Below are 72,089 nucleotides of genomic sequence, written 5' to 3' on the forward strand. Positions count from 1 at the left end.
GGAAAAGTTATGTAGTATCATGTATAGGAACTTTGTGAGTTCATATATGATTTCTATTATGATTGGATTTTACATGTTTTATGCATGTGTGCGAACATGTTAAGTATTCAATCTGAATATGAGATTAATATCATGTTTGTATGAAATATTGATGCAAGCATGTTGTTGGGAATTTTATTTATTAATTCACATGGAAAAATTAATATATTTATCAGTTGGATCATGATAGAATCATGTGTTCCCTTATATTATTAATTTCACTTCTCTATAAGAACTGTGGGCCTTATTTGGTAAGTTGATAATTTCTACCTTTGAAAGATAAGTTGGTTGTTGGCTAGGTTCAACAAATAAGAAGGATTGAAATAAAGAGGGAATTAATCTTGGGTTGTAAGTTGTATGATCACTTGTAACGCCCCGAAAATTCATAACCTCATTTAAACACATATACTTATAGTTGGTAGTGAAAACTAGGCTTAAACCTGTGGTTTATGGGACACTAATATGAGAATTAGCTTAAATAGTCTTAGAGAATGTAATTCTTAAAACTTACCAATAATAGCTATAATAATAATATAATATTCCTAACTCACAAGATACAAAATACAGACAACAGCATCGATACACGAGATCCATCCTGAACACTCTCTCTTGCAGTGCTACTAGCTTGAGCACACGAACCCTTACTATTAGTGGCCATACTAGATTCTTTAACACTCATTAGCAGAAATACATTTTACCAACGATTTGTCAACCGTCTGACCATACCTAAAACATAAAAGCAAAATGTTATGAGCCGAGGCTCAGTAACAAACTACCCCAGCAGCGTAAACTCATTTCAACTCATTTTATTTGCAAAATAGGGATAAAAAATAATTCAAACATTTGTCGAAATAACATTTATTTAGCTTCACCTTTATAAACCATCAATCCTTTTATTCATTTTTACTCTGGTTGCTGCAAAATTAGTCAGGTCTAGGACGTCTCCCAGCCATGTGTATGCACCACAGTGCAAGGACCTGTGTCCCGGGCATTACCCTACACCAGTAACGGGTCAGTGCCCTAATAAACAGTAATGGGCCAATGCCCCCAGTAAACAGCTCGGTACGTATAGGACCGCCAATCAGCTCAGCAAACCAATTCTTTCACTTTACGTTATCATGTTCCTTAACTTTTAATATTCATGGGTGATAATTATCAGTCATTCATCTCAGCTCTACCTCAATGATTAACGTAGCAAAATCATTTCATATCACATCATCTTTTCATAAACCATAGCTCATGATAATCCATACAGTTCATAAAAATCATAAAATGTACTTACAAATAAATCATAGTAGTCATCCCGCAACTCAAGAATAATCATTTTGATAAACTTTTACTAAATCACATTGTTCTCATATTTCATAAAGATATTTAAAGGAAATTGCGGGCACTAGCAATAGATATTACCTTGATTGCAGAATAATAATAATCCTCTTCTTAAGTCCTTGATACCGTCCTTACTGAGCTCGAAGGAACGAGTTTCTTCTAAGTTTCAATACGAGTATTTTATAAGTTAGTAATCAATAGAAATTATTAGTATTAGTGCATTTTAAGTACGATTCATAGTTTACAATATTATTTATACAAGTTATATAGTCTAACTTAATTAGTGTTTGCGTAACATGTTAATGTTATAATAGTTTATCCAAAACCTTTGTACTTATCTCATGATAATCTATAGATATTACTTAGGAATCAAATTAAAAGTATTACTCATATTTCATTTAAATAGTTGTACTTATATTAGTCACTTAGTTATCAAAATTATAAGTGATTATAACTTTTAAACTAGTTTAGGAGTATATGTTAAAACATGTTATAATTTAAATAAATCTAAATCTTAAATCTTGATCACATATATATTTTATTATAGACTAACTATAAATATTTACTAAACTTGGTAATATTATTTTATAAAGTGATTTCATTAACTAATTATTATAAACATATATTAGTCTTGCTATTAGAAATATATCATTCAGCCCACTTAAAAAGGTTCATAACAAAAAGGAAAAATTGCCAAAAATAAGCCAACCTTTGATTGGTATTCCACATTTAAGCCAAACTTTGGAAAATCCAGAAATAATACAACCTTTGAATCAGTTTTGCCAATTTTGGGTCGAGGGGTTTAGGTTACCTACAATTACAGGTTGCAACAAGTTAATTACGATTAACTAAAGATTAATTATGAATAATTATGATTTTATTGACTAATTATATTTAATTGTGAATAATTATGATATTGACCCAACTCAGCCCCAACCACCGCCACACCACTGCCACTGATCACCACACTCACCCATGAACCAGCACCACCAACGAACCCACCACAACCACCTCAGCAACCAGCCCACCACAGTCACCCACCGCATCACCACCCTTCAACCTCAGACCAACCCCAACACCCCCACATTCGAATTTCACAACTACCGAACACCACCCACCAATCCACCCACACTAACCACCACTAAACCCATTGCCACTAATACCACTAAGCATTACTAGACCGAACCCACCCCCACTAGACCACACCCAACACCGCCACCAGCCACTGAACCACCACCATCAAACTAACCCCACCAAATAACCACCATCCACCCAATATCTCCATAACTGAGCCATACAAGCCCCCACTAAACCAAACCCCCTAACCAAACTACCCAAACCTCCACTAACCCAAATCCCTAACTGAACCACCTAAACTCCCTAATCGAACCACCCAAACCCTCAAACCCAACAACCATCGAATCAATCCCACTTACTGTAATAGCCTATATTTTAAGCAGGTTTAATAACGACTTTATAAATGAGATTTGATAAGTATAATAGCTGATATTTTCAGACACGTTTTAGTCAAAGTTAGCTATGCTCATATTAGTAAAGAAATTACTTTGAGAATTTTTTTTTATCGTCTAAAGTAAGTTCCAAGAACAAATAAGTTAGTATGAATTTTACATAATAGAGATATTGAGTTAAGGATTTTAAGCTTTGAAATAAAGAGAAACCCATTTTTAATTACAATTTATTTCTCCTCACTCATGCTATCTACTCTAGATGCTAGAGCATCACTCTCTCCTCTTCATAACTTCTCAATCAAGTGCCAAAGTGTATTTTTCCCATAGATCAATTATTCTCTTCAAGATTTCATTTTAATTACCCAAGTGGTTAAGAATTGGGAGAAACCTTAAAACCAAAATAAAACCCCAAACAATAATTTGCTCTCTCCTCTGATTTTATACCCCGTAATTTGCATGTTCAATTTCTGCATTATGGAGTCAAAATTTGCCAAAACTTATTACATGAAAGTTGTAGATTCGAAAAGTTATTGAAGTTAGACCCAAAAATCACTTGATTTGGAGTTTGGAGCTATAATTTATGGTCTTTGCAAGTTTGGTGTTGCTACCTTCATTTCTCTCTCCTCTGTTTTTATTCCGACAATCTGTTGCCCCAATTATGTACAATATGCAATCCAATTTTGCTCTTTATTGCTGAATCAAAGTTGTATATAACTTCGAGATAATGAATTTGGGCACAAAAATCACTTGATTTGGAGTTCGGAGGTATGAGTTATGGTCTTTGTAAGTTTGGTGTTGCTACCTTCATTTCTCTCTCCTCTGTTTTTATTTTGACAATCTGTTGCCTCAATTATCTACAACATGCAATCTAATTTTGCTCTTTGTTTCTGAATCAAAGTTGTAGAGCACTTCGAGCTAATGAATTTGGGCACAAAAATCGCTCAATTCGGAGTTCGGAGCTATGAGTTACGCCTTATACAAGTTCAGCACTGCTGCTGTACTTTGTGTTGCGTTGCTGCCGTGGTTGGCTTTGTTTTCCCATGTTGTCATTTCTAACTTGCTTGCCTTGTTGCTGCCATTGTGTTGGTATTCCTTTCCATATGAAGGTATAAGCTAATTTTTCTTAATTCCTCATCTCCTTTGATTCCAATTCAAGTGTGGTGCAACTGAATTTTATATTCTGATTTTAGAAATAAATTGGTTCTCAATTTTGTTATTGATTAGCAAATATAGTTATGATAAGAGTTGTTAAACTTAAATATTGAATATTTTATCTTTCTTATTGGATTGAAGCTTCTAATATGAAGTAAGCCTCTTAAGTAAGTTTATAAAAACTGATTTTTATAAATTATGTTGTTTGATAATGCTCTCTGAAATCAAAATGAATAATTAGAGATAGAATTGATGTTGTGAGTTGGATTAGTAGAATGGGTCGTATATAAGAGTTGGGGTGGTTAGTTCATGGAAGAGCTTAGAAAGTATGAGTAATTCAATTTGTTTATCTAAATTGTTGTGAGGATGGTTAATGATTATTGTTATTGTTTTGAGGTCGTTGTTGGAGTATGTATATGGAGATAAATTATGAAGTTCGAGCTATAGTGGTTATCCAGAATGTCAAGTTATTGGGAATTGTTTCAAGGTACACACATGTCCTTCCACCTTTGAATCTATATTCGTGTTTTATGTGATTTCATGTGCTGAGCTTAATACCTTTATATAAATACAAAATATTCAAAGTGTTATTCGTGTGTTTACAAGAGTTGTTAACTACATATTTGGTTTTAAGCTACGAGCAAAGCTTTTATGTGATGAGTTTTACTGAGTGATATTTTTATGAAGAACTGATTGGAGGTAGTTGAATCCTTCAATAATATAGATGTGTGATATTATTAAACCTACTTGTTTCCACATCGAATTTATAATAAGCTTCTTATGCTTAGTAAGTTGATCTTTTATATGAAAGTGTAGCTATGAGAATTAAAGCAAAGGATCTTTAGTATATCTAACTATATAATTAAATGGTTTTACAACAAGTACTCCGATTTATGAACTAAGTCGGGACGTCGACTCGATATATGTATGAACTTGCTCTCGATTTAAACTATAGTTATATTTGAAAGTTTCAGAGAAAAAGAAAGGAATTTTGATCAAGGATGTTAGAGTTAAAATTTCAGGTTTAAGACAATTGTGAAAATATATGTGATATAAGTTTAATATGGAATTCTGAAAGTATGAAAGACTCTTTATTATGATTTGAGATTTTGATTATATATGATCATGAACTTTGAAAATTATGAACTGGAGTTATGAGCAAATATGGACTCATGAAATTATAAATCAGGTTTTTCTAGTTCTATTAATGACGGGGAGGATCTTCACTCCTACTTAAATTTTTATGAAGAATTTCTCATAGGAAAAAGTCTCTCGAATTTAGGTCAATTTAATGAATATTATTTTCGGAATTTAAGTTTGGAAACACACGTAGGTCTAGTGAAACAAGGTATATCTTTACTGAATATCATGGATGAATTATGTTATATGGGGTTTGCAATTTAAGTTAGAATGAGTTTGATGTGAGATGGGTACTTGTGAAGTTCTGTTTAAGAAATACAATTGTCGCTTTGAGGATATTATTAGAAGTAGTCAAATATCCCAAGATTTACTTATGGCGTATAAACAAGGCTGAATGGTATCACCCGAAGATGTCTCCGAAAATAATATGGAGCTTGGTTATATAAGAATGAAGATTTGTGATGTCATAATTGAAGGATGAAATAAATGTTGGGAGGTTCTAACTAAGAATGAAGATGATTGTGGATGTAGATTAGATAGATATGGAATAGTAAATTTGGATGTGAATTTCAAAAGTCAAATATTGATTTATGAGTTAATGGAGTTGTCACGAGAGGTTTGTGAGTTCAGAGGATGTGTAGGATTTGAGATATGAATATCGTATCAGTGAAATAAAGGATCCAATCTTGGTGGTGGTTTAGAGTAGTATCGATTATAGAGATATAATTTACAATACTTATGTAATGAAAGATCATACCCGCAAAGGGGTCAATATAAGAGTTTGGAGCATAATTTTTTCTACTGGATGAGTAAGATATATAAATGGATGTTGGGAAATAAAAATATAAATCTAGATAATAGAGAGTATGGTAATTAAAGATTAAATACAACGTGTATGTGTTAAGACTAATATGAGCTTCAGTCAAATATGGGGAAGTATGGTTGTGAATTATAAATTTAAGAAGGATGAGGACAACGAGTTGAGTATTGGGAAATATGGAGTGAGATATTTTGAGTTGCCATAGTAATTGTAGGTGATTTGTGATAATGTAATAAGTTATATTCTGGCAATGAAAGTTCATGTATTGGGAATAAGAAAACCTTTAAGGGGAAAATTCATATCATGAGAATTTTGGAATGCTATAGTTTAGATGCTATAAGTTAAAGATGGAAGTCCAAGTACAAAGAGAAACTATTATGATGAAGGGAATTGTCAAGACATGTTAGAGGATACCTTATAGTCTACAAGTAAAACATTACAGGTTAATCGCACGAGCTTAGAATTGGGTCTACATAATAGTTATCTTATAAGTCTTTGAGAAACATATTTTACATTTTGATTATGTTATGGGTTCGACTGCGAAGAGACATTTGATTTCGAATACGTTTTATGTATATTACTTCCCTTAAAAGAATATTTGAGGTAAGTGAGTTATTTGAGATTCGATTGTGTTATAATAAGATTATTGAGGTTCAGGTATTTTGGATATGTTATTACATTTCAACTTTGTTTTTTTTATATTAATTTACGGAGAAAGTTTAAGTCGTTGATACACTTTGAATTGAGTATGCGATACGAATTAAGAACAAGAGTATAAGTTTTGAAATATAAGTGTGTGTTATTGAGAAAATAAGCATTATGATTTAGTTATTGTTTTATGGGGAAAGTAAACAACGTTTATGGAGCGAGATGCTTAATATGCGTTATGGAGCAGGTATTGTTCCTTTGAGTAGTCATGATCCAAAAGTTATTGAGGTTAAGTTTTGGAAATTCCTAATTTAAAGTACCGAGCAGGAAGTTATGTTCATTTGAAGTTCAGTATTTTTGCTAATTATTTTGACAAAAGTTCCAAATGTTCAAGTTAACTCAACCCTTTTGGTAAAGTTTAAATGAGCACACTAAGTGCCTATACGACTTTTACAAGCAGTAAAGAATTGATTATTTCCTTATATCTTTACACGTAACTAATATGTGAAATTTTTGACGTAAAACAAAACATTTCAAAAGAAGATCCAAGTCTTGCAATGAATAGCAACACCATAGTAGTTGTGATTTTTTTTTTCCTCTTCATGGATAAATATGTGTTCTTTGGAACACATGTGGTATTGATAAACTGTGCATTTAAACAATTTATGTAAATAAACTATGGATACAAGTGGGTAAAGGCCGATACCAAAAGGTACGGTATGAACAACAACCCTTGGAGGATGGGTGATCTCCTTCCGAACCCTCGCTGGGTGGGTGAAGTCCAGCAGATAATAAAAATGGGACATGTCCTGGTTAAGGCTTGCAAGCATAAATATTTAAATGGTAGGGTGACGACCTCCATTAGCTTAGAGACACTCCGCTCCTTGTGTAAGGTGCCCCTCTCTATTCGTGTTCGCTTTACCCAAAGAAATTAAATGCTATAGACCCAAAGGGTTTTGAATGATCTAAGTGGTGATCTTTATGATAAAAATTCATACTTTAATGCGATTGTGCAAGGATAGTAATCCTGAAATTTTTAAGCAAGCAACTTACTTGTGAAGCATGCCGAATTCTAGCATGAATTGTATATGAATGGTCTTAAGCCACCAAAAATGAGATTTTGATGACTTATTATTCAACTTGTTGTAAATTTGTCCTTATAGCAAGAGCTTATTATTTAGTATATGTATGAGTACTCTTTATCGTACTTTCTATTAAGGGTTACTGGTGTCGTAATAAAAACATTTCTAACTTTGATTTTAATCTTTTTTGAAGTTTGGGATTGTTCCACTTGATGAGTAATAAACCGCACAACTATATTTAAGCCACTAAAATGAATTTCTAGTTGGATAATGTGTGTACTCAGTTTTTCTGATTTTGTTCTTGGAAGCTGTCCTGGTGGGGGCAGGGTTCATTGTTAGTGATTTTGCAGGGTTGATGTTGAGGACTTGGAATATGATTATTGTTCAAGAAGAAGATTTTTATGTTATGGAATGGGTTGAGGTAAAGTTAGATGCTTTGTTTGGAAGTATTCGTAATCTGTTATTTGATTTCAAGTTGTTATTTTGGGCCCCTGACCCACATATCCAGAATTTTTTTAAAGTATTGTTTCCGCTGTGAATAAATGTAAATTCGAGGTTTGTTAAGTATTGATTATGTTTGGTTTATCTTAAGTGTGATTAGTTAGTAGCTCGGAAGTGCGGGCTGTTATACTTACCCTCACCTAAAATGAACCCAGTCAGCCACCATCCAAAACCTTAACCACCAAAAAAACCTACCCAACCACCACGAAAAACCCCCATAACCAAGCTACACCAACCACCATTACAAATCCCCACAACTCATCTACTACTAATCGAACAACACCCTATCGAAGGATCTCGTCCAAAAAAAAAACAAAACAAATAGAAGAGAAAGGAGATGTGATGGTGGCGTTGGCACGGCGCGACAGCAGTTAGGCGAGTAGTGGTTGCGGTGGTGGTAGGCGATTGGTGGTTGCAGTGGTGGTAGGTGATTAGTGGTGGCGGTGGTGCTGAAGAGAGTGAGAAGGTGGAGAGAGAAAGAGAGGAGATTAGAATAAAGAGGGGAGAGAGAAATCAGAATTTAAGGGGAAAAAATCAAAATAAATTACCTGTGAAGCCGATTTTAATTAATCTGACTTAAAATTGGCAAAACTGATACAAGGTTGTATTATATCCGGATTTTCAATAGGTTGGCTTAAATGTGGAAGATGTGTCAAAGGTTGGCTTATTTTTGGTAACTTTTCGTATTTAGTTTTGTTTATAGCTGAGTATTTTTGAAACTAAATGAAAAGGTGAGGGGTTTATTAGGAGAGTGCAAAAATATGGTGGTAATTTAGGTAATATGGTAATCATTAAAGAATAAGTCAGTAATTAATTATCCTTAACTATAAGCATAAACCAATGAGGACGAAGAGGTAGTATTTCAGTGAAGTATCACCTTGAATTTCAAGATATTGTCCATGATTTAAATGTTCGTCCCAATAATATGTTAAGGCATTCACTTATAGTGGCAACGGACACAGACCTCTATTACGTTATCTAATGGATTGTTTAATCTTATACCTAATCATATTTTCAATTTTACGATTTGACTTACTTCGTGCCTTTGTCTTTTTTTTTTTATATACAGGTAAGAGATAATTTTTCAAAATACCTTCCTATTTTAGTAATATAATAAAAAAAAATACCCCAAAATGCTTCCCAATATTCGCAGAAAATCTAAAAAAAAATGGTGTCGACAGAAGCAATATGATTTAGACGGGACAGACGGGCAGTTACAAAGAAAATAAAAAAGAATCCTAAGTGGGACACGTGTGTCGACAATCTTGCATGCGAATCCACAACGTGGCGATTGGTAGATCAACCAAACTTGTTTTTATTGAAGTGGCTTCTTTCTAGTTTCTACTTTAGAAAATTGAAAGGTTGAAAGTTGAAAGAAATCACAATTCACACACGCTAAGAAATCCATAAAAGAAGAGCAAGAAGAGAAGTAGCAAGATATAAGAATCAAAGAAAAAGATGGGATCAGAAACGTTTGTGGAAGTCATACTAGCAATTTTGCTGCCACCTCTTGGCGTCTTTCTTCGTTATGGCATTGCGGTAACTTCTAATTCCTTCTTCATTTCTGTAATTAAAGCATTTACTAGTTACTCTACAAACAAAGTGATCATTTAGTGGTGTTAGCATTACCTCTGATATACGTCTATACCAATTTCATTGCCAAATTGTTTTATTTAAGTGTATAAGAGTCTTAATGGGGCAGTGATGTAGATAGGTTTGTAATTTTATTCTTGAATTTTGCTTTTGGAGTTTTAGGAACTCAAGAATCGTTTGGTGAAAGAGAGGTAGTAGGAGAGCAAGATAGAAACATGCTTCAATCTACGAAAGCAGGGTCTCAAAATTTTGATAGGGGAAAAGGCCCAAACAATAGAAGAAAAAGTTGAAAATTGGATTGTAGAGGAGTGATATGGAGTTTTTGTTAGTAGTAAATTCTTGTGCTTCTCCTTAATTTCTTCGCCAAGTCTTATGAATGGCTAACCGGCCGTGCGTGAATCTAGATTAGGACGAGATTTTTCTCCGTCCTTACTTGTTAGGATAATTAGCCTTACATGTACCAATACGTGCTATCATACCATATGTGGGATAGCGTGGGATAGTATATGAAGTAGAAAATAAAACTAATAGGGAGAGAAGACTGTTTTTACATTTTGTTTTCTAAAAAATTATTTTCTATTTCCCTTTTTGGGAAATTCTCACTAGTACCATCCAACTATTGACTTTTCTCAACTGTAGACAATTTGTTTTATTATCTTCCCAATAATACCACTATATTTATGACTTTTTATTTAAAGTGTTTTATTGTTAATAGAAATTAGGCTAAACTTTAAATGTAACTCATAAATATTAAAAAAAAATATATATTTACCCTAACTAATACTTAGGCTGTCATACGCACTACCCAAACACTAAAAATTCATCCTCATCAAAATTGGACCTTCCTCACTTAATTGGAAAGTGATCAATCATCGGAATGTTGAAATATAGGAGAAAAAGTTAAGATAATGGGTAGGATTGTATTTCTACTTTATAGCCATTAATAATATCAATTTATTTTTAATAAAAAAATTAATTTAATTAAGAAGTCATAAACATAGTGGTATCATTGGGAAGGTAAAAGAATAATGCCTACCATTGAGAAAAGTCGATAATTGGATGGTACCAGTGAGAATTTCCCTTTTTTTTTTATTTAAATGAAAAAGTTAGTTATTTTTTTTTTCTTTTTCGATTTTTTTTTGGTGTCCCATGTTTTTTCTTATATAAAAGAAATATTAGCGGGTGCTTGGGATTAAAATAATAAAATGTTATGCTAATGTGCTTGGGATTAAAAATGTTAGAATCTAAATTAACTTGTCGTTAATTAGTAATATATAATATATTAATGACTCAAAAACAAGCACATTCAAGCCTAATGCTCTACTTCCCCAAGTAGTTAGGTCATTATCCAATTTAATGTAACTAGCATATGAGTTATTATGATATAGCAACAATCTATTCCTCCCATCTCGTCAAAAAAAAAAAAAACAATCTATTCCTCCCACGTAGGTCAACCCTCAATTTCTCTTTCTTAGTGTTGGAGACTAGTTTATTCCAACGAGTAAACCAAAAAAAATTTATAAGTATCATTATCTCTAAGATAAGTAATTCCTACCGTCGGTTTGGTAATTGGTTATAAATGATGGTAATGGGAATGAATTTGTGGGTAAGTTTGTGAAGAATATTATTGTCCATTCTCATAGACAGTCATAGTAATGCTAATTTATCCTAAAGTGTTTACTTTAATTTTCGAATTTTTATTCTTATCCAATACCACTTTGTAGGTGGTAATGAGTGATGATGAAAATTGCCAATGGAAAAAAATGTCTCTCTATGGAGATTTTAAGGGTGCTTCCCTACTAAAATTACACTTAATATTCATTTCCATTACTAAACGGATCCGAAAAGTTATTAGTAACCCCTATTATTGTAACAAGTCCCCTGTATAGTTAGCCATAATTAAAAAAACAATTAATTTCTAATATCAATTTTCCCTTCCACCAATTACCCCAAATTTTGGTGTGGATTAAAGAGTTAATTATGGACATTCTTAATTTTGTAAGTTATGAAAAGGGTATATAGAACGAATTGGGGGTACACTTGCAATCTTTTCCCTGATAGATAGGTCACTTGTATAGTTGTATAGAATGAATCGGATCATTGGTCATGGTCTAAAAGATATTTTAGAGGCTCGTAAAGGCCCATTTACGAACTAGTGACAAATATTTGGCGGGATCTTTTTTAGAGAGGAGACTCACATAGACACATACTCACGTGTTATTTTTGGTTTCTGCATTAGGGTAATAAGTACTTTTATAAAGAGGTGGTAATTAGTTCACCAAAAAAAAAGAGGTGGTAATTTTGAAAATATTATTCATATCTCACAAATTAGATATTATTCTAGTATGTAATATGATCGTTTTTATTTGAGGAGAAATGTAACAATATCTTAATTTAAGAACAATTGGTTTGTCTTATACTTCTGTGCTTGTAATTTGCAGGTTGAGTTCTGGATTTGTTTGCTATTGACGATTTTGGGTTATATTCCAGGCATAATATATGCTCTTTACGTGCTTGTTGCATGAGTTGGTGACATGAAATTTCTACTTCATTAATTTTGTAATTATATGGAGAAAAAATGTATTCTGGTAGTGTTATCTTTCAATTCCTTATCTTTGGGTGTTATATTCTGTTTTTTGCATTAATATGTATGGATTTAGTTTTTTTGTACTAGTATTTGTGGTGTGTAAAGTATACATATTATGCAATATGTAGATTCAGATTTGGTTACATCAGTTTATGTACTTGACTCGTAAGTTTTCTAAAATTTTCTTTTATGTTCTGATAAGTAAGACCTGGTCTGGTGGCTAGTGGTAGGATTTTCACTTGGGTGATTCGAAGTTTGAAGTGAAGGTCTTATGTTTAATCCAGTGGCGGAGCTAAAATTCTCAAATTGGGAGGACAAATTTTGGACATCGGGAATTCGGGTGAAACTTTTAGAAAAAAACACTTCCAACACAAATTGTTAATACTTAATGTTTTATATCTTAAATTTCAAAATGCTTATAGGTGTGGGTTTTTTAAAAGCAATAGGGGTCAACAAATTTGGTTGCACACCGGTCACTAGAGTCCATCTGCAAGCTATGGAAAAATGCATTATCTAGTTTCAATGAAACTGGTATAAAAATACAAAGGCAACTATGGTGTTAAGAATACTTCAATAAGAAGGGCATACATAATCAAAGTGATTCCTATGAATTAACTAAAAGGACAAAAATACCCTATAATTTATAAGTCATATGTTGCCGTTAATATGGTTGCATCAATTATCCTTAAGTATATTAAATTAAGCCACATAATCTCTATTATATAAGAGAAGGGGGAGCTATGGTGTCCTCTTTTGAACTGACTATTTTGCCCCCCTTTCCTTTCTAAATTACAAAAGGAATCTCAAAATTAGAATCAGGACGCAAAAAACTACCGAAAATTAATTTAACACTCACTACCAAATCACTTAAAAGAAGAAATTTCAAATCACTCATAATTAAGAAAATCATGTATAAAATCACACAAATCACTCAAATAATCAGAAACTTTATTAAACAAAATTAAATACAAAGTAAAACTAATAACCTAGAACGTCAATACATACAAAAACTTTACTACAAAAATTTACTTACAAATCACTGTTCTCAAGAACCATTCACAATTACATACTCAGAAAAGTTACCTATAAACACAAATTTGAAAAAAGCATAAGATCTTGACGGCGATATCGCACATTCATCCATCGGCAATTTGCGAACTTCGAAAAAGGAATAATTCTTTTAACCTTCAAAATTATTTCACATTTAGTTGAAATAAACAATAGGAAATTAGTTGACTGTTATGTAGTTAAAAAATGGAGATGACAACAATGAGTTCAAAAGGGCTTTTATACAATCAGACTTAAATTTAATTCATTTTCATATAAACAAATTTAGTTTTTTCAAAAAAATGCCAATATTAAAATTTTTGCCCATAACTTTTGCAAAAAATCCATGTTCAGAAATAAATTTTGAAAAACAAAACAATATCAAACTTTTTGCGAACAATTTTTGCAAAAATCCATTTTCAGAAAAAAAAAACTAAATTAATTTGCGAAAAGTAACGATTTTTGTTTTTCTCAAAAAAAAATCCAATATCAAATTGTGTATGAAAAAAAATCAAAATTTCATTTCAAATATAATTGAAGCTCAAATTGTTAAAATTTAAAAAGGACAAAAATTAAAAGATGAAAATTTTTAAATATCAATGTGTGCAAACTAATTTAGAAGTTAGACAAGGAAAAAAACTGAGGTGTATTTGTAGTGAAATCATAATTTAGAAGTTAGACAAGGAAAAAAAATTATTTACTTTTTATAGTGTTTCCATATATAATAAACTTTTACTATATTTGGACCTATCTCTTTCTATTATATAATAGCGATTAAATATCAAGGTAAAAAGGTTTATGTAAAATATCATTCAAGAATTAAAGTACAACATATCTCTATTATATAAGGGAGGGGGGGAGCTATGGTGTCCCCGAATGAAGAGACTATTTTACCCTTTTCCTTTTAAATTACAAATCCACTTAAAACCAAAGGGAGATTAAATAAAAATACTGAAAATATAATTATAACAATCACTCACAAGTCAACTAATATTATAGAATTCGATATTTTACATTATACAAATCACTCACATGAGGAAACTTAACAAAACTAAATAAATCACCTACAAACTACAACCAATACACTACACGTCAATACATACTCACAAAAATTTGACTTGAAATCCAAGTGTCCACTTTCTTCACAATATATGAAGTAGTGTACTTAATTTAAAAATCAACTAAAAAATTATAATATTAGAAATCATAGATAAATTCAATAAAATTTCTATTTTGTTCATAGAATTTTGACCTTGAAAAGTAAAAAAAGCAAGAGACTGGTGAGAGACTTAAGTGACAGAGGCTAAACCAATTAAATTTTGTAACTAAAAATAATTATACTTTGTTTGTCTAATGTTCAAATTTTGACTTTTACATAAGTCGAAAAAAATCGAGTTCATGTCTTGAAAAGAAAGCACGCATCGCGTGCAAAAAATGCTAGTAACCCAATTAAACTAGGTCAATAGTCATCTTTTAAAAAAAAGTAGGATAGAAGTGAACAAGACAGCAAGACTAATTTATCATGCAAGCACCCAAAGAACCAATTCCACATAAAATTGTGAAGTTAAAGAATTTTATAAGCAAGGATATATTTCATCTATGCAGTTACATATTTTTATTTAATGAAAATATCTTTGCCGATCAAAATCTTGGACCTGAGCATCTATTGGGCTTACAAAATAGAAACTCACCCTACACATCGAGAACCATCCCACTTTCAAAAACCTCCACACTTTCCTCTTCCTCTTTCATCTTCCTCTTCCTCTTCCTCTTCCTCTTCAACTTTCTGTTTCTCTAAGGCTCCGTTTGGTAGGGCGTAAAACATTTTCAGTGTAAAATGATTTTCATGAAATACAATTTACAATGTAAAACACAATTCCAAAATTAGTTTTCCGTTGTTTGGTTCGATGTAAGAAAAATGATGAAATGAAAGGAAAATGAAAGGGAAAGTAAGGATGTAGTGAGTGGAGTGTACAAGAGAGATAAGGAAAATTCTTTCAAAAAAAAAAAAGAGATAAGGAAAATAGTTTTCCCTTCATTTTGAAAGGAAAATGGTTTTTCCATAATTGGGAGAGCAATTTTACCCAAAGGGAAAATGGTTTTACACTCTTTTGCCAACCAAACAATGTAAAACTGAAAATAGAGGAAAACCGTTTTCCGGGAAAACGTTTTACGCCCTGCCAAACGGAGCCTAAATGAAAATATAACAATGTCAGCGATGATGCAGCCACATATCATCCTTCTAAGTTAAGGCACATACACATCTCAAGGTAAAGCTCAACCAATCAGCAATATTAATGTGTGCTCTGCCATCGTCAATTTTGTGCGCTTATCATTATCCGTCTCTTTAAATTTGGATATTTTCTTCCTTTCTCTCTCAATTTCTCAATCATCATCGGTGGCTTTTGGTTTCACAATTTTTTTATTTTTTTTTTATTTTTGTGAATTTCTTTTTCCAAAGTGGGGGGACATCTATCCCCATGTCCCTTGCTGGCTCCGCCCCTGGTTTAATCCTACCACTAGGATCTGTACTTTGAATCTCAGATAAGATTGCGTGATCGTAAAATTAATGTTAAAAATTTACAAGCATTAATAGAGAAAGGTTATACATGCATAGGATTTATATGGAGACTATATACACCATCAATCAGGGTTGTGCAAAGACTGGGGGTGGTTCGAAATTCGGGCCAGATTGGAAAGGACCGAAGATATTCAGGATCGGTCCTTGGTCCACAAAAAAACTTGATCTCGATACAAACTCGGAAAATTTCGGTCTGGATGGTTGATCGAAATTTATATTTATTTTCGTAAAAAAAAGTTCATATGTTAAAGAATTTTAAAACGTTAGAAAGTTAAAAACCTATTATTTATTATTGTAGGATTATTGTTACTAAAGTCTAGTAACTTTAATGTATCTAATATGTGTGTGTGTGTGTATATATATATATATATATATATATATATATATATATATATATATATATATATATATATATATATATATATATTTCTATATAGGGGCGAGATCACATGAGAATGCTCCTTACATGAGAAATGAGAATAAATCTCAACCACACGATTGGATTAGAGTTACAACACTTGTTCATTAGAGTTATACCTCCCTAAAAAATTTTGAGCCCAAAAAAAAAAAATTTTTGAACTTTTTTTTTTCTTATATTCATTTTTTGGAGTTACATCACTTTTTCGTTAGAGTTACATCACTTATTCATAAGAGTTATATCGAATAAACTTCATTCTCATTTCTCACATAAGTATGCATTCTCAAAGGAACTCATTTCTATATATATATATATATATAAATGAAATATATTTTTTTACAAAAATAAACTACGGTCCAACAGGTCCAAAATCGGACGGGATAGAAAATTATGTTCCGGTCTCCATTCGATAAAAACCCGAATTTCGGTCCATCGATCTAGTCGGTTCTAGTCTGGTCCGGTCCTGGGCCGCTGTACACTTTTTCACCAGGTACCCTTGTGGTTTTTCAAAATTAATGGGGTACCCCTAATTTTTAAAAAATGCACCAGGTACCCTAATTCTTTAAGTAAAATGCACGAAATGCCCTTAATGACTAACGGTGTCAAGTTTCCATTAGTCATTAGGGTTAATTAACCTCTCTAACCCTAATTAAACCCTACTTAACTAACTAAACCCTAACCTAATCCCATAACTTGAAACCCTAAACCCACAACCACCACCCAACCACCAACACCTCCCCTCCCCCTCCCTCCCTCACCCCCTGCAGTAGTCTCCTCCCCTCTTGATGTCCCCAACTCACCCCCACCCCCACCCCCGTTAGCATCCCCCTCCCCTAGCAAAAATCACCACCACCTCCCCCTCTAAAACTGATTTCGAAAATCATTTTCAAAATCATTTTCGAAAACATTTTCGAAAAGGATTTTCGAAAACATTTTCGAAAAGGATTCTCGAAAACATTTTTTCGAAATTATTTTCGAAAACCAATTTTGAACTCATTTTCGAAAACCAATTTTGAATTAAGTTTTTGAAATAAAAAAAATCAATGAAGTAGGAGAGAGAAAAAGAAATGAAGAAGAAGGAGGAATTTCGAACCCATTGGTCGACTTTTTTCAGAAATTTCGGAGAAATCCAAGAGATGGCTGGTGTTTTGTAGCCCAGTTCGACGGTGGTGGGGCGATTTGACAGGGGGTGGGGGAGGGGGATTTGACGGGGGTGGGGGAGCTACAGGAGAGGGGAGTTGCGGCTACGGGGGTGGTGGGAGGGTGGGGGTGAGGGGAGGGCGGTTGTGGGTTGGGGGAAGGCAGGGCGGCTGCGGGGGTGGGGGAAGGGTAGGGGGTTGTGGTGGTAGGGTTTAGGGTGGGGTGAGTGTTAGATTAGGGATTAGGGTTAGGGTTAGGTTTAGAGGGGTTAGAAGGGTTAATTAACCTTAATGACTAATGGAAATTTGACGCCGTTAGTCATTAAGGGCATTTGGTGCATTTTATTGAAATAGTAAGGGCACCTGGTGCATTTTTTAAAAATTAGGGGTACCCCATGAATTTTGAAAAACCACAGGGGTACCTGGTGAAAAAACCCAAAAAACAATCATATCATCAATTGAAAAAATGAAAAAGAGGGAAAAGAGAGAAATTTTGGGAGGGAAATTTTTCGCTGGTTGGAGCCAAACATTTACGTTCCCAAAATTCGACCAACAACTAATGCACACCTAGAAATCTACACACTAGTTATACAATACCTCATATTATCATGTTTATAATGAATTTGGGGTTAAATGACTCGAAAAGTACAAATTAGACGGAAAAAGATCAAAATAGGCCTAAAATCATATGACAACTTTATCTAGTTCATCAACAAATCAAACAAAAAATAAAACATGCAAAGAAATTAAACTAGTTACCTCTTAACTAGAGGTGATCATGGGCCGGGCCGGGCCGCGGCCAAAAATTTTTTCCCATTGGTCGGGCCGGGCCGGGCGAGCCTAAATTCGGGCCGATTTTTGTGTCCAAAGCTCGTTATTTCGGGCCGGACTTAGCGGGCTTTTGCGGGCCAAAACGGGTCGGGCCAAAAAATAGACTAAAAAGTCGTTTTTAGCTTGCCCAAAGCCCGCCCATAGACAAAAAAAACGACCGGGCCGGCCCGCGGGCCGAAAAATTCTGCCCAAAACCTGGCCCAAAAACGGACCGGGCCGGGCCGTGCCAAAATGATCACCTCTACTCTTAACGACACAAGTGACGAAAAATGAAGAGAGAAGAGATGGTTGGAACTTTATTTGCCTTGCTTAGTCTCTTTTCCTACAATTAACAAAACTCACATTGCACATTTTAATCACATAATCAATTAAGAAAAGAAAATTTAGCTAAAAGAGTATATGGGTTATGCAAATAAGATTACGTATGATCATTCAACATCAATGTGCTACATCAAAAGAGGATTATGAGACTAAGTGAGTTGTTAACATTAATCACTAAAAGAGTTGCATATTAATCACATAATATGAATTAAGACAAGCAAATTTAAGTAAAAACAACACCCTCCCCAACCCCCTGCCCACCACCACACACACCCTCCCCACCCCCTGCCCACCCTCCCCAGCGCTCCTCCACACCCTGCCCAGCATCCTCAGCCCTCCCCCCCACACACACCCTTCCCACCTCCACACACTCTCCCCACCCCCTACCCACCCTCCCACACCCCCTGCAAACCCCCTGCCCATCTTCTATTCATACTCTACTCTTACTCCATCCATCATTACTGTCTCACCTTAACTGTTTTCACTCTCCTCCAATATCTCTCATTCGCTGCTCATGTGATTAAAAAAACACACTCTTTGAGAGGTCAATAATTCACCTAACCCAACTAGAGCAACTAAAAACCTACCAAGATCAGTTCCCACTATATTATAGCAAAATTAACTAACACCCTTAGCTTGAAACTGAACAATTTGCATTGATATTTTTGGAAAGTAAAAAAAATGAAAAAGAGGGAAATTACCGAAAGAGGAGGAGAGGAAAGAGTGAAGGTGGCGTTGTGTTGTGGTGGTGGTGCGTGGTTAAGCATGCAACTAGAGGAGGTTAAACACCCTTAGCTTGGAGAAGAAAAGAGAAGAGAAAGCCGGTGCGTCGTCAATGGTGGTGCGTCGTCGGTTGAGAAGAGAAAACTGGTGATGCGTCGTCGGTGGTTGAATTAGGGCGCTGGTGAGTAAGTGAGTGAGAATGAGAGGGAGTAAGTGAGTGCGGGAGTTGGAGTGAGAGCAAGAGCGAGGGAAATTCGTGATGTGTGTAATCTATCGTTGTGCGTGCATTTTTAGTCAAGGAAGGGATGCGTTTAGCCCTTCACCGCAGCCCTTCTAAAGTGAAGGGCTGCGGTTTTTGGGCTAAACGCAAACACCGCAGCCCTTTGTTTCAGAAGGGCCGCGGTTAATTGGGAAACTGCATCCCTTCACATAAAGGGATGCGGTCACCTTAAAAACCGCAACCCTTCGTATCAAAAGGGTTGTGTTTTCTAGTTAACCACATCCCTTCATACTTAAGGGCTACATTTTCTAAAAAACGCAGCCCTTCCAATTTTTTTCATCTAGTGATTTTGTACGGTCTAATGTGAACCTAGCTGATCCGTTCACTAAACCATTGCCAAGGGAAATGGTGTACAAAACATCATAAGGGATGGGAATAAAGCCCATGTATAAGTCACAAGTGAAGAAAACTCAATTCACTTCTTGTACAACGCAAGATCATGAATTCAATGAGGATTAAACTTGGTTTGTGGCTTTTAGCACTTAAAGAGATACATCCCAAGCTGAGTGCTTGTTTCTACAATGTTGGAGGATGAATTTAATATCTTAATAAACCTTTGATGAGTTGCTCATGTTGTAGGAGCATGTTAATTAAGGTTTACCTATGTGAGTAAGAAGTTTGGCCACTTCACCATGTTCGGGGCTTGGCTTGGAACACTCATGACTCAGCAGATATGGACTCAAGGCCATTGAAGGAGTTGTTATTTACATGTGTGTTTGTGTAAGCTTGTGTGTGTAACATCTTCAATATTTCATATGATTGGGTGATTCAGTACTTAGTAAATCACTTTAATCGAAAGCTTATAAAGTATGTTATACTAAGTGGAAATTCAACTTGAAAGACATTTTCATTTATGCAGAAGTTAGTTGCTTTATATTGTTTGCAAGTGAACGACTTAAAAACATTTATACTATAAAAGGATGAGGATTGTTGGAACAATTATAGACAAATGTGTTCTTTGATGATATGTGATGATTATGTTTCGACGTTGTGGTGTTACGATACGTAGTGAGAAAGAAGGAAAAAACAAAAAGGCAAATTAGTAAAGCACTCGCTCAGAGTTGTCAGGGAATTGGAATTTGAACCAATTTCCTTGACAGGGCCATGGAGCGTCCGCTCCAAATTCGTCAGTTTACCTAGTAGGTTACTTGTTTCGTGAAATGGGGCATGTCTTTTCGTGTGAATCGTTGCCTGGTTTCATGCTTTTCTTGTGTAATTATCTCGTAGTATCTATAGGAAGATATCACGTACATATAGAATGGGGTTAGAAAACATTCATACTTGCTTAAGGAAATTCATTTATAGATTTCTATACTTGTTCATAGTAAAACAAAACCTTCAAATGCATTTCAGTGTATGTAGTTTGTCATCAACCAAACTCCACAGCTTCTTTTTCGTATCTCACAAAAGTTTACCGTGAACGTTGTTGATCCTAGTGGTCGGTAAAATTCTTGTAGGAAAGCGTATTACTAAGTGCTTGGAACGAAGCTTATAACACTTTTAACACATACTACAAACAGTCAAACTTATATTGAATCTATTAAAACTCCATTAAAGCTTTAAGATTGTATATCATGCAGATCGTTGTAGAAGACCCAAACGACAAAGGTACAATTTCAGAGGGTCAATTTCAATTAATATCTTGTTTTACTAACAATTTACTTGTCATAATGTAATCTTCAAAAAATTATTGTTTTATTATACATTCTTCTTTGATCTCCTTTTTTTTTATATTTATTTTATACATTATCCATATTCATATGTATTATTGTATGTTTTAATGATTTCAGCACCTCACATGCTTATTACTATTAACAAAGACCTAAATAAATGTTCCAATGCCAAATTTAGATAATTTGGATATTTGGATTAGGTTCCTAGTAATTTGATTGCATAATAACACATCACCAAAAATTAGTCTTTTGCGTGTTTAACTAACCGACATAAATTAATTTTTAGATTGCATTAATATGTTATGTTGTTATCAATTGCATAATACTTGAAATGAATCGTTATTAAGTAGAGGCCATCAATGGACGAATTTGAGTCACGATCTTATTCCTACCCTCACCATCGAACTCAATAGTTGGTTCACTGATCATGCATGAGGGGAATCCTACATTGGATAAGTCTCTAATTATCCATGAATTGCAATTTTTCCCTTATTTGGAAGTTTAATATTAATTGCAACACATCTTATTTGGTAATATATTCACTTTATCTCTCTTCTATCGCATGAGTCCTACTTTTTATCTATTTATACTTCTCCTCTCAGCGTGAGTTTCTTAAGAAATTTGGCAGTAAAATACGTTGCAGTTATTATAATACGGAAGAACTAGGTAACTACCATTAAATGTTCATACATGTATTTAACATAACATAACATTCTTTTAGCTTATTGCTCTCTCCGTTTATAGGCTTTATTCTTTTTAACTGAAATGGGTTAAATTGAATTGAATTGAATGAAAATTGTGAGAGAAAACTACTGAATTGAACTAATCTTAACCGTACTGAAATGAATTGAGGTGAAGTGAACTGGGTTGAAATGAACTAAAAATAAGTCCAAAAGAACAGGACCATAGTAGTATGTCCCTGTTCTTTTAAACTTATTTCAGTTCATTTTAATTTAGTTTAGTTTAGTTTAGTTCAGTTTACTATAATTTAATTTATTCCAATTTAATTAAGTTCAAAATAATTTATTCTAATTTAATGTAATTTTAATTTAATTTTTCTCAATCCAAAATAATGGAACCGTATAAAAAAAAAAACCTTCCTATTGTCCTCCCCCTCGGCCCTCCCACAGATTGAGGGGGTAAAAGATGCTGGTAAAAAAAAAAAGTCCTAAAAAACATGGACATGCACAAAAGAGTAAAGACACATCGAAATCTTCCCCCACCCTCCCGCCTTTTCATTATCTTTCTTCAGTCCACAGTCCACAAGTCATAACAGTCAGCACTGACACTCGAAGAGGGGAGAAATATATACTCCCTCCGTCTTTTTTTATTTGCTACATTTTGCCATTTAGGGGTGTTTCAATTTATTTGCTACATTTGCAAATATTTCCATATATAGTACATAGGTTCCACACTTTATTTACAAATTTGCCATCACTCCCTTCTTGATTTTGTAAATGTTTCCATATATAATACATAGGTCCCATAATTTACCTATTTGCTTTTTTGTTAATTCTATTTATGTCAATGGTCCCCACTACCTCCTTGGTCTTTGTGAAAAAGTGCTTGTAGCAAATAAAAAAAGACGAGGGAGTAAATAAAACCAACAAAGAAACTGCTCTTGCTCAGTCACTCAGTTGCTCTGCTCTTCTTTGCTTTGGGTACTGTAAAGTGTTAAACTTCAAGCTCCAATGCAAATGCAACTGTTTTCTCTCCTTCTCTTTCTCTTTCTCTTTCTCTTTCTTTTTCTGTTTCTCAACTAGGGTTTTGTTTTCTAGCTCTCCTAAAACTCTCAACTTCCCCCACATTTTCAAACACTTCACTTGCTACTTGCTGCAACTCCCAACTTCCCCCTGATTCCTTCATTTCCTCTCTCCTCATTCATCATATATATTTCTGGTATGCCCACATTTCTCTCTTTCTTTTACATTATGTCTAAAATCAAATGTTTTTATTTCTATTTTTTTTAAGGTAAGTCGAACTCACTTGTAAGTTGTAAGTTATAAGTAGAACATCAGGGTGAAATTCAATTCCAGGATATCTGAGATCGGAGGTGATGCTAATACTAGTAGCCTTTCACATGTTCCTCACTTTCTTTCTACTTATTGGAGTTGCTTTTTCAAAAAAAAAAAAAAATATATATTTTATTTTCGTTGGATCATAATTCATAATGGTGGAGGTACATATTGAGTTATTTCAAAAAATAGATATCATTGGGTTTTGGTGAATTAAATTATTACTTCTTCCCCTGTATAAGTGCAAGTGTTAATTAATTACTGTATTTCAGATTATATTTCTTTAAAAGTACTCCTAGATCTAAACCCACCATTTTAATAACATTTGCTTCATTTATTGTTAGTGCACTATAATACTATATAGTATGTCTTCCAAATTTTCAGTTGATTTGTTTTCTTGTCTATGCTATCATTTTTTTTCTGATCAATAAAGAACTTATTTCTTATTGTTACTCTATCTTTATCTGTTGTATAACTTACTTATTTTTGCTGAACGGAACTTATTTTTACTATATTGAAATTATGTTTATTATTTTAAGGTGAACTGAACAAGCCAAAAGCGATAGCAAAAACAATATTTATTATGTAGAAGAGGTATGGCTTGTTTGCTTAAAACTGGATATTGGGGTTGTGAAAAGAAGAAGTAAAAGAAAAAGGGGTACATCACAAAATAATTCTGTTTGTTGAAGTATGCAAGCATATTTATTGTGGCTTCTAGGTCTTTGCTTCATGGTTACTTAAGAACATTTATATACATTAGCTTTAATTTTAATTAAAGATGATAAAAGAAAACGCAGCTTATGAGTTATGGATAGGAGTGAAAAGGAGGAAAAGAAAAAGAAAGAAACGTAGAAATGTGGTTTGTGAATTGTGGATGTTACTTTTGTTATATTTAGCTTTTTCAGAAATAACAATTGTGTATTTTGCTTTCCTAATATGGTTTCTGTTGTGGTTTTGGTTGGTACTAGTGGTGGTGGTTTAATTTATATTGAGTTCCTTTGAAGGGATTGTATTCTATTGTTGCTTGTTAGTTTTGGATTTGTGCTGTAAAAATTACTCATTAAGAGTTGGTATTCTTGATCAAACATTTCATAACTTCTTTGCACATGTATTGTTTCAGAGTGGGTCAGGAAAGCTTTGAAGCATAATTTGACCATTACTGTTTTCTTCTTGTTGCTTTAAGAGGAGGGTGAAAATATGCAGACTCCTAAAGCGAGGTAATGTGCACATTATTTTTTAACTTCGCAACTATATGAGCTTTTCTATTCTTGTTGCTTGATTCCTTACCTTCTTTTCTTCCTTAGTCGAATTCGTGGCTCGAGAATATGTAGTTGAAGTGGTAAAATGTCTGTTCTCTGTATTTTTGTTGAAAACTTGTTAGCTTGATATTACTTCATATGGTCATAAGTTGATGTTGCTTCATATGGTCATAGGCTATATTGCTTCATATGGTCATAAGTTAATATTTGCTTCATATGGTCAGAACATGCTTACATTTATCTACATTACTGAACAAGTGAGTGCTGTCCTGTGATTAAACTGTTGGTAATGTTTGCCTTTAGGGGACATTTGGCATGGTTTTCGTTTGTTATGATTTTACGTACCCAAGTTCCCAAACAGAATGAGACAAAAGGGAAAAGAAAGATGTCTTATGCTGTTTTATATTGTTGATTATTAACTGCATGTATTTTTTTTGAGATAGTAAAACATCAATACAAGTCTTTTCTTTGAAGCTGAACATAAGTAGCAGGAGAACTTGCGAAACCTTTCTGTACATTATTTACAAAGCGGGAAAAGGGTGCATAGCCTCATCATTCTGAGCCTATTGAGTCGATGAAGCACCGTGAGCTTTGAACGAAAATCATGTTAATGTTTTTTTGTTGGAACATCATTCTACTGCATCGATTTCTTGTTGCATCTCAATATGATATACTTGTTACTATTGTCTTCTTAGTTCTTGCATCTTCCATGTGAGATTATCTAAGGGGAGCAGTTTGCTTGTTTTTTCTATTCCGTTCCCTTGTAAATAGTTGTAACATGGGATAAGAGTATAGAGAGATATACGATGCTTTAGTCCTCTGAATGATATATATACTGTATTTCTTTCTGTTTCTGTGAGTTTGTGACATTCACACCCATAGAAATATCCAGTGTCATATGGATTCTGCATGATCGATTATTAATGATCTATGGTTTTGGCAACAGAATATGCTGCCAATTCATCTATGTGTCTGCCCTTACTGGCCCTTTATAAACAAACATCATCACAAATAAAATGAGGAAAAAAGGACCACCTGGATGTCAGGTGGTTTTTGGTAGTTAAGTCCTATATATGCTGATTCTTATTTGTGTGGACAGTAGGAATGGCTCATCAAATTCTGAAGTGCCTCCAAGGACATCTCCTTCCACAAAATCTTCCCAGAAGTCATCTCCCTCGACAAATCGGATTGATCGGCAGCTCAAGGTGGCAGGATCAGGTTCTGCTTCTGGTTCAATCACTCCTCCAAATTCCTTGAGTAAGACTCCTAAAAAGAGGAGTCCTAAAGTCTTGGAACGTGGATCACCACGAAGTCCAATGACCGAGGTAGTCTATTTAATCTAGAATGGGGTCTGATCAACTATATTTTCTCTGATGATCTGCAATCAATTAAGTTAAGCGTTCATTTGGCTACATTCTAAAGTATCTATGGATATAACTCATTTAACGAACTGAAGACAAAACTATAATTAACTATGTCATCTGCTTTGTTACATCCAGAAGCATACCCCAATCAAATTGTCAGAACTTGAATCTCAGCTCGGTCAGCTCCAAGATGAATTTAAGAGGGCAAAAGACCAGCTGAACTCATCTGAAGCTTCAAAGCGGCGTGCCCAGCAAGAGGCTGACGAAACAAAGAAACAGCTCTCAGTCATGTCAGAAAGGCTTGAAGATTCTCAACAGCAGCTGATAGAGCTATCTAGTTGTGAGGATGCTCGGGTTCAAGAACTCCGCAAACTCTCCCAAGAACGCGACCGAGTCTGGCAATCTGAGCTTGAGGCTATCCAGAAGCAGCACTCTATGGATTCTGCTGCACTGGCCTCCGCCCTGAACGAGATCCAGAAACTCAAAAGACAACTTGAAATGGTGGCTGATTCTGAAGCAACCCAGAGTATGCATGCAGAAACGGCGCATGCTGAGATTGAAAATTTAAGGGAGGAGCTCTCAGAAACATTTTTGTTGGTTGAGAACTTGAGGAAAGAGCTCAATGAATGCAAAAGATCTGAAGCACGCACACTGGAAGTGGCTAGAGAGGCTCAGCTGCAATTACAAGAAACCATGAAAAATGCAGAAAATCTACGTTTTGAAGCCCTTAAGGCAAAGGAGGCTTACAACAGTTTGGTCTCAGAGTTGGAGCAATCCAAAGGTGAAGTTACTTCACTTGAGAATTTAGTGAGGAAATTCAAGGAAGATCTGGAAAATAGGAGCCAAAATACATCAGATGCATCAGAAATCATGCCTAAGCAGGATAATGATGGCAAGAAAGATGAAACTAATGAGCTTAAAGCTGAAATTGACTCATGGAAGCTAGAGGTTGGCCAACTTAAGTCTGCATTAGAAGCTTCTGAGCTTAGATACCAGGAGGAATATATCCAAAGCACATTGCAAATTAGAAATGCATTTGATCAAGTGGAGCAGGCAAAATCATATTATAGTGCTAGGGAGGCAAAATTGGATTTAGAGTTGAAGAAAGCAAATGGTGCGATGGAAGAGCTGAAATCGGAGATTATGACTAAGGACACTGTGCTCCAGAATATATCAGAAGATAACAAAAAACTAAGTATGAAAATTGAAGAAAACGAGATTAATCTAAAAAAATCTGAACTTGAGGGGGAGCTTAAGAAGTTGAAGGAAGATCTTCAGGGTCTTAAGACGGCTTTGTTGGATAAAGAGATTCAATTTCAGCATACCACAGAGGAGAACGAGAAGCTAAAAGCAGAGATACAAAAACGAGAAGATGAGAGAAGCAAAGTCGATGAAGAGGCTGCATTGTTAGCAAAGGCTGCTGAAAACGAGGTTTTAATGAAACTCGGGTGTGTGACTGAGGAGGCAAATAAAAGCAGTCAAAGAGCTGCACGTGCTGCTGAACAGTTAGATGCAGCTCAAACCGCAAACTCAGAACTAGAAGCTGAGCTTAGGAGATTGAAAGTTCAGTCAGACCAATGGAGGAAGGCTGCTGAGGCAGCTGCCAATATGCTTTCAACTGGGAGCAATGGGAAGTTTGTTGACCGAACATCTTCGCTTGATAGCAGCTATAACACTCTTGCTGCAAAGATGGACTCTCCTCTTTCAGACGACATGGATGATGACTCACTCAAAAAGAAAAATGGTAACATGTTAAAGAAGATTGGGGTGTTATGGAAGAAGGGTCAAAAATAAGACACACCCAAAAAGAGAACTGCTTTATGTGCTGCGTTTAAATACTTCTATTTTAGAATTTCCTTTATGTTCTGGTAGAATATATATGGCAATGTAATCATGTATGTGGTTGGGGGGATAAAAAAAAATCTCTGGCAAGAGAAGTGTTTTTACAGAGGATTTTGTATAGTGAAGTAGACATTTTGTTAATTTCAGTCATTCCATTTTGCGAAATTGTGCCTGATACATGCACATAAGCACATTCTTGAACTCAGTTGGGTTCTCCCTTTCTTTCTCTTGTTGATGGAATGTTGTTCCAATGTACTAATTAATTCAATGACATGACAGTGATAAATGCATGTAGAGCTAGTCAGTACCTGATCCGTAAAACTGATTGAAGTCTACCAGCATCTGCCAGTTATAACCAGGGAAATGGTGATCTAGAACCCGCAACCTGATTGAAAATATAGATCCGAATCTGATCTGTCTGACCCAAAAACACCAAAGTAGTTCCAACGTAATAATTAGAAAATGTTAAATTATGTAATTGATTATAATATGTATGATAGATTGAGAATATTTGTATGTATCATTACCAACACAACCCTATTAACATCCAAGACTGACTTGATTAATTTCCATCCTTACTTACTCTAAAGACAGTAAACTTATCCTAGTTTTGGTTAAGATTGTATTTAGAGATCTGAATTTTGAAGAGAAATTTCTTATTCTAAAGCATATCAAGTTACTCCAAAAACAAATCATGTTTAGTCACCCAGAAGGTGTAAAATATCACCGGGATCGATCGATGGTTGTTTGAGTCATGAAAGGTTGAATATAAGGTATTGTAATTTCAGAAGTGAATTGTTGTTTGGAGATCTTAAATTAAGCGTGGTTCGTGGTTTGAGGAAGATTGAGCTATACTAATGTGAGTTCCTCATCGATTAAGAATCAAGCAATAGATTTTTAAAACCTAGGGCTATTTTTATCATACACCCCGGTGTATCATGAGCATGGTACATCAAGACTATTGTTTTTGCTCATTGCTCATTGCTCATTTGAAACCTCCAAATAAGCATAATCAAATAATAGGTAGAGTTCCAAACGAGCCAATGAGCAAAAAATTGCATTGGATGTACCATTCCCGAGTGTATGACGAATGAACTCTCAAAATTGTGCTCAAAAAGAAAGAAAGTTTGGTTTAGTGATGAGTGTGCGCGCGCATGTGCGTGTGTATTGTTTTCGAGTTTCTTAGAAATTGAAATTACAATCTAGTAAATATTGGTTCGGGGAGCAATGATTCAAACTTTTTATATAAGATTTCTGTAGCATAGAAAGAATTTGATCAGTTGGTCTTGTAAGATACCACCTACTTCTAATTTAAAATTAGGCACATCCCAAATACAGTATTAAGAAAAGAACATGCCACATTTTTTTAATATTGTGACTAGTTTAATCTATTTAATTAGGAACCAATTTAATCTATTTTGTGACCAATTTAATCTATTCAGTAATAATATTTTTTAACCCATTTAATAAATAGTTTAATCCATTTAGTGACTAGTTTAATCCGTTCCGTAAGACTATCGAGTTATTTTAATTTTGAAATTATATGTTGTAGTTCGAGAATCACGAAAACAAAGGAAGGAGAAGAGAATGGATGACTATATTAGTGTTTGGTTAAAGTGAAATGGAATGGGATTGTTAGAAAAATTCAGTATTCGGTTCGTCTAATCTATACAAATATATTAAAAGGCGTGCGTGGACGCCACGTGGCACTCTGTTACTCCAGTAGAATTGTCCAGTGTGTATTTCATAGGCGGATACACAGGGGGTACAGTGGGTACGTCTGTACCGCCATTAATTAGAAAAGCAGATATATATAGTTTACACATGCAGACTTTTATCAAAACTAGTGTTTGTTTCAGTGGTAAGGGAGAGGAAATTGATAAAAGATAGAGTGTGAGGTTGCATGTTCGATTCCTGTAATCTACCTTTCAATCTTTCTTTTTTTTTTCTCAAATGTTCTTTAGCAACATTTTTTTTCCCTCTTACTCTTTGAGGCCCTCCTAAATAAAAGGAATAACTTATGTAGAAGTTAAATATGCAATTCTTATTATACATACACCAATATTAATTATAGAAAGTTGCTAACTTATATTAAAATTGTTGGATTTTTTTTTTTTATCTCACTTCTATGTACTTATTAAGTCATCATTTTATCTTCTAATAACCATTTTTCACCTTATTTTATTAACATGATTATGTGACTTATATCAATAACAAATTTTAAAAAAATTCTTCTACAATAATTTATCTTTCAAATTTTCCTCGGAATTCAAATTCATTACCTTTATCTACATCTTGTATCGGAGCATTTATATCATATGATATTTTTTCTTATATATTAATGGTATTTTTAGGTTAAAGTTGGCGAAATTTAACTCCAAAAAATAAAATATAGCCAAAGATTAGGGACGGAAAAATGAAATATTTTATGAATCTAATTACTCATTGTTCCGTACCCCCATTTCTGAATTTTTAGATCCGCCACTGGTGTATTTATCCCTGAAAAGCACCATACAGAAAAATTATCTCTATTATATTAGTGAAGGGGGGAGGAATATACTGTCCCCCTTACAAAAAATCTGATATATTGCCAGATATTATAATCTTTATTCTTCCTACTTGTCATATATATTGACAAGTTAACAATGAAATTGAATTTGATATTTCAATCAAATATTAAATTAAGGAGAAGGATTTCCTCTTCTTACATATGTGTGAAAAACTCTGATCAAAATTAAATTGACAATATAACTTCATTGACACAATCAGAAGAAAAAATAAAAACTTGAATTTCATATTAATAATTATACAGATAATATTTTAAAACCTAAATGCTGATTATTACTCGGTAATCTCTATTATATAAATCAAACTCTTCCACTTTATTCGAGGACAAGCTTTCTTCCGCTTTATATTTTCTTCTCTCAATACTATATTTGAATAATGATGAACAAATAAGTAAAAAAAAAAAAAAACAAAATATTGATTTGAGAAAAACATATTAAAAAAAAATGAAAATAAATATAAATTTCTGTTTCAATTAAATTTTTTGTAACACTGCTGAATAACTAATTGAAAAAAATGGTAATATGACACGCACGCATAGTGTACAAAAAAAATGCTAGTTCCCATTAAATATTGGGCACTTATAGCACAGGAAGATAGGAAAAAAAAACTTTGGATGCATGAGCCATGAAATAAGAAATTTTGTTAATTGATACATGCATCAAACTCTTCATCATAGTGGAAATCAATAATGTATATCAAATTAATTATTTAACTAGTTATTAGGCCCGGGCTATTCTTCAGAATAGGAAAATTTTTATTTATTAATTTTGTACTTTAAAATGGTAACACTAAATGCTACTTGGTATAGTGGTTAATACTTTAGTATATGAACATGAGGTCACATGATCAACGCACCTATATTGTCTAATTTCTAATTTTTTTAATTATATGAAATATTTAGCCCTTAGGAAGAGCGTCATGTGGCATCGTTCCTTGTTTAGGAACGCCTTTTAATAAATTTATATATATACTATCTTTTCACCATATATGCACCATTTTCCTCTTTTAGATGTTTCACAATACATGCTTAATTTTCTCTTTTGAATGTTTCAATACACCCCCTCCTTTAAAACATAATCACATGGGTTTGAATTCAATCACAACCCTGCCTCTTCATCCTTAATTTGTGTGCCATATGGAATGATGGATGTATTAGGAAACAAAGGTATTATCTCATACTTAATATTTATGTTTATATGTGACAAATTATAAAACATATCATTTGGATAAATAATTATGAGGACGGTTTTAGTTTTAATGAATTACATATTCAAATGTCATTTTTCAATAGTGCCAAACTTCTATTAATATTTTATCTTTTTTTATATTTTTTTTTGAGGGGAAAATGCATTATATAATGAACATTGAATTTAACCATATAATATACTACCTCCGTTCTTTTTTAGTTGCAACGTTTGACAAATTGCACTATTCATGTTCTCTTATTTGACCACATTTATTGATTTATATGTTAAACAAAATATAGTCATGTGGGATCTTGTTTGATTCGTTTCGATGTAAGCTTTCATAATATCAAATTTTTATAATTTTTACTTACATACAATTAGAGATAAAACGATTTGAATTTGTACATTGGCAAGCGTGAAAGTCAAAACGTTGCAACTAAATAAAAACAGAGGTAGTATTAATCATTTTATTGAAATTAATATTATAACTAAAATATATAGTTTTTGTCTTTTTTGTATCAAATTGTATTTTACATAGCTACTTTCACAACTAACTTCTGACAGCTACTATCAGACAATAATAACTACTCCAACAGTTAACAACTAATCTTTACTATAACAAGTACTTTTGCCGAATAGGCCCTAAGATATTTAGTTTTGCAACTAGATTAGAACAAGGAGCACAATAAGAAATTTTATACATCATAAGAATATAATTTAGTCTAATAATATCGAATTTTAAATATTGAAGTGCAAAAACAAAAATAAAAATTATAAGGTAGGGCATATGTAATATCCGGTATACTCCCTCTGTTTCATTTTAATCTACACACTTACACTTTTCACGCATGTCAATGCAAAACTTTAATGACATATACCTTTAGTTTTGTATTTGTAAAAATTATAAAAAGCACATATTAATAAAATACATGTTATGATGAATCTAACAAGATCCTACGTGACTATATTTTCATCCGCGTATAAATCACAAATGATGCTCAAAGTGAAATTTATGAATATTGTAAAATATCAAAGTGTAACAATTAAAATGAAACGGAGGGAGTACTAAAAAGCTTTTAATAATTGACAAATATTTTTATCTAGATAAAAATTGTTTTACGAATGAGTTCATTTTTAATTATCTAGTTGTAATTGTTAAATTATTTTAATTAGCAGCTCGAAAGAGTGGTTATTACAGATGATATCAGAGCAATTCTGCGATTGTATGCTAAGTAGCCACCTAACAAGAGCAAAAGGTTATCGGAACCGATTTAATGGTTATTTTGGTAGTGGAAGGTTGAATACAAGGTATTGGAATTTCATAAGTGAAATATATTTTGGGGATGTTGAGGTGGGTGTGATATGTGGCTTGAGGAAAGTTATATTCTTTTGGGTGAGTGATAAGAGGTTTTAGTGTGTCGTTAAGGTTAAGGCATCAAAATCGCTTTCCAAACAAAATTTATAAAACCTAACAAGCAATACTAAGAACATAGTAAAGGCAAGTCAAGGGTCGATCCATAGGAAAAATGGGATTAACTAAGGTCTTTCAAGTCTAGATTATCTAATAGAAGGGCTTTTGGGGGTTTTAATAATGGTTTGGTAACAACTACTACTAGCTAATATAAAAAAAACTAGCAAATAAAGCGAGTTAAAAATATCAAATAGGAAGCACTTGAGTTAAGGTTACTAGTATGGATCAAAGTGGAGCAACGATCATTAATGCGATTATGAAGCAAATGAGACGATTATGCAAGGTTTACTTTTCCTGTAAAATACTCGAGTCCTCTCTCAAATGGTCATCGAGAATGATCACTTAATCAATCAACTAAATCCTCTCTCGAATGGTCTTCAGTCAATTCATCAAGAGATTCAATAAATTCGGAAACCTCTAGTAAAGGATTTCCTTAATTTCTACCCAATATCTTGGTTTAAAAATTAAGTTGATTCTTGGGGATGATAAAAGAGTTCAAAACTCGATTTAAGAACATTTGAATTCAAAATACCAAAACATAAATGTGATCAATATCTATCCTAAAGTCTCAAAACCACTAGTGGAAAAAACCCCATTTAATGCAATCAAAACTGGCCTTTCAGATGCGATTTTGGTTCACATCAGGTAGGGGAGCAACAGGTCACTAATCATTTCTGATGCGGTCCGAAATCGCATCAGAAAACAATAATCTGATGCAGTTTTGGCATGACCGCATCAGATTTTGGGTCATGATTTTTTTTTAAAAAAACCTGCTTTGCATTGCAGGTCTGCAGCAACAAAGCAGGACCAAATCCAACAAATCCAACAAAGCAGCACTGCAGCTTGTGTACGCCAAAAATAAAATCAAAATGTGAATATGTACAATAATAATACATTCGAAAATTATATAAATTACATAAACTAAATCTAACTAAATAACAATACATATGAAAAATGAACGAAATATAAAAAAATACATCTAACTAACTAACGTAAACACATTAACTAAGTGAAAATTACAAACAAAAAAAACGAACTAGATCTAACTAAAAATATAAATTACAGAAAATAAACGAATATACAAAAATAACAAATTAACATATATACATAATTAACAAAATAAAGCGAAAATTAAGAGCGAAAAAGCAAAAATTAAGAACGAAAAAGCGAAAATTAATAGAAATAACACCAAGATCAATGCATAAATTTCTTTAGAACATCACAATCACATTAACAAAACAGTTATACCCTAATCCATATTTTCACCCTAACCCTATATAAGAAACTACTCACTGATCATGGATTCTAAGCAATCAAACATGAAATATATGACTAATCCAGGCTAAATATGATTAAGAGATAATTAATCTAATAGAAATAACAATTATGAGACTATAAGAATGGAGAACTAATAATAAGGAAGAACTAGCTTCTCATTTTTCAGAATATATGAATTGGTCTCTGGTTCGTTCCGTCATCCTTCCCGCTGAATCATCAGGATTCATTTTTAATTGAATCTTATGTATTCAGGGGTTCCATCATTCCCATCGCTTCTTGATTAATGGTTAGGTCTGAATTCTACAATGGAGCTCTTAATGAAATTTGTTCTTGAGCCAAGAACAACCATGAAAAGATGGAATGAAAAAACTAAAACTTTGAAATTAAATTGAATAAAAAGTACCTTCGAAGTTGTAGGAATCACAAACAATGATCTAGGAATCTCCAATCTTTGACAAAATTAATGTGTGGTATCTCTCTAGTATCAACCCTAACAATACTCTCTATAGTCTAGAATAATAAAGCATAAGTTTAACTAAAACAAAACTCCAATGTTTTAAGGTAAGCCTCGTATTTTCTTCTTCGCAGATTTGAATGGTGTGGGCGCACCATAATCAGGTGCGTATGCACCATTCTTTCTAATCTGGTTGGACAGTTCAACTTAAAACGAGCATAACTTCTTCGTTTATGTCCAAATCAAGCTTATAACCAGTAGTTGAAAAGATATCAAAACGAGCTTTCACCTCCAACTAGAATTATTTTCATCCGATTTGTGGTTTGAAAGTTGTGTCCATTTGAAGTTCCCCATACAAGATTTTATGGCACTATGTGCTCCTTTGTGCGAGCGGACACCGGGAATGGTGCAAACACACTATTTCTCAATGTGTTCTCTATTTTTATTACTTCATTTTGCCAACTCTACAACTCATATCCATCATAGGTAGTTCCACTTGTATTAAGAATATCACAAAATAGGGTGAAAGCAAATGTACTAGAAATTCGGTCAAAAATGACTAAAAATCTAGCAAAATATCACTATGATAAAAAATGATCAAGTGAATGAAATAGAAGGGGAAATGGAGAAGAAAGAGGGAAGAAAGGGGAGAAAGAGGAACAAAATGAGCTAAAAGGAGTCCATAAAGTGCGTTAAAAAACGCACTTACCAGTGAGCATTTGAATTTAAAAATCAAAGTAGTGCTTAGGGAGTAAGAAAGAAAATTTAGTTTAGCTATTAGAGATGTGCGTATGTGTCGAGTTTTGTAGAAATTGAAGTGTAACAAATATTGGTTTAGGGATGTAACGCCCCGACCTCTAATCATCATTATTAAGTTAATTAGAGTGTCATTAGCAGCGGAACCTAGAGGGTCGGTGCGTTACCGCCGTGCTTCCCGAGTGGAAAGCACAAGGCTAACATAAAATCATAACTTCAACATATTATAACTTAAAGCATCATAATTATCCATTTAACAATACTAAAGTTGAAACTTAGCAACTAACATAGTTTGACATAAACTAAACCATAAGTACTTCAAGAAAGCTCAAAACTAAACAACTCCTCACGGCTACGCCATCCCGTTATCATCATCAGTACCTAAAACAGAAAACAAAACGTCATGAGCCGAGGCTCAGTAACATACTACTCTAACATTGTAAAACATTTCAATTCATTTTGTTAGCAAACAGGGAGGAGAGAAAATATTAAAACCATTTCATAAACATATCCGTTCATGAATATATCATAATCGTCCCCATTATCTTTTCATCTTACTTTATTACATTGGTAACTTGGCAAATATCACATATCACATATAGGGACGTCTCCCTAACACATATTGCCAGAATGGCGGCCACAAATGGATGACACTCTCGGTGTCCACATATTGCCAGAAAGGCGTCACATCATAGGTGACATTTTATGCCCACATACTTGCCAAGAACCATCTTCCACTTTACCTTATCATGTTTCAAATGTCATAATTAATTACATCTTTGTAATCATAATCATGGAACATCATTAAAACCATAGCATTATCGTACTCATATTTTCATTTTAATGAAAATCATCATATTCATAAAACTTTCTTATCCCACAATCCATACATCAACAACATAGTGCGAAATACCATAAAACATCATTCGAAAGGAATCGTGGGTGTTAGCAGTAGACGTTACCTGGTACCGTAGCTACGTTTTCTTGAGAGCCGGGGAGGCTTGTAATATTCCTTCTCTTAATCTAATAAATAATTGAATATAAAATTTATTACTATTTAATTAGACGTTTCGTTCTTCCTAAACAATCGTTCTTTAGGCGTGAGATTACCCATAAAATATTTTTAGACATTCGAGTTTATACTTAAGCATAATTAAGTTCAAGTTTACCTTATAGTTCATACCATTACTTCTAATATTCTTTTAATAATAGGAAGACATTATCAACCTTGAACCTTATTATAAATAAAAGTTAACCAATGAGTAGCATATATTATTACCATCAAACAACTCATTACTTTCTAAATAAACTTAGGTGTATTTATTACTAAACTTGAACCATTATTATCATTAATGTAATGACCACTAATAAAATATAATTCGAACTTCTAATATGCTTTAGAAACTAAAATTAATTATATAAGCTTATCAAATTATTCATCCATGAACAACCATAAGTTTTCGCATGATCACTAAACTAGGTTGGTTATTTACTTTATTCTAATTATTTAAAATATTGGCATTAACCTCCTACATTAGTAGTTAATAAACTTATGAAGTTCCTTATACAAGTTTAGTGTTCTAAATATTAACTTACAAAAAAATTCAGATTATAAGGACTAGTAATTAATTATTTTAACCTAACCTTTTTAATTAATTCTTAGTATAATTATCAACCCAACTAGTCAAAGGTTTAAGCTAAACTAAGTGTCTTAATCAAAACAACAAAACAGTCCACTTAAGCCCAATATATCAAAACAACAAAATTAACTTAAGTGACTTAACTAAGTAAATCAGATTATAAGCCCAACATCATGTTCAGCTAATAAATTAAACTAACATGACCCAATAAAACACTAAATCAGTTTCAATTTAACTCCATTAGCCCAATATATAAAAGTAGCTTCACTAATATTATAAGAAAATCAGATTTGAGCCCAACTAATACACATGCAACAACTTAATTGAGTTGGTTGAATTAATATGAATCAGATTTTTGAAGCCCAAACAAATCCATGCAACAATTAAACTAAATTGGTTTAACTAAACTGATTTGGGCCCAATCTAAACTAACTTAGCAATTTAACTACATCTTTAAACTTAAAAATCAGAAATTTGGGGGAAAAACTAATTATAAGAGGTAGATTTCTTTACCTCTGCTTCTTAGAGCAGGGAAGAACGAGGCAGAGGATTAGCTCCGGCGAGCTCCGGCTGAGGCGGCGGCAGAAAACGCGAGCAGCAGTAGCGCGCGAGACCGAGGGGTGTGCGAACGAGAGTGAGAGAGAGCAGCGCGGGCTGCGGCGTGGGTCTCCGGCGAGGAAAAATGTTCGTCGGCCAGGGGGGGTGGCGCGCAAAAGGTGGTGCACACCGTGCTGGTGGCTCGGTGGTGCCGAGAAGAAAGAGTGAGAGGAGAAGAAATTTTTGTGATTTCTATTTGTGGTTTGAGTTTGTAATTCAAGCTCATTACTTCTGTGCATTTATAAACAGATAATTGGAGACAAAAATTGAAGGTGGAAGATGATTAATGGTGGTTCAAATAGGGGAGATTAGAATAGGGAACAAAGAGGGGAGTAGGGCCTAGGGGTGGTGGGTGTTGCCGTGGGTTCACCTAGGGGAGGGTTTCCTCCTTTCTTTTTTTTTTTTTTTTTTTTTTTTTGTGTTATTGATCTCCTTCTTTTGTAGTATAAGTTACTTGGGTGTTATTACTCATCTTACTCTTCAATTACAATATTTCATAGAATTTGTTAGTTTATTTCAAAGCTCAAAAACATAGCTAGACTTACTTAACTAAAATAATTATTAAGTGAACAATTCACCTTTTTAATTATTTTAATAAACATGTTTAAAAATTCGGGATATTACATCCTCACCCCCTTAGAAAAAGTTTCGTCCTCGAAACTTCATAAACGTAATTAGGTACCGAACATCGTACATTTCATTTATAATGTTATTTCAAAATCATATATTCACATATACATATCATTACATAAGCAAATAATGACGTTGCAAAATTGCAACAAGATCATTCAAGCAAATAGGTGAGGGTATTTGGATTTCATTTGATCCTCAACTTCCCATGTTGCTTCAGATGACAAATGGTTAGCCCATAAAATCTTAACCATAGGGATCACTTTGTTCCTAAGTTGCTTTTCCCTGCGATCTAGAATCTCAATTGGTTTTTCTTCGTATGTCAAATCATCTCTTAGTTGTAAGGGCTCGTGTCTGATAACATGGCTAGGATCAGGCATATACTTCCTTAACATCGACACGTGAAAAACATTGTGCACTTTATCCAAGTCTGTTGGTAGTGCTAATCGATAAGCAACTTCGTTAACTCGTTCAAGAATCTCATATGGACCAATATACCTCGGACTTAGCTTTCCTGTCTGACCAAATCTCATAACACCTTTAGTAGGGGAAACTTTCAAGAAGACATGATCTCCTACCATGAATTCTAGTGGTCTTCTTCTACGATCAGCATAATTCTTTTGTCTATCTTGTGCAGCTTTGATTCTAGCTTGAATCAAGCGTACTTTATCTGTTGTCTCTTGTATCAATTCAGGTCCAATCATTCGAGCTTCATCAATATCGCTCCAACAAAGAGGTGTTCTACACCTTCTACCATAGAGTGCTTCATATGGTGCCATTTTAATACTAGCCTGATAGCTGTTGTTGTATGAAAACTCAACCAATGGTAGGTATTTTTCCCAACTTCCTTGAAAATCTAATATACATGCTCTTAACATATCTTCAAGGGTTTGAATTGTGCGTTCTGTTTGACCATCACTTGCTGGATGAAAAGCAGTGCTAAAATCCAGTCTTGTGCCAAGAGCTTTTTGCAACTCTTTCCAAAACTTTGCTTGGAATCTTGAGTCACGATCTGATACTATAGAACTTGGCACCCCATGTAATCTGACAATTGTACTTACATACAAATCTGCTAGTTTGTCCAGACTCCAATTGTTTCTGATGGCTAAGAAATGTGCAGACTTAGTCAATCTATCAACAATAACCCAAATCGAGTTCATGCCTCGAGATGATGGTGGTAATCCCATAATAAAATCCATCGAAATCGAGTCCCATTTCCATGTTGGCACATCTAATGGTTTTAGTAATCCAGCAGGTCTTTGATGTTCAATCTTTATCCTTTGACAAGTCAAACATCTTGCCACAAATTCCGCAACCTCTTGCTTCATATTACTCCACCAAAATGTTTGTTTCAAATCCTTGTATAACTTATTTCCACCAGGGTGAACAGAGAAAGGACTGTTGTGAGCTTCTTCTAGAATTTTCTTCTTTAATGTTTCATCACTAGGAACACAAATTCTTCCTTGAAATCTTAATGTCCCATCATCCTGAATTACAAATCCTGGTGATTTTCCCTTTTTCACATCATCTTTTATCTTTTCCAACTCTAAGTCTCCAGTTTGTGCATCTTTTACTTCTTCTAACCATGTCGGCCTCAACTCCATTGCGTTCAAACATGCACTTCCTGCACGTTGAATGATTTCCACTTCCATCTTCCTTAGATCATCACTGATTGTCTTGGGTAGAGTTAAGGTTGTATTCAAGTAGGATTTCCGGTTTAAAGCATCAGCAACAACATTGGCTTTACCAGGATGGTACTGGATATCAAGATCATAATCCTTCAAGAGTTCCAGCCACCTACGTTGTCTCAAGTTCAACTCCTTTTGTGTGAATATGTATTTAAGACTTCTGTGATCAGTAAAGATCTTGCATGGCACACCATAAAGGTAGTGTCTCCATATCTTGAGAGCAAATACGACTGCGGCTAGTTCAAGATCATGAGTTGGGTAATTATGCTCATGTGGTTTGAGTTGTCGGGAAGCATAAGCTACAACTTTTTCATTTTGCATCAAGACACATCCTAATCCATGTTTAGATGCATCACTATACACAACAAATTCATCTTTATCAGTAGGGAGTGTAAGAACAGGGGCAGAAGTAAGCGTTTCTTCAACTCCTTAAAAGCTGATTCACATTCATCATTCCATTCAAACTTCACAGACTTCTTCACCAATCGAGTTATAGGTAGGGCTATCTTTGAGAAATCTTGAACAAATCTCCGATAGTAACCAGCCAAACCCATAAAACTCCGAACTTCTGTGACATTGGTTGGTCTAGGCCACTCCATTATAGCCTTTATCTTTTGTGGATCAACAGAGACTCCATTTTCAGAAATTATGTGCCCTAGGAAGGCAATTTCTTTTAACCAGAACTCACATTTCTTCAACTTGGCATATAGCTTCTTTTCTCTTAAGAGTTCTAGTACCATTCTCAAGTGTTCTTCATGTTCTCTTGAATTTCTTGAATATATCAGAATGTCATCAATAAACACAACTACAAACTTGTCAAGGTATGATTTGAAAACTCGGTTCATCAAATCCATGAAAACTGCAGGGGCATTAGTTAACCCAAATGGCATCACTGTAAATTCATAATGACCATATCAGTTCTGAAAGCGGTCTTTGATATATCTTCAGGTTTAATGCGGAGTTGATGGTATCCAGATCTTAGATCAATTTTAGAGAAGATACTTGCACCTCTTAGTTGATCAAAAAGGTCATCGATGCGGGGCAACGGATATTTATTCTTGATGGTGATCTTGTTCAATTCCCGATAGTCAATACATAATCTCATACTTCCATCTTTCTTCTTCACAAATAACACTGGTGCACCCCATGGTGACACACTTGGTCGAATATATCCTTTCTCAAGTAATTCATCTAGTTGTGTCTTTAATTCTCGCAACTCAGCTGGTGCCATTCTGTATGGTGCTTTAGATATGGGAGCAGATCCTGGAATAAGTTCAATACTAAAGTCTATCTCCCTCTGTGGAGGCATGCCAGGTATCTCTTCTGGGAATACATCGGGATATTCACATACTGTGGGAATGTCACTCAGAGAAGGTTCAGGTGTGCTTAGGTCTTGTACATGACAAAGATATCCATGACAACCTTTCTCGAGTAGCTTGAAAGCTTTTGAGGTTGGGATTGTTTTTGGTTTAACATTTCTTCTTTGATAAGAAACTTTACACCCATCTGGTGTTCTAAGGGTTATCTCGTGTTTGCGGCAATTTATGTCAGCTTTATATTTGGATAGCCAATCCATCCCCAAAATTACATCAAAGTCAGTTAACTCAAACTCAACTAAGTTCACAAGAAATTTATAGGTTCCTATAAGAATAGAACAATTCCTATATAGGACATTGCATGACAGGGTTTGACCATTAGGCAAGGCAACATTCAAGTTAAGGAATTTAGGGCACGGTTCTACCTTTAGACTTTTAGCAAATGTGGTAGACACAAATGAATGAGAAGCTCCGGAATCGAAAAGAACATAAGCAGGCATTGAGTTGACAGGAAAAGTACCAGTAATAACGGTGTCATCAGCCTCAGCTTCTTCTTTCTGCATCATGAACACTCGTCCGGCTGGTGGAGGTCCACGAGGAGGGTTGCTGTTGGCATTATTACTTGCATTCCTACCATAACCATAGTTCTGAGAATTGTTCCTTTGCACTGGCCCATGGTTATTAGTGTTTTCGTTCTTCAAGTTAAGAGTCGGGCAGTTCTTAATCATATGGCCCATCTTACCACACCAGTAGCACTGATCAGTTCCTTTTCGACAATCTCTGGCTACATGGCCCCATTTGTTGCACCTGGTGCATTGAGCAACTATCTTTTGACCATTATTGTTTCCTGAGAACCCTGTGTTCTGCTTCTTGAAAACATTGTGTGATGAAACTTCTTGAGCTTTTCCTTTTCTTTTCCCACTCTCATAAACGTCCTTCCTTAGCTTCACTTTTCTTTCAACATTTATAGCCCGATCATATAATTCTTGGTAAGACTTACTCATATGTGCAGCAAGCCTTTCTTGGAGATCCAAACTCAGACCTCCTTCAAAGCGGTTCATCCTTTGTCGATCTGTAGTCACAAGGTCAGGAGCAAATCGAGCTAACTCATTGAATTTCACAGCATATTCCAGTACAGTCATGTTCCTTTGCCTCAAATGAATGAATTCAGATTCCATCTGAAGCTGTAGTGATTGAGGGTAGAACTGATTCCTCATAGCCTCCTTCAGACCATCCCATCCAAACCCAGGTTGATTTTGCATCTCCTTGGCGGTCTTCCACCAAAGGTCAGCTTGCCCTTTTAGGTAAAACACTGCAAAATTTACTTTCCACTTGTCCGGGCATTGGGTGGCATCAAAGAGCTTTTCCATGCTGTTTATCCATTCTTCAAATTCAGTAGGATCCGGCTTTCCATCATAGCTTGGTGGCCTGTGAGCAGAGAACCTTTTGAACATATTCGAGCACTCTTCTGGCTCTGTTTTGGTCCTTTGCCGGTTTCCTTGCATCAGTTCCATCATCATTCTCATAAAGTCCATTTGATTTCCGTTTCCATTTCCGTTACCATTATTTCCGTGTGCATTTCCAGATGTATCTCCAAAGACAGGATCACCTCTTAGAGCATCAATCCTTGCCCTCATTTCTGCTAGCGTAACATCTGACTCGTTGTTTCCATTCCTCCATTTGTAGGTTCACTTTCAATCGTTGTCATTTTCTAGCATCATCAAACATCTCATGTTTCAAATGTCATATTCATCCATAACAGCATTATAAGAAATTGTCAAAACATTCCCTTCCCCGATCCTATCACTCAGACACTTTATATTTAAGAAACCTTAAAACTTAATTAATCATATCTTAAGAGTTAAGACCTTGATTTATGATCATTTTTACATTAAAACTATTATCTAGTCCTTCGATTCCTTTTTACTAATTTACTTCATCTTATTAGCTAGTAATTTATGCAAAACCGTGAAGGTTAAGCTTAAGGTATCGATGTCTCGGCTCTGATACCAAGTCTGTAACGCCCCGACCTCTAATCATCATTATTAAGTTAATTAGAGTGTCATTAGCAGCGGAACCTAGAGGGTCGGTGCGTTACCGCCGTGCTTCCCGAGTGGAAAGCACAAGGCTAACATAAAATCATAACTTCAACATATTATAACTTAAAGCATCATAATTATCCATTTAACAATACTAAAGTTGAAACTTAGCAACTAACATAGTTTGACATAAACTAAACCATAAGTACTTCAAGAAAGCTCAAAACTAAACAACTCCTCACGGCTACGCCATCCCGTTATCATCATCAGTACCTAAAACAGAAAACAAAACGTCATGAGCCGAGGCTCAGTAACATACTACTCTAACATTGTAAAACATTTCAATTCATTTTGTTAGCAAACAGGGAGGAGAGAAAATATTAAAACCATTTCATAAACATATCCGTTCATGAATATATCATAATCGTCCCCATTATCTTTTCATCTTACTTTATTACATTGGTAACTTGGCAAATATCACATATCACATATAGGGACGTCTCCCTAACACATATTGCCAGAATGGCGGCCACAAATGGATGACACTCTCGGTGTCCACATATTGCCAGAAAGGCGGTCACATCATAGGTGACATTTTCTATGCCCACATACTTGCCAAGAACCATCTTCCACTTTACCTTATCATGTTTCAAATGTCATAATTATATTACATCTTTGTAATCATAATCATGGAACATCATTAAAACCATAGCATTATCGTACTCATATTTTCATTTTAATGAAAATCATCATATTCATAAAACATTTCTTATCCCACAATCCATACATCAACAACATAGTGCGAAATACCATAAAACATCATTCGAAAGGAATCGTGGGTGTTAGCAGTAGACGTTACCTGGTACCGTAGCTACGTTTTCTTGAGAGCCGGGGGAGGCTTGTAATATTCCTTCTCTTAATCTAATAAATAATTGAATATAAAATTTATTACTATTTAATTAGACGTTTCGTTCTTCCTAAACAATCGTTCTTTAGGCGTGAGATTACCCATAAAATATTTTTAGACATTCGAGTTATACTTAAGCATAATTAAGTTCAAGTTTACCTTATAGTTCATACCATTACTTCTAATATTCTTTTAATAATAGGAAGACATTATCAACCTTGAACCTTTTATAAATAAAAGTTAACCAATGAGTAGCATATATTATTACCATCAAACAACTCATTACTTTCTAAATAAACTTAGGTGTATTTATTACTAAACTTGAACCATTATTATCATTAATGTAATGACCACTAATAAAATATAATTCGAACTTCTAATATGCTTTAGAAACTAAAATTAATTATATAAGCTTATCAAATTATTCATCCATGAACAACCATAAGTTTTCGCATGATCACTAAACTAGGTTGGTTATTTACTTTATTCTAATTATTTAAAATATTGGCATTAACCTCCTACATTAGTAGTTAATAAACTTATGAAGTTCCTTATACAAGTTTAGTGTTCTAAATATTAACTTACAAAAAAATTCAGATTATAAGGACTAGTAATTAATTATTTTAACCTAACCTTTTTAATTAATTCTTAGTATAATTATCAACCCAACTAGTCAAAGGTTTAAGCTAAACTAAGTGTCTTAATCAAAACAACAAAACAGTCCACTTAAGCCCAATATATCAAAACAACAAAATTAACTTAAGTGACTTAACTAAGTAAATCAGATTATAACCCAACATCATGTTCAGCTAATAAATTAAACTAACATGACCAATAAAACACTAAATCAGTTTCAATTTAACTCCATTAGCCCAATATATAAAAGTAGCTTCACTAATATTATAAGAAAATCAGATTTGAGCCCAACTAATACACATGCAACAACTTAATTGAGTTGGTTGAATTAATATGAATCAGATTTTTGAAGCCAAACAAATCCATGCAACAATTAAACTAAATTGGTTTAACTAAACTGATTTGGCCCAATCTAAACTAACTTAGCAATTTAACTACATCTTTAAACTTAAAAATCAGAAATTTGGGGGAAAAACTAATTATAAGAGGTAGATTTCTTTACCTCTGCTTCTTAGAGCAGGGAAGAACGAGGCAGAGGATTAGCTCCGGCGAGCTCCGGCTGAGGCGGCGGCAGAAAATGCGAGCAGCAGTAGCGCGCGAGACCGAGGGGTGTGCGAACGAGAGTGAGAGAGAGCAGCGCGGGCTGCGGCGTGGTCTCCGGCGAGGAAAAATGTTCGTCGGCCAGGGGGGGTGGCGCGCAAAAGGTGGTGCACACCGTGCTGGTGGCTCGGTGGTGCCGAGAAGAAAGAGTGAGAGGAGAAGAAATTTTTGTGATTTCTATTTGTGGTTTGAGTTTGTAATTCAAGCTCATTACTTCTGTGCATTTATAAACAGATAATTGGAGACAAAAATTGAAGGTGGAAGATGATTAATGGTGGTTCAAATAGGGGAGATTAGAATAGGGAACAAAGAGGGAGTAGGGTGGTGGTGTTGCCGTGGTTCACCTAGGGGAGGGTTTCCTCCTTTTTTTTTTTTTTTTTTTTTTTTTTTGTGTTATTGATCTCCTTCTTTGTTGTAGTATAAGTTACTTGGGTGTTATTACTCATCTTACTCTTCAATTACAATATTTCATAGAATTTGTTAGTTTATTTCAAAGCTCAAAAACATAGCTAGACTTACTTAACTAAAATAATTATTAAGTGAACAATTCACCTTTTTAATTATTTTAATAAACATGTTTAAAAATTCGGGATATTACAAGGGAGCAATGATTCAAAGTTAAAATTTCCTTTGAGTTGACTTTACTGAAAAGTATTTTACTTCATGCATTTTGAAATAAATGAAACTTTTGAAGAACTCTTGAAGACTCAAGTGTTGTCTCCTTCAAGAAATCTAGTGTTCCAGTATGAAATAAATGTTATGAAAGTGAACCGATATCCTTCCACTATGTAAGCCGATTTGATGTCCTGCAAGAAAGAACACGTAAACTAACCTCGGGGTTTGATCCAAGGAACCCCCCTCCGATGCCTAATTCAGTAAAGGCTAATAGCCGATATATCTCAAGTAGAGTATTTTAGTATGTGTGTACCTTATGACTCAGATCATGGGGTATTTATAGGAGCCGACAGTGTCCTAACTAAGATAGGACACTACTCTTATTGGTTGGATACAATTCTATCCTCTTCAATACTTATCTTTAGGCCCATTGGCGCGTGGGGTAAGCACTGAATCAAACCCAAGCCCACTAAGGGATGGCCCAGGTTAGTTGTACCGTCAAGGAGATCTATTAAACCGGTCCGACATAGTCAACCGTCCTCATGTGCGTGTAATAACCATGACGGTCGTTAATGGTTCGATAGAACCGGTATGGAACTTAGGCAGCCCCCATACATCTAGATTTTAACTTTTAGTTTGTTTATAGTTGTCTCCTCCACGACTCTTGATTGACTTGTTGGAAGGAAAACATCCAATTAAGAAGCAAGCACTTTATCAAGAATACACGACCATGTAATATGATGTGTTCATTTACATAAATGAAAGGGAAGATACAAGCACCATCCACTCAAGGATGAGGACCATATAATTTTAAAATAGGTGGTCAGAATCATCAGTTAATTGGTAGTTTGCTGCTAAATGAAGGCTCACGTCCAAAATTCTCTCAACTATACATATATGACAGAGAACATGAGATTCTTAATAGAAAGTTTGCTCTTAGGTAAATCATACATTACATTTTGTAACATATACTAATAATTTAATCTAATATAAAATGATTGGTAAAAGTATTTGTGTAAATATATTTTAATTACTTTTTTAATGTTTATCACGGTTTTGGAAATCTGAAGAAGTTTAGAGATCCTCTAATTGCACAATTACAAGATATTATTGATGACCACAATCCTTATGCAAAATTTTTTGGAACGGTGAGAGATCGATGTAATAGTAATTTGTGTCATAATGTTTTGTTAAAGCTAATTAGCAAGAGAGAAACTGATGGTCGGACATTCAATCTACCAACAACATTTGAGGTAGTTGCGTTAATAGTTGGAGATACTGAGACGACAGATATAAGAGTTATAATTGTCGAAACACAATGTGGAAAATTAAGGTAGATCTGATCTGAGCTTCATCCTTCTGATTTGTCTTTGCAATATCCTCTTCTATTTCCATATGGTGAGGGTGGATATCAAGTTGAATGTTTCACATAGAGATGATAAAAGTCTACCTAGCAAAAATTCCAAAAAAAGAGACAGGCTTACTATGAGGGAGTGGTTTGCATATCCAATGCAAGTTCGTAAAAAAGAGGCGCCACCATCTTACTTTCTCGATGATTATGCCAGTATTTTTGCATCGACGGCTACACAATGACGGAGGCTAAGAGATTGTCATTCTTAAGAAACAATCAGCAGAGTTCCAAGGATGATAATATAAAGAACCTACAGGGTGCAACAAATCGAGGAGATACATAAGGAGCATCTACTGGTAGCAGAGTAGTTATACCAGCCTCAGTAACTGGAGGACATAGCTACATGAGAGAAAATTATAAAGATGTAATGGCTAATTGTAGATGGTTAGGGATGGCAATTGGGCGGGGCGGGTGCGGAGGATGGTACCCCCACACCCGCATTAAATTCTCATCCCCATCCCTGCCCCACCACCCATTGCGGGGGAAGATTCCATCCCCATCCCCGCCCCACCACCCATTTCAGAGGGAAATTCTAGACCCACCCCCTCCCCAACCCCGCACCCGCGTCGTACCCGCGTCATTACTCACTTCATCCCGCAAAAAATCTACCAAAAGCCCATTATAGTTGTCTACTTCACAAAATCACAATATAATATAGTAAAAGAAAGATAAATGTTTTATTACAATTCAAAAGTGTCTTCAAATACATTAGTAATATATGTATATAAATAGAATTTTGATAATAAATATGTGGGGCAGGGGTGGGGCAGGCAGGGGCGGGGCGGGGATGGGGCGGGTATAACATAAAATCCACACCCGCTCCACCACCCATTGCGGGTACAATTTTAATCCCCATCCCCGCCCTATCCCCGCCAAACCTAGACCTTTCCCCGCCCCAATTGGGCGGGGATGGGGCGGGTCTCCTACTTAACCCGCCCCACTGCCATCCCTATAGATGGTATGGCTATCAAGATTAGTTTATAACCTTAACATGTAATTCAAAGTGGCCCGAAATAAGATGATATGTATCGAAGAGGGCCTAAACATGAAGTTAGACCACATATCAATTGTTGAGTGTTTGAGATGAAGCTCAATCAACTTGTCAAGGATTTAAATGATTGAAAGATTTTTGGCTGAGTTAGAGCAGATAATCGGTAAATTTGCTAAAAAAAATGCATCTTTGTAAGCTTTTAACACAGTTACAAGTGTTCAATACGAGTATATACAAGATGAAACTTGACATGTAGGCCTATAGATAAAATATTAACATGTTTGCTAAACATTTATCCTATTATGAATTACAATTGTTTAAATTATGGAGTTTTAAAAATGTGGATTGTCGCATGCACATATACTTTTGTTTTTACACCCTGACGACAAATTTCCTGATGCCAAAGCAATGAACAAAATTATTTGCGTTGAGCTTGCAAATAAAGATGAGAATCCAGAGTTGTACGATGTTATTTCAGAGTTTACGGTATACATGGTCCATGTGGTGCCTTGAACCATGATACCCCATGTACGACAGATAAAAAAAATGCACCAAATATTTTCCAAAGAAGTTCAATGATAGAACATCAGTTGATGAAGATGGCTATCCAGTTTATAGGAGAAGAGATTGTGGTGCAACCGTCGTAAAAAATTGCATCACACTTGACAATAGATTCGTGGTTCCGCATAATCTAAAGTTATTGTGTAAGTATAGTGCACATATATATATATATACATAGACATGGTGCAATCAATCGAGATCGATCAAATATATATTCAAGTATATCAATAAGGTACGACAGAGTCACAATTGCAACATATCAGAAACATCAAAACTCTGATGATCCTAAGGAAATTGATGAAATCCAAATGTATAAATTGTCGGTATATCACCATGTGAAGCCATGTAGAGAATATTTATGTTCACTATCCACTATAGAATCCCAGCCGTGGAAAAGGTTGATTTTTCATTTACCTAATGAGCAGATCGTCCTATGCACTGATGATGTTGACTTAGAATCGATGCTTGAAAGACCTAACATTGAGAGAATAAAACTTTTGTCCTAAATAGAGTTCAACAAAATATATTATAGGAGCTAGATAATTGAGCTATGTTGAATTTCTTATAAAATTTGTATGGTAACAAGGTCTACATAAATGGACATCTCGAAAAAAAGGTTTTTGCATAGGAAGAATTTATCATGTAACCCCAACATCAGATGAAAAATTCAGGACATTGCAAAATTTTGTTAAAGGTGCAACCTATTACAAAGACATACGCATTATGACTAGGGTACAATATTCGACATTCAAAGAAACATGTTATGTTACAGGTTTGTTAGATGGTGACAAGGAGTACATTGATGCCATAATAGAAGCGAGCTTCAGATATTCAAGACAATATCTATGTAATTTAATCTGCATGTTATTACTGCCATGTAGTTTGACAAAACCCGAGACTTTATGGAAAAAGACTTCACACCTTCTTTTTGATGATATTCTATTTAGGAAATGCAGACTTTTCCAAGATGAGGTATATGAACATTTATATCCCTTAATTCAAGAAATTTATCGAAAAAATTCACCGTATATAAATTAATTTTGAATTATCAATCATGAAATGTGTTTCTTTTGCAGCAATACGCCTAAGTGATGAACAATTGAAAAAATTAGTTTTGGCTGGCATTGAAGCTAAGCTACAAAGTAACTATAGCACCCTTCATAAATTTACAAAAATGTCATTTTCAGATGATCAGTTGATTATTTTAGATGGTTAAATTAAGCCCATCGTGGATGAGCTATCTTATGACAGAGAATAGTTTTTTTTTACAGAATGACAAAGAGCAGTTAGAAAAGGAGTTTCAAGATCTTTTTTCGGGATTGACTGCTGAGCAACATGGAATTTATAATGAAATAGTGTCTGCTATATTGCGAGGGGAAGGAGGTGAATTCTTTTTATATGGTTATGGAGGAACTCGTAAAAAACATGTAATACTCCGTATTTTTGGGAGTTAAAGAATCAAGTGGAAGTATTTTTAATATAATTTACAGAAAAAATATAGTTTGGGTAAGCTTACAGTTATAGTTTAAATATATAACCTATTTTTGTACCTGATTATATTTTAATTCAGTTTTGTTTTATTTTTCAAATAAATAAAATAAGAATTAGGAATTTATTGGAAACAAATGCTATTACACTTAGGTTTCTCATGCTATAAATAAAAACAGAAAAAATAAACAAAAACCCTAACTTCCCCATCATTCGTTTTCTTTCTTCTCCTCCCTCAAAGTTTTTCTCTCTCCTCTCTTCCTCTTCCCCGTCACTCTTCTCCTCCCCTCCCCTAAATTTCATCGGCCTTTGAGGGTCGTGCATGTTGCATGTGTGTGGTGTGCGAAGTGTGCTAGCACATCCATCGAGTCGAGCGAGGGTGTCAACGAGTGTGTGAGCGAGGTCGTGCGAGTCGAGGCTTGGCTGTCGTCCAATCGATTCATAAGTCTGGGTTTTGCGAGGCTACGAGGGTGTGTGCTAGTGTTTCAGTGCGGGTCGACGAGCGCTGCGAGTGTTCGAGTGCTGGGTTCGAGGTTTGCGAGTGTTCGAAGTGCTGGTCGAGACTAGGGTTGTGCGTGTTGGGGTTGCGAAGCACGAGTGCTAGCGTCGAGGTTGCTCGTGCGGAGGTGTTGGGTTGCGTAGTTGCTGCCAGAGAATTCTTCGTCGCGTCGCCGGTGGTTGTCGTCGGCGAGTTATGCCGGTATTAAAATAAAAATAAAATTCTTCTTTTCTACATTACTTAAATTGTAGAATCTAAGTTTTTGTAATTCGTATATATTTATATCTTGGATTAAGTTGTATTATAAATAAAGTATAGAATTAGTAAAAAAAAATCAGATTTATAATTATGTTATAGTTCTTATGATAATTCTTTTTTTCAAATCTAATTTTTCTAATACTTGTGTATATAATGGTTTAAGTTGGTTTTGTAAATAAAGTATAGTAAAAGTTAAAGGAAATCATATTTATGATTATATTTTTAGGAAAAATTGTCAAGAATAAGTCAACCTTTGCGTTGACCGCTTTTAACAAGTCAACCTTCACTTATTCCAGTAGCAAGTAAAGCTTGTACATGAATTAGCTTTTAACGAGTTTTTTTACTTATGACCTGAACAACCTGTAAACTTTCATTTTAAACTTACCATTCCCTTTGACTTATTGACTCTGGCAAAAAAAATTCCCTCCACATTTCGTTTCCCCCAACTGTTCGTATAACACACTTTCTCTCTCCCGTTCTTCGTCTCCAAGTCATGGCTGAATGCATGTGTGTGGTGTTTGATTAGGGTTGCAATTTCTTCTCGCACCAGTAAATTAGGGTTGCAATTTCTTCTCGCACCAGAATTCCCCCTGTCTCTCTCCTCCCAATTTCTTCTGCACTGTGCTTAGTCCCGATTTCATTGACACGATAAAGTTTCTGATTTTTTGAGTTTCCGCCAGTAAGGTAAACCCTTCACAAATTTCATCTCTTTTTTTTTCTCGACATATTTGTTGGGCAAAGCAATCACTATTTCTATGTTTTCACCTTCCTTTTTCATCTTCATTGTTTCTATTATTGCTACTCTTTGATTTGATTCTTTCTCCTCTATCTTTCAATCTACACAATATTAGGCAAATTTTTGACCTGATTTCGGGTATTTTGATGTTCAATTGAAAAGGGTATCCTCCAAATTTGAGGATTAAGTTGTGGGGAATAGGTAAGGAGGGTGCCCAGATCTGTTTTGGATCGTCCCTTCCTATGGCATATACATTGGTCTTTTTAGGGTTTCTAAGATCCCTTTTAATGTTCTTTATAGTTTTGAATCTCTGCTGTATTTCTGATTCTTCTTATTCAAAATGTTCGAATGACACCTCTTTGGCTGGTTTAAAGTCTGAATTTGTAATGTTGCAACATCAATTGAGAGGTGTTTTTACAGTAGTTGACAATTGTTCTTTTAGGGTTAGTGAATTTGATATGCTACCTGGATCTGATCATGTGCTATGGTGGGGCGCTGTAGGTGATAATTTTGTTAATTTAACAAATGGGTTTATCATTCCTGATGAAAATTTGAGTAGGGCTTATAAAATGATAGCTTTGTTGTTCATTTGAGGAGCAATGTCAGTTGGGATCAGATAACAGAGGAAAAAAAACGAAAAGGAGGAAGAAGAGAAGAAGAAGCAGAGTATCAAAGAGGGAGGAAGAAGCAGTTGGGTGGGTTTTATAACATGTGGGAAAAAATTTAAAGATTAATTGCAATAAACCTAACGGATCTTTAATTACCTGTTGGAACCTACTATTGCAAGTTACCATTTAAAAAAACTTGTTAAAAGCTCATTCATGTACAAGCTTTACTTGCTACTGGAATAAATGAAGGTTGACTTGTTAAAAGCGGTCAACGCAAAGGTTGACTTATTTTTGACAATTTTTCCTTATATTATTAGTTCCTAGGATGATTTTAGTTTTCAATTATGATTTTATTACACTTATGTATATTTGTGTAAGTTTTGTTATTATAAATCAAGTATAATAAAAGTTAAGAAATATTAGATTTACAAGCATATTATTAAGTCCTAAATATGTTAGTTCAATAAAGTTTATGAAAAGAAAGTTTAAACAACAAGAATGTTTCTTTTATTATTCAAAACACTAAGTTCAGTACATAGTTAGTTAAGCTGATTTTTATTTTAATAATATCAAGGACTTAGCACTGAAATACTTTTAATATTCAATCAGGTCCCAATTTCATAAGTGGAACGTTTTAAGTAGTCAGCGAAGATTCTCTGTTACAAGGTACGTACGCGTACTAGTTCAATTACATATGTTAGTATCATATTAAGTTATGAATTGTTTTATTGGAACCTAGAATCGTGATAGGGGACTATTGTTGGTTATGATTGATGAGATTGTTTGGTAACATGAAATCAATTGAAAATCTGTATGTATTTCCTTGTTGTATGACTTGTGAGTTCGAATGAATTATTATTGGTATGCGAAATTCTATCATATCACGAGCATGAAATGAGAATTGGATTGGAATCCTGTGATTTATTGTTGTAGCAAGGATGCTACAAGAGGTTCCCTAAATTAAAGAATTAAGCAATGTATCTAAGAAGGAAAATTAAATGATTATACGTTTAATGTTATGTGAATGAATATCACTAAGAAGGATATTTGGCGATAAACTTGTAGTTGGAATCCCTACAAGTAGTGAACAATGGAGGGAGTGTGGGGCTTGTTCTACATTCCTAAGCAGGCCTACTATGATGACAGTAGTTCCTTATAAATTTTGATAACTCAAGTAGGCGGAAGGTTCTGTATGATCTTGGGGGTCTGCATACTAAGGTGATGGGTGTGAAGAGGAACGAATTCGCATTTGTATTCCATCTAATACACCAAACTATCTACTAAGGATTAAGTAGCCCGTATGATTCTAGGAAGATGACGGTTCTCGATTGTTGCCAATTAAATTATAAAAGTAATAAAATGTAATACTCTCATAGTATCATGTTTAGGAATGATTCTTATTACTTTGATTATGCTTGGTATATTATTCAATTGTTTAAGTAAGTACTCAGCATAGTTGATTGTATGTAATTTATGTTTGCTTGTTGACTTGTGATGAACCATTGATATTCAATGGGGAGCATATTAGATATGATGATGATGATGATGATGATGATGCATGAGTTCAGGCATACATGAGATACTCTTTATTTTATAAACTTTTTAAGTGTTTTGATTGAACTTTCTACAGTTTGTTTATGATTTACCTAGTTAATTTTTAAATAAAAAGGGATCAATAGTGATTCCCGAGTTGTAGTTAACATTTTATTTTCGCTGCAATATAGTTTTTATAATAAAGAGTAAGTTAATGTTTTAATTTCAATAAGCCCTGCGTTTCATCGCGGCGGTAACACTTTCAAAGTCGATGCAACGTAATTTAGACGTGTATGGATTTTTGGGGTGTTACAAAACGTACCTATGGAGATTAATGTGTGCTGCATTAAGGCATAAAGGGGATATTGTTGTGACGGTTACACCAAGTGAAATCGCCTCTTTTGTTGCTTCCATGCGGGAAAACTGCCAATTCTAGATTTGGACTTCCCTTAAATGTCAATGAGAACTCAACATGTGTAGGCATTTGACCAGGATATGACCTGACAGCACACACTCCTCATAAAGACAAAGTTGATCATTTGGGATGAAGCTCTTATGATGCATAAATACTACTTTGAAGCTCTTGATAGAAGCTTAAAGGATGTTATACAATCCCTGAATCCAGCAAATCTTCATATCCATTTGGTGGCAAGGTCGTTGTGTTCTCTAGTGATTTAACAAATATTGCATGTTCATAAAGGAAGCATACAAGATATTGTCTTCTCGATAATCAACAATGTCTTCTCGATAATCAACAATTTTTACTAATGAGATTTTTTTCATGTGCTTAGATTAACGCAAAATATGCATATGAGAACAAGTTCCGATAACTCAAAATTGGATGAAATTAGAGAGTTCTCCGAGTGGATTTTGAACATCAAAGACCGCAAAGTTGGTAAATCGAATGATGATGAAGCCGATGTAGAAATTCCTCATGGAACATTGATACGTGGAGGAGATGACCCTATTTCTGTAAGAGTCAAGAGTGCATATCTTGATCTAGAGGATCATATATGGGAAACAACTTATTTCAGGAAAGAGCTTTTCTTACTCCAACTAATGAAATTTGCTGGCATGGTTAATGATCATGTGTTTTCCCGGTTGCCAAGTATAAAAGAATATACCTGAGTTTAGATGCAATTTCAATGGAGGAATGTAATTTAGGATTTCATGAGATGTATTTTACTGAATTTCTGAATACAATTAAGTGTAGGGGATTACCAAATCATAATATAAGATTGAAGATAGGGCACCCATGATGCTCCTAAGGAATATCGACCGGACTTCTTTGCTGTGTAACAAAGATTGGTCGTTAAGCACTTTGACAATCGCATTATATTGAGGTTGTTGTTGTATCCAACAGTAATGTAGGGGACAAACTTTTTATTCCAAGGATGATACTTACCCCATCAGACGCAACAAAGTTACCAATCAAGTTATAGAGAAGACAATTTCCATTGGTCGTTTGTTTTGCAATTACGATAAACAAAACCAAGGACAGTCTCTAGAACACGTAGACTTATATCTCCCTCGACCAATATTCAGCCACAAACAATTCTATGTAGTTATAACAAGAGTTATAAGCAAAAAGTGTGTGAAAATTTAAATTTGTGACAAAGATCGTGGCAACTCCAATGTTACCACTAATGTACTATATAAGGAAGTATTTCAGAATGTGTAATAAGTATTATGAATACTATTTAAACTTACTTTTGTTTCAATTTTGTTAAGTCGCCATTCATGATTTTTTTTTGGTCTAATGTGTTGTCTATTGAATGTAAATTGTGTGTTTCTAATTATATGTTAATTGTTATTTCATTTATATGAATTTCACCATTCCAATATTTTTTCATAATATCTCTTATTTCGTGATAAAGAATTTATCAAATCATATATATATATGACCTTCCGTGCTTCCTTACACAAGTTTAAAAATTAAAAGCTAGTATTGATATATTCATATTAACAACAAAAATTGGTCATTGCTGAACTCATCTTGGTATTGTTTGGTGTTTGATTTGATATGAAGGAAAATACAATAACATATAAGTGAAGAAATATCCATTAAATTTGGAGTAAAATGTCATTAAATAGCTCTAGAGCATTGGGCTATTACTAACATATATGGGGCACAACAAACAACTCCCAAAAGAAAATAGAAGGCCCAATTAAAAAAAGAAGCAAAACTTGGACCATATTTCTGAACCCAAAAACAATAGAAGTAAGTTTCATTAATCATACAGAACCGGAAAGTGAGTTGTAAGTTCAAACCCTATCCTATATAAATCTCAAGCACATCTTTTGCTACCTGTCATTCTCGCCGCCGTATTCTTCATTGTCTTCGCCTGAGATCAAAGAAGAGGAGGAAGCAGAGGAATCACCATTAGTGGAAGCGAGAATGCCAGTCTAGGGTTTCATCGAATTTTCAGTTTCTAAGAGGAAATGGGATGGATGGTAGGAGAGAGATTGAGAGCCGTGAAGAAGAGGATAGAAAGAAAGGAATGTGTGGTTCATATAGGAGGAAAGTTGGAAGGCTGAGATTTGCCAAGGCAAAGGAATAGTGAATTTCAAGGAATTGTGACTCATATCACTATTACTTTGAATAGTAGCCATACTTCCTTCTTTTAAAAGGTCAAGGATATAAGAAAAAATACAATCATGTGGGGTCTTTTTGATTCGTCTCAATGAGTAGTTTATTAATATTCAATTATTATAATTTTTACTAATATGTAATGAAAGATATTTAATGTAGAATAAGCGCATTGGTAAACATGCAAAATCAAAGTAGGAAAGATAAAAAAAAATACAGATGGGGTACTATTTAATAGCAACTAGTTCTTAGACCTGCCCAGGTAATTATAATTTTCATTTATTAATATTTTACTTGGTTGGATGATTGAAGCTTTAGTGTATAAGCTTGAGGTTATGGGATCAAGTTTTAAAAGATGCATGTTCTATTCTTTTATTGTAGGTGTTTTTATATAAAGTAAACACACCAAGAGATAGCACCACGTGGCATAGTGTCTTGCTTAGGATTACCTTTTAATATATTAGTATAGATATGTTGTTAAAGTTATAATCCATAATATAACAATGCAAACTAATTCCTTAACCACTCAAACAAATATAACTTTACACATACATACTATAACAATCAATATATTTATATAAAGGAGGAACTTTTTGGGAGCATAGAGCTCCCCACATAGAATTGTCATGTCATCAATTTTATTTTCTGTTTTACAAAAATAGAGTTCTACATAGATTTAAATACATATAACGAGCTTTGGATAAGCGAAAGCTAGAGTTTCGTGTTGAATAAACAACTTTTCGTGCTGAATGAACAACCTAGGATAAGCGAAATAGAGTTTCGTGTTGAATGAACAACTTAAATTATTATATTATATATAATTTGTGTATAACTTTTGCTACATAATTCAGAATATTATAATTTTTGTAACATTGAAGAGTGCTCGAAATATGCTTCGAAATAAGATCTATACACAATATAGTTATACAACTTATGAATAGAGAGTACCACATAGGATTATCATGTCATTAATTTTTATTTTAAATATAATAAAAAATAGAGTTATACACATATTTAAATATATAAAAGAAGTTTTGAATAGGGAGAAATTTACGTTTACTTTAGAATAAACAACCTAAATTATTATGTAAATTGAATATAACTTTTGCTACCTAATTCAAAATATTATCATTTTTTACAATTGGAGAGTGCTTGAAATATGGTTCAAAATGAAAACCATCTACAATATAGTTTTACAACTCATGAAAATATATTTAATTAGATGAATGGTAAGATATTTTTTAGTCTTTCTTTTTGATAAATATAATAATAATTAAGCTATAAGTATAGTGTACAACATGTGATTATAGCATTTTATAATAGGTTCAATTTACAGAATCAGACATATTATCTTTCAAAACCTCGGCCTTAATTGCTCCACTACATCAAAACAATTTAGTATTGCAAAAAAATTTATTAAGTAAAATTTATTATTACAAAAAAAAATTAAAATCTATAGCGATAAAGTTACATATATATTAGAAATTTGGATGATGAAAAAATTAGAGTTTAATAAACAACCTTAGAATATTATAGAGAGCTAGTGCTGGCAAAAGCTGTCCCAACCTGACTTGGAAAGGTATAGAGTTTTCTCTCTATGGTGGCAAGCGATAGCGTAGGCGATTTCTAGCCGTTGTAAACCACCATGGGCCGTCGGAAAAAACCTCAAACTTCACCGCAGACTTTGCAAGCAAAAGAGGGAGTGACTAGGGGAGCTACACCTACACAAAAAACAGTAACCAATGGAACAGTAACCCGAGTGAATGAAACACCAAAAAGTGCGATTGAAGAGATGAATGAGATATTTAAAGCTCACCGTTCTGCTCAGGTGAGTGAGAATAAACAAGGAGATGCGATTGAAGCAAGGGAAGTGGATAAACCCACCTTGAGTGACCTGGGTGAAGGAGCTGAACAAAATCCAGGAGCTGGAGGTGCTGCTAGAAGGTTGAATCTTACAGAAGGAGGTAAATGGGCGAATATTGTTGCTGGGAAGACTCTTACAGCTAAAGGAGCATCCCTCACCTATATTCCACTATTAATGAAAGATGGTAAGCCTATAGCCCAACTCTCTCAAAATGAAGTCGATGCGTTAACAGAGGTATGGTCTACAACAGTGATATTGTATGTTGTGGGGCAAACCCCTTCTATTGGAGCCCTAACTAGATATATTGAGCAAGTCTAGAATCATATTGCTAAACATAACATATTCCTCCATGATAAAGGGTATTTTGTGGTTAAATTTATGTCAGTGGATGATAAAAATGAAGTGATGTATTCAGGCCCTCATATGTTTAATAGACCTATTATTGTAAAAGCGTGGACCTCTGATTTTGATTTTCAGGCTGAGATTCTTAGAGTTATTCCTCTGTGGGTAAGATTGTATAATCTGCCATTGAATTATTGGGGTAAGGAATCGTTGAGTAGGATTGGAAGTATGATTGGTACTCCTCTCTTTGCGGATGAATGTACCACTCAGCAACAGAGGATTACCTATGCCAGATTGCTGATTGAAGTTGATGTAACTAAACCATTGCCTTAGGTGGTTACTATAGAAGATAACAATGGCAAGATACGAACACAGAGGGTTCATTTTGAGTGGGCACCTACATACTGTGGTAAATGTTCTATCATTGGCCATGATTGCACTAAGGCAAAGACTAGTAAGGGTACTGTGCAAAATGTGAAGAAATGGGTGCCTAAACCTGTTTTACCAGGTGTCCCTAACAAGGAGATTAACAAGGAGGCTGATTCTGACTTAGAGGTTGGTGGCCATGGTGTTAAAGTTTCAGGTAATCCGGAGGAAATGGAGTTAGTGGTTACCCTACTGAAGATAAGGGTCCCATTGGTAAAGCTGCAATTGATCCAGGAGGCCATGTTACCGCTAAAGCTAGCACTAGGACAAGTGAACCACTATGGAACATAGTTACTAGGGGTCAGAAGGCAAAGAAGTGGTGGATGTGGGAGGACCTGGAGTAGTGACTCACATGGTGGATGAGGCTGGCACAAGCTCATTCATTGTCTCTCCAGGGTGATGATTGTGAGCACTTGGAATGTGAGAGGGTTAAATAACCCTGTTAAGATAGGGGAAATAAAGCAGTTTGTGCTAAACAATAAACTTACTTTGTTTGCTTTACTGGAGACTAGAGTTAAGGCTCATAATCATGAGAGAATCATGAATAAATTTGGCAGACAATGGAAATGGGCTCATAACTATGGTGAGAGAGGTAGAATTTGGATTGCCTGGAATCCATCTCTGGTAGGAGTCCAAGTTACCTATACTTCTGCTCAAATGGTGCATTGTATGGTGAGTGATAAGATAACTGGGATCACTTGGTGGTGGTCAGTGATATATGGGTTACATACTGTTGAAGACCGGAAGAGTTTATGGGCTGATGTGAGGGATAGGGATAGGAATCTGGTGGAACCATGGTGTCTTATGGGGGACTTCAATGCAGTGTTATCCTCAAAAGATAGGATGAATGGCGTGCCTATTTCCCATTATGAAACTCAAGACTTTGTTGAGGTTCTTAGAGATACTGACTTGAGTGAGTTTAAGACTTGTGGGCACTTCTTCTCATGGTCCAATAAAGGGCTGGGAGCTGCAAGAATATGTAGTAGAATACATAGGTGCCTGGTGAATTCATTCTGGATCACTAAGTATCCTAACTTGGTGGTGGAATACTTGAATCCAGGAGTGTCTGATCATTCTCCATTAATCCTTAGATGGTCTGCTACTTCAGTGTGCAAAGGTATGCCTTTTAAATTCTTTAGCTATATGGCTACTCATGAGGGGTTTATGGAAGCTGTTGCTGATAATTGGAATGGAGTTGGGAGGGGCAACAATAAAATGCAGGAGGTTAGGCAAGGTCGTCAAAGAGTGAAGAAGGTGCTTAAGCAGATGCATAAGAAGGATTATGGTAATTTGAGCTTACAGATTGATAAGGCTAGAGAAGAGATTCAAGAGGTTCAAAACCAGATGGCCACTACTCACAGCTGCCCTATCTTACACCAGGCTGAAAAAGATTGTATTCGTCAATTGCATAAATATTTGCAAGTGGAGGAGTCTATATTGAAACAGAAGTCTAGGGTGTAGTGGCTGAAGCTTGGTGACTCCAATACTCACTTCTTCTTTCATGCCACGAAAGAGAGATACTTACAGAATGGTATGGAGATCCTTCATGATGAGAATGGGGCCAAACTTATTACTACTGATGATATTCAACATGAAGTGCTCAGGTTCTATAAGGGGTTGCTGGGAACAGCTGCTCCCACTCTTCCTTCTGTTGATGTAGCTATGCTGAGAGCTGGGACTCAAGTTAACTCAACTGATGCTGCTGCTCTAATTCAACCTATTATATATCAGGAAATTGAAGCTGCTCTATGGTCCATTGATGAAGCTAAGGCGCCTGGAATTGATGGGTTCAATAGCCTATTTTTCAAGAGGGCATGGCCTATTATTAAAACTGAGGTGTGTGCTGTTGTTAGTCAATTCTTTGAAACAGATAATATGCTGCCAGCTATTAACTGTACATTGATCACCTTAGTTCCTAAGGTGGCTAATCCTACACTAGTTAAGGATTATAGACCCATTGCTTGTTGCACTATTTTGTACAAAATCATTGCTAAGATTTTGACTAATATAATGCACTGTATGATAAGTAGTGTTATTGACTAGGCACAATCTGGTTTCATTCCTGGTAGGAATATATCAGACAATATCCTGCTAGCAACTGAGCTAATTTAAGGATACACTACTAAAAATATATCAGATATCACCTAGGTGTATGCTTAAAGTTGATCTCAAAAAAGCATATGACTCTCTTGAGTGGTCCTTTCTGGAAAAGTGTGATGTGTGAGATAGGGTTTCCCACTAAGTTTGCCGGCTGGGTGATGGCTTGTGTAACTTCAGTCTCCTTCTCTATACTTATCAATGGCATTCCTTGTAAGCCTTTTGGTGCTAAAAAGGGGTTAAGGCAAGGGGACCCAATGTCCCCCTTCTTGTTTGCTCTGGGTATGGAGTATTTGTCTTGGTGCCTTCTGCAGTTAAAGTGTAACAGCCCACTCTTCCGAGCTGCTAGTGGACACATACTCAACAATCATAAGCTGGAATCCAAATCTTAATTAATAAAATCGCAGCGGAAAAATATCCTTAAATACACCAATATCTCCAATAATATTCTCAAATATAATATACAACTAAACATAAATAACTATTCTCAAATCAGCTATTTAAATACAAACTCAATCCTTAATCTAGGACGACACCATAATCTTGCTTCACTTCCATTCTCGAGCTCTTGATACCAAACCTGCAAATTCAGAGAAGAAATACAAAACAAACACAATTCCAAAATGAGTGGAAAACTCGTAACCTTTACTTCAGCCCGTTATAAACATTTTATTTCTCAAACCATTTTCATCTCGTTACACCGCTGGCATAGCTCACTCTCTTAAAAAATCAGTGGCAAGTACGGGTTTTGGACAAAGGACAAACGCTGCCTCCAAGGTTCGTTATGGAGCCCAGCAATACTACCCCTAAGGTTCGTTATAGAGCGTAGCCGATCATATCAGGTCAAAGAGTAACCATCCTCCACCCATACCTTGCCCACTTTCTATTTTCAGTTCATAAACTAAGCCAGCAAAACATTTGCGTATTCATAATCAATCAATGACATTTCATCATCACATTCATATCTATGGCCATAGTACGAACTTAATTATTAAAAACAGAATAGAGAGATCACACACATGGGCATGAGTAAATCATTTTACTGAACATAAAAGTTACCTCATACGCGATCCACATCTGAACAATACAACCTCCTTCATTAATCTTCATCTCCAAATGAGACTCAAACTCCATAATCGTTCTCCAACAATTTACCTCACAATAATAACGATAATTAAGAACTAATTTAAACTAAATCTCCCAATAGAAACTAACTAATTCTATATAACTTCTACACTTATCTTCAAATATATCAACTCTAACCACAGAACATCAACCACCCAACAACAAATACTACAACAGAGCAACAACAATAACAACTTCACCACAACCACAACCACCACCACAACGCATCACACAACTCCACAACTACAACAATAACAACAACACCCAACAACAATAACAAGAGCACAACAACAACAATAAACAACAACTTCCCAGCAACTCTACCACAATAACAGAACAATAACAAAAGCGCAACAAGGACAACAACAAACAACAGCACAACGACAACACAAACAACCACCACAACGATTTATAAACCCCATTAAAAATACTTCCAAATAAACTAATATTCCACAATCAAATTGCTAATCAAATTCAAATATTTAAATGAAACAAAAATCCAATTCTAAGTAAACTCACTAAAATCTGATTTTCATTTTACAAATCAAAAACATGTTTGTATAACAAAACCAGTTTCAGGCCTAACTTAATCAATCCAATCAAGTAATCACAATCTCATAATTAAAGAAAAACAAAAGTGAATTGTTTAAGGAGAGAAGTCTTGTACCTCTGCTCAAATTGAGCAGGGATGAAAAACAAGAGGGGAGCCAAGCTTTGGCAGCGGGCAGCGACGACCGACGAGGTAGGCGGCAACACAAGGAATGGCGGCAGCGTTCATCAGCAACGAAACTCCGCAGCAGCAGCGAACAACACGACAGGGGAAGAAAGGAAGAACGAAAGAAGAGGGAGAAAGCAGGGAAATGTAACAGCGGCAGGCGACGAGGCTCCGTCGAGCAGCAAAGGGGGTGAGGGAAACTCCCGCAAGCTCGGCAAATCACCGGTGAATTGAAGGGGAGGTGTGGTGAGGTCTCAGCAATGAGAGAAGAACAGGGAAAAGGGGATGGGTTTTCACGGGTTTGGGGTTTCTCAGAAAATGACGAGATAAGGGAGGGAGTTGGGGTTTTTCAGATCTTTCATTAACCGACAAAGGGAAATGGTATTTGGGTTTATCCAACCAACCAAGGAAACAGAAAAGCGGGTTTTGGGTTTCTATTTTCGGCAAGATACAACTTAACTAGTTGCACATAAATTACTAGTAAAAATCACCTCATAAAATTAAGTAAAATATTTTACAAAACGACAAATAAAAATCACATTCCACAACTCAAATAAAATAAGAATTTTCTAAACATAATTAACTTAATGAATATAATTAGCATTAAATAAATGTTCTTAAAAACAGGGCTATTACATAAAGGGGAAGACATGGTTTCATTATCATCCAAGGTGTGCCAAGTTAAACATCACTCATCTCATGTTTGCAGATGATCTGTTAATTTTTGCTAGGGTTGATGCAGGGTCCGTTCAACTCCTTTATGATGCTTTTACTAAGTTTTCACATGCTTCTGGATTGGAAGCAAATCTAGATAAGAGTAATTTGTATATAGCTGGCACTAGTGGAGAACAAAGAGAAGTTTTGCAGCAAATTATGAATGTCCCTCTAGGCTCATTCCCTTTCAAGTACTTAGGTGTTCCTCTAAGTACTAGGAAGTTGTTCTACCATGAATGTAAGCCACTGATTGATAAAACTATGGCTAGAGTGAGGCTTTGGTCAGTGAAAAAGCTCTCTTATGCAGCCAGATTGCAGCTGGTGTCCTTCATACTTCATGGCTTTCAGCTATATTGGTGTCAAATTTTTGTCTGCCTAAAAGAGTCTTCAAGGAGATCCAGAATATTTGCAGAACTTATCTCTGGACAGGCCAAGGGGAGAAGTCCAATAAAGCAGTTGTGGCTTGGGAAACTGTTTGTCTTCCTAAGGGATGTGGTGGATGGAATATTAAAGACCTTGCTAACTGGAACAAAGTGGCTATTGCAAAACATCTCTGGGTTCTATCTCAGAAACAAGATAAGTTGTGGATTAGGTGGTTGCATGTTTACTACATTAAACATCAAGATGTGCTAAGCATGGCTATCCCTAATAGAATTTCTTGGGCTATGAAGAAGATCCTTAGTAGCAGGCATTTATATGTTACTCATTAGGGTGTAGTGAATATGCTTGCTGGTCCTATATTCACTATTAAGACCTTGTACAAGGTGGTTCAAGGTGACCATCCTAAAGTGGGATGGAGGAGGATTATATGTAATGTCCCAACTACTCCCAAGGCTATTTTTATTACATGGCTTGCCCTTCATGGAAGATTACCTACTAAAGATAGACTGAATGCTTGAGATTTGATTGAAGATGCTACTTGTAAGCTCTGTCAGGCTGACAGAGAGACTGTGCCTCATCTATTTTTTAGTTGTTCTGTGGCTAGGAGAGTTTGGACTATCTGCCAACAACACCTTGGGTTTCCTGCTGTAAACAAAAGCTTTCAAGAAGAAGTGCAGTGTGTTGTTCAGTGCAGCAGGAGCAGGTCTGTAACACCCCCAAATTTCTCTCTTTATAAAGAATATATTTTAATATAAAACACTTGAGAAACTTGAGAGTATTACCGCCACGTGATAACGTTAAAGGCTAAAACTACTAACACTAACTTAACAATGCAGCGGAATTAATAAAAATAACTTCTCTTTATTGATAAATAAAAATTTATTGTTTCTGTTGTAGCCTAAAAAATCAACGGCTATCGTGCTGCCACGTGGCCCCATCGGAGCCCTACATGTGGCATGCATGCAGAGAGGTAAAAGTACAAAGGGTCTGGAAGTGGCAGGCCTAAAAGTACGTTTCTCTGAAGAAAGTGTACTGGAGGCCCCTCTTTTGGCCCCAAAAATCGTACTTAGGCCCAGTAAAAATGGTCTACACCTTTTTATGAAAGTGAGGTGTGCTGACCAATCAATTACTGCCACGTGTCCCGCTACTTTGATTAGCCAATCAGATGCTCCCAAATTAGGGTGACATCAAGGCACAGCAGTCATTTCAAACAGTATAAATAGTCCTTGATTTCAGGGTGAAAGGTACGTTTTTCAGAGCATAGTACTGTTGCTCTGTCATAGATTCTTCTCTCTCTCTCTCTACTTTCTCTCTCTAAAAGTTCCTTCACATCCCTGATATCTGACTTAAGCATCGGAGGGGGAAATACCACCCAAACCTCCAGGGTGGGTCCCTTTTTTGCAGGTTGCTGATCAGAAGATTGCATTGGGATTCGAGTCAATCATTGTTGCACAAGTCTCCAGTTTTAGAACCTATCTTTGGGAGTTGTGATATTAATTACTAGTTTTACACTACGTAACAGTTTCAACTATGACAAATGAAAATATAAAAATAATGACTAATAAACTAAGCTATGTAGTACTCCTCACTAGCTTCCCATATGTAGTATGCATCAATCAACCTGAAAAATCTGCTCACCAAAAGGATCATCACAGGGACAAAGCCATAAAACAAACAAAACAAAATGCGTGTCAGTAAAAATACTGAGTACATGTATATGCGGAAATTTAAATACTTTACTAAACATTCAAAATACTCATATAAACCTTCCTTGGATACTTGAAATAACTTGTATAAATTCCTTGGATACTTGTATACTATAAAGTATATAACTTTAATAAAACTCCTTTTCCTTGCCTAAGTACCTTTCCTAAAGTGTGCACACCCCCCAAGTTTAGTATTCCTTACTGAGTCTATTACGAGGGGAAACTACCTTGTCCACATGACTTATACAAAAAGTACATGGGTAAATAATAATAGCTACCGTTCTTGTTAGTAAATAACAAGTCGTGGCCTCTTTATAATTGTGATCATAAAAGATCATATAACTAAGAAAATCTTTCGGGAATAATCCTCCTTTATAAGAATAGTAATTCTTTTAAAACTTTAGCCATATAAAGGCATGTAAAATATAGAACTTGTTCATAAAATAACCTTGAAAGATCTTATTGATCATACATAAAATAATAACTTTCATGATAATACTAATTTGAATAGTAATAATATTTATGTTAATAATAAAAAGTTGACAATTTAGTTCTTATGTGGTACTCATTCTCGTGAACCTCAAAGATATCACTCAACATATTCATACAGTACTCAAGCCTTATGTTTGTTAACAACAATACCACTCAAAGTAGGAGATTAATTGTAGTATAGCAAGGACATTATGCGCTTATCTCATGACCGATTAAAATAAAATGAACCGTAAGGCATTATTATATTTTACTAAAAATTCAGCATACTCATGTAACCCATACTATTCATAATAAAACTCATAAAGTTTATAACAAGATTCATAAACATGTATTTCAATCTAAAATAATAACCCTAAAACATGATACTACGCATGCCGAACAATATTTAAAGATATACATATACACGCACCTTTAATAATAATAACTACTAGGGAGAAAAACAGAGAAGGTAGGCTAAGAGGGAGAGAGGGTTTAAACTTGAGAAAAGAGATTTATTCCTCAAATTTGGTGTGAAGAATATGGTGGGTGGAGACCCCTATTTATACTAGTTGGGGTAAATAGGATAAGAATAGGAATAGGAACTAAAAGATAGATTTTTGAGAAAAGATAATTACTTTAGGTAGGATAAACTATCTTTTATGATAATATAGCTAGAATAGAGGAATATTCCACAAGATAACTAGTCTAGATGCTAAATAATCAAAAGATAAAACAAATTAACCCAAAAGATAAATCAACAAAATACAAAGTTATCAACTTGGAACAAACTAACTCACTGGCGTGAAGACTTCACGTCATTTAAAGTTTTTTTTTTCTTTATTTTTTCTTTTATAAACCTTTTGTAAATACTTTTTGATATTTCTTTTTAAAATATCTTCTAACTACTTGGATTACAAATTGTAAACTTAGGCCCAGTATATAATTTGGGCTAGAATTTATTTGGAAACCCCATAATTTAATACAAAGGCCTATTTGAAACCTTTATAATTAATAAAAGCCTTTTTAGTATATGAAGCCTTTAAAAAAAATATCACTAATAACTTACTAAAAATACGGAGTATTACAAGGTCACCTCAGGCTCAATTATATTGCATTTTCTTTGTAGAAGCAATCTACCAAATCTGGTTAAATAGGAATGCGCTTGTATTTCAAGGCTCTGCTATGGATGTATTAGCTAGTAATAGGCAAATTCTGTTTAGAACTGCTTGTAGGAGTTCTGAGGCTATAAGGCCTTTACTTATTATTACTTGAGTTAGGTGCCTTCTGGTTGTTGGCCTGCTGCCTTGCTGTTCTGCCTTGTTGGTTTGACTTCTGGGCTAGCATGTCTTTGTGATGTTGTGAGACACTTGTAATCATGTTTTTTTGGTTATTAATAACAACTTTGAATTGCCAAAAAAAAAAAATATTATAGAGTGCTCCATCTAAGCATGTCATGTTGTTGTTTTTAATTATTAATTTTTTTAAAAAAAAAAATAGTGTTCACTATAGATATAAATACATATAAGGTGTTTTGGATAAGTGAACATTACATTCTAATTTTAGATAAACAACCTAAATTATTATACTATGTAAATTGAATATAACTTTTTTACAAATTCGCAATATTATTATTTTTTTACAATTGGAGAGTGCTCGAAATACGTTTCGTAATAAGTTTCATATACAATATAGTTTTACAACTTATGAAAATTTATTTATTTGGATGAAAAATAACATATTATTTATTCTTTATTTTAATTACATGTAAAAATAACCATAAAAATAGCGTATTATATGTGGGACAATATCAATTATATCTTTGAAAATAATACTTTTGAAAATTTAGTTATATAAACATAAATACATATTTATAATTTTGAACAAATAACATACCATGGTGGCATTACATGAATCAAATGAAAGTTTGTCAACGACATTGCAAAGGTATTATGCAATTCACTAATTATTTTATTCATAGAATATTTATTGTATACATAATTATTCATGTTTGTTTTTTCACATATAGCTATATGTCAGATCTTATTCTTTTCTACATGAACTTGATTCTGCTAAACTAATTGAAAAATCAAGGTTCGCATTTCTAGACTATTTGAGATCACGGATCATAAAAAAGGAGAAAGTTTGATAAGTCTTGATATGGTCATGATGGATAAAGACGTATATTTTTCTCTTTAATAGTATTTTCTATTATTAGTAGAGGTAAGTTTTATATTTAATTAATTATATTTATGATACTGTCATTATGATCTTTTTTTCACTTTCCTATCTTCCATTTTATACGTGTTAGTGTTTATGTGCCATTAAAAGTTGAAGTTTTTGCTGACACTCATGTTTTCTATTATTTTTTTGTCATGCATCCATTAAATAAGTACTCTCTACTTTCTTCAAGTATCACTGGAGTGCTCTTCATGTTAAAATTGTGTTAACTATGTTAATCATACTAATTATCGGCTACAATTTTTAGTTTAATACTAAAAATATAAAATTTATATATCGTAATAAAAAATGTAGAAATAAGAGTATAATGACAAATACTTTATTTTTTTTCTACTACAACAATGGGTTTGGGCATGATTTTTAAGGAAATGAAAAAATGGGTAGTTTAGCATAGAGGTGCCCCTTTAATTAACAAAAGTAGGGGATAAGTAAATTCTTAATAAAGTTAACACAACTTTATGAGGTAATTCGATGAGTTATTAATGATGATTTTATTAACATAAAGTAAAGGCAATATTGTCAATTATTGTTGTTTTTTTTATTAAAAGTGGAGTGGTCCAAATTGACAAAAATACCCAAAGTGGTGATTATAGCAATAGAAAAAAAAAACAAAGTATGTAAATAAAAAGGTGTTGAAAAATCTCATCTTACAACAACACAAAATCAACAATGTTAATAAAAAAATAATATAAACAAGAACTCATCCAACGCACGGCTTCAAACTAGTTAATACATATAGGGGAGTTTGACAATTAGAGTTTTGGAGCAAAAAGAGAGGTTTGGACCACTTTTAGAGTTTTGACTAGTTAAAAACTCTAAAAAGGGGTGTTTGGTAAAAGAGAGTTTTGGAATGAAAACTCTCAAAATGAAAAAGCTCTTATTATGAGCTTTTTCTTTAGAGGATTAGGTAGAAATATGTTTAATGACTTTTTTACCTCTAATAATAATACTACACATATGTATTAAAATGTCTATAAATGTCATCTTACACAAAAAAATGGCAATAAGCTTTTAGTAATCAGATAATTTTTACCAAACACATTTATAAACAAAAGTTATCAAATCAACAGTCAGATCTGCTGAACAAAAAATTAAAATTCTAACCGCAAACTCTAAACTCTAACCGCTAAACTTTATTTGTCAAACAGGACCATAAATTTCATTTGGAGCCTGTCATTTTCCCGAGCCCGTGCCGAGGCCCATAAGCACATGCCCATAGCCGGGCTATCAAACCTATCCTATATAAATCTCAAACAATCTTTTGCTACCAAAAGAATTAGGGTTTTTAACACTAGCCGGCTGCGCCTGTCACTCGCGAAGAGAGAGAGAAAAACCCTCCAACCCCATCTCAGTATCTCGAACAATCTCCATTCTCGTCAATCATGGGGTATCATCTTTCACCTTCACTCATCTTTCTTTCCAATTCAATTACTATTCTTGCCTTTTGTTTTTGAAATAGCATTTATTTGAATTTTTACCTGTTTGATTGTCTGTGTTTTCATCTAAAGATCCAAACTTTAAAGTTTTATCATGTTCGGGAAGTTATTTTATGGGGATCTGAGGTTAATGGTTAGTAAGAAATGTTTTTTATTTGCTTTTGGTTGAAATTGATGGGTAAGTGTTCGTAATAATGTTTTTGATAGAGTGGATTTGGAATAATGATTTAGTTTTACAGTGTTAATTAGAGTATTTCCTTCTTAAATCCATGTGTTTGCATTGGTTTGGCTGAGAAATTCTTGGTCTTTTTTGTTAAGTGAGACTTCTGTATGTCTTAATGTACTGGATTTGTGAATTTCATCGGGTCTTATACTTCTGGGGTTTTCTTATATACTAATTTTATTTTCCCAATTTCATATTGATGAAAATATATGTTTTTCAGTGGTGAAGTAACAACAAAGAGTTTTTTTGGCTAGTGTATCACATATGATTTCCCGTTCATATAGTTGATGGTTCTTAATCAATGGTGGCTTTAGTGATATTGGTAATATAATGCTGTTAGTTGTGTTTGCTTGTTAAGAGTAGATGAATCTTGTGCAAAAGTAGTTTTGGTTTTGGGGACAAGTTGAGTGATTTGTTGTTACATGGAGTTATGATTCTTATGATCTGTGTAGTTTACTGAGCATTCTTTGTCTAAGTGTGTTAAGAGAAGTTGTAAATGGGTTATATGTGAATGGATGAAAGGAATAATTGTTTGCTTGACTATCAGGAAGACACGTGGTATGGGAGCTGCTCGCAAGCTCAAGTCTCACCGTAGAAGGCAGAGATGGGCTGACAAGTCATACAAGAAGTCTCATCTTGGGAATGAATGGAAGAAGCCATTCGCAGGTTCTTCTCACGCAAAGGGCATTGTCCTTGAGAAGATGTAAGATCATTAAATCGGACGACTACAATTGACCGCATACTTGCAATTCTTTGAATATTGGAAATGACTGATTTGTTTACCCTTTTTACATTTGCAGCGGTATTGAAGCTAAGCAGCCTAACTCTGCTATTCGTAAGTGTGCCAGAGTTCAATTGATCAAAAACGGAAAGAAGATTGCAGCCTTTGTTCCCAATGATGGTTGTTTGAATTATATTGAAGAGAACGTATGTATATACTATCCATGTTAAGCATTAAAAGAAGTTTATGTTTTTATGTGCTTATTTTACAGTATATTTACCTGTGGTGGTTAATGTAGGATGAGGTTCTGATTGCTGGATTTGGACGTAAAGGTCACGCCGTCGGAGATATTCCCGGAGTTCGTTTCAAGGTTGTGAAGGTTGCTGGTGTATCACTCCTTGCTTTGTTCAAGGAGAAGAAGGAAAAGCCTAGGTCTTAAGCTAGGGCTTCTGTTAGGGCACTTCTGCTTAGCAGTATTGTGTTTCTGCAGTTTGAGAAATAGAGGTGGAACTGTGTTATCAAGCTGTTTTTGTGAACTTTCTTATGGTTTAATATCTAGTGATTATGCAACAACAATTTTGATGTTGAGATTTGATTTCTCTTGGCTAATTATATACTCTTGGAATCTTGTTCACTCTGGTCTCTCAATCAACTTGGTCAAATTTTATAATTATATATGTTGCCTTCTGTGTTGATAAAAAGTAGTTCTGAGGAGCACGT

At 34.5% G+C, this 72,089-nt stretch overlaps 5 protein-coding genes and 2 long non-coding RNA genes across 14 annotated transcripts; 5 read left to right on the forward strand and 2 right to left on the reverse strand.

The window, feature by feature from the left end:
- Positions 1-3,492: 3,492 nt before the first annotated feature.
- On the forward strand, positions 3,493-8,094 carry LOC130592148 (uncharacterized). 2 transcript variants are annotated; one of them, XR_008970360.1, is made up of 4 exons: positions 3,493-3,620; positions 3,736-3,943; positions 4,386-4,476; positions 8,006-8,094. It is a non-coding gene; the product is annotated as an uncharacterized LOC130592148 (long non-coding RNA). The 2 variants fall into 2 exon arrangements; XR_008970359.1 differs by lacking the exon at positions 3,493-3,620 and having other exon boundaries at positions 3,631-3,943.
- Positions 8,095-9,511: 1,417 nt separating this feature from the next.
- LOC104884312 (low temperature-induced protein lt101.2) lies at positions 9,512-12,503 on the forward strand. The gene is made up of 2 exons (XM_010668942.3): positions 9,512-9,719; positions 12,215-12,503. The coding sequence occupies exons 1-2, from the start codon at positions 9,639-9,641 to the stop codon at positions 12,296-12,298; spliced, it is 165 nt and encodes a 54-aa protein (XP_010667244.1). The 5' UTR covers positions 9,512-9,638; the 3' UTR covers positions 12,299-12,503.
- Positions 9,526-11,328, reverse strand: LOC125499477 (uncharacterized). The gene is made up of 2 exons (XR_007276349.2): positions 11,219-11,328; positions 9,526-11,181 (listed from the first exon to the last, which is right to left on the reverse strand). It is a non-coding gene; the product is annotated as an uncharacterized LOC125499477 (long non-coding RNA).
- A 10,499-nt stretch (positions 12,504-23,002) lies between the features above and the next one.
- On the forward strand, positions 23,003-28,117 carry LOC104884311 (interactor of constitutive active ROPs 2, chloroplastic). 7 transcript variants are annotated; one of them, XM_048648275.2, is made up of 5 exons: positions 23,003-23,272; positions 23,928-23,982; positions 24,509-24,605; positions 25,747-25,972; positions 26,147-28,117. In XM_048648275.2, the coding sequence occupies exons 3-5, from the start codon at positions 24,586-24,588 to the stop codon at positions 27,803-27,805; spliced, it is 1,905 nt and encodes a 634-aa protein (XP_048504232.1). In that variant the 5' UTR covers positions 23,003-23,272; positions 23,928-23,982; positions 24,509-24,585; the 3' UTR covers positions 27,806-28,117. The 7 variants fall into 7 exon arrangements, with proteins under 7 accessions (XP_048504232.1, XP_057252238.1, XP_010667240.1 ...); XM_057396255.1 differs by having other exon boundaries at positions 25,750-25,972; XM_010668938.4 differs by lacking the exon at positions 23,928-23,982.
- Positions 28,118-41,742: 13,625 nt separating this feature from the next.
- On the reverse strand, positions 41,743-43,075 carry LOC125491848 (uncharacterized). Its single transcript, XM_048633921.2, has 2 exons — positions 41,864-43,075; positions 41,743-41,763 (listed from the first exon to the last, which is right to left on the reverse strand). The coding sequence occupies exons 1-2, from the start codon at positions 43,073-43,075 to the stop codon at positions 41,743-41,745; spliced, it is 1,233 nt and encodes a 410-aa protein (XP_048489878.2).
- Positions 43,076-59,941: 16,866 nt separating this feature from the next.
- On the forward strand, positions 59,942-61,003 carry LOC130589464 (uncharacterized). The gene has a single exon (XM_057390729.1). The coding sequence runs from the start codon at positions 59,942-59,944 to the stop codon at positions 61,001-61,003; it is 1,062 nt and encodes a 353-aa protein (XP_057246712.1).
- A 9,216-nt stretch (positions 61,004-70,219) lies between these two features.
- On the forward strand, positions 70,220-72,003 carry LOC104884310 (40S ribosomal protein S23). The gene is made up of 4 exons (XM_010668937.2): positions 70,220-70,376; positions 71,196-71,351; positions 71,449-71,575; positions 71,668-72,003. The coding sequence occupies exons 1-4, from the start codon at positions 70,372-70,374 to the stop codon at positions 71,806-71,808; spliced, it is 429 nt and encodes a 142-aa protein (XP_010667239.1). The 5' UTR covers positions 70,220-70,371; the 3' UTR covers positions 71,809-72,003.
- The last annotated feature ends 86 nt before the right edge of the window (positions 72,004-72,089 follow it).

Source organism: Beta vulgaris, chromosome 7 (assembly GCF_026745355.1).
Source record: "Beta vulgaris subsp. vulgaris cultivar EL10 chromosome 7, EL10.2, whole genome shotgun sequence".
Lineage (NCBI taxonomy): Eukaryota > Viridiplantae > Streptophyta > Magnoliopsida > Caryophyllales > Amaranthaceae > Beta > Beta vulgaris.

Coding starts and splice junctions, on each gene's coding strand:
- LOC104884312 (XM_010668942.3), top strand. CDS start 9,639: ATGGGATCAGAAACGTTTGTGGAAGTCATACTAGCAATTTTGCTGCCA. Junction 9,720..12,214: donor TTCTTCGTTATGGCATTGCG/GTAACTTCTAAT, acceptor TGTAATTTGCAG/GTTGAGTTCTGGATTTGTTT.
- LOC104884311 (XM_048648275.2), top strand. CDS start 24,586: ATGCAGACTCCTAAAGCGAG. Junction 24,606..25,746: donor ATGCAGACTCCTAAAGCGAG/GTAATGTGCACA, acceptor TTGTGTGGACAG/TAGGAATGGCTCATCAAATT. Junction 25,973..26,146: donor CACGAAGTCCAATGACCGAG/GTAGTCTATTTA, acceptor TGTTACATCCAG/AAGCATACCCCAATCAAATT.
- LOC125491848 (XM_048633921.2), bottom strand. CDS start 43,075: ATGAGGGCAAGGATTGATGCTCTAAGAGGTGATCCTGTCTTTGGAGAT. Junction 41,764..41,863: donor CATTTGCTAAAAGTCTAAAG/GTAGAACCGTGC, acceptor CTATTCTTATAG/GAACCTATAAATTTCTTGTG.
- LOC130589464 (XM_057390729.1), top strand. CDS start 59,942: ATGATTGTGAGCACTTGGAATGTGAGAGGGTTAAATAACCCTGTTAAG.
- LOC104884310 (XM_010668937.2), top strand. Junction 71,352..71,448: donor GGCATTGTCCTTGAGAAGAT/GTAAGATCATTA, acceptor TTACATTTGCAG/CGGTATTGAAGCTAAGCAGC. Junction 71,576..71,667: donor TGAATTATATTGAAGAGAAC/GTATGTATATAC, acceptor TGGTTAATGTAG/GATGAGGTTCTGATTGCTGG.